We start from the raw sequence: 72,089 nt of genomic DNA on the forward strand, positions 1-72,089 counted from the left end.
TATGCTATCATGCTCGATCTTGTGAGCTGCCTATCATGATCAAGATCGTTTCTTTGTAATCCTACATGTTGTGTTTGTTGGGATCCGATGGATATTGAATACTATGTCAAGTTGATTATCAATCTATCATATATGTTGTTTATGTTCTTGCATGCTCTCCGTTGCTAGTAGAGGCTCTGGCCAAGTTGATACTTGTGACTCCAAGATGGAGTATTTATGCTCGATAGTGGGTTCATGCCTCTATTAAATCTGGGACAGTGACAGAAAGTTCTAAGGTTGTGGATGTGCTGTTGCCACTAGGGATAAAACATCGATACTTTGTCTAAGGATATTTGTGTTGATTACATTACACACCATACTTAATGCAATTGTCTGTTGCTTGCAACTTAATACCGGAAGGGGTTCGGATGATAACCTGAAAGTGGACGTTTTAGGCATAGATGCATGCTGGATGGCGGTCTATGTACTTTGTCGTAATGCCCTGATTAAATCTCATAGTACTCATCATGATATATGTATGTGCATTGTTATGCCTTCTTTATTTGTCAATTGCCCAACTATAATTTGTTCACCCAACATGCTATTTATCTTATGGGAGAGACACCGCTAGTGAACTGTGGACCCCGGTCTATTCTTTACATCTGAAATACAATCTATTGCAATACTTGTTCTTTACTGTTCTTCGCAAACAATCATCTTCCACACAATACGGTTAATCCTTTGTTCACAGCAAGCCGGTGAGATTGACAACCTCACTGTTACGTTGGGGCAAAGTAATTTGGTTGTGTTGTGCAGGTTCCACGTTGGCGCCGGAATCCCTGGTGTTGCGCCGCACTACACTTCGCCGCCATCAACCTTCAACGTGCTTCTTGGCTCCTCCTGGTTCGATAAACCTTGGTTTCTTTCTGAGGGAAAACTTGCTACTGTCTGCATCACACCTTCCTCTTGGGGTTCCCAATGGACGTGTGTTAATTGTACGCATCAAGCTCTTTTTCTGGCGCCGTTGCCGGGGAGATCAAGACACGCTGCAAGGGGAGTCTCCACTTCCAATCTCTTTACTTTGTTTTTGTCTTGCTTTATTTTATTTACTACTTTGTTTGCTGCACTTAAACAAAACACAAAAAAATTAGTTGCTAGTTTTACTTTATTTACTGTCTTGTTCTCCATATCAAAAACACACAAAAAAATTAGTTACTTGCATTTACTTTATCTAGTTTGCTTTATTTACTACTGCTAAAATGAATACTCCTGAAAACACTAAGTTGTGTGACTTCACAAACACTAATAATAATGATTTCCTATGCACACCTATTGCTCCACCTGCTACTACAGCAGAATTCTTTGAAATTAAACCTGCTTTACTGAATCTTGTTATGAGAGAGCAATTTTCCGGTGTTAGTTCTGATGATGCTGCTGCCCATCTTAATAATTTTGTTGAACTATGTGAAATGCAAAAGTATAAGGATGTAGATGGTGATATTATAAAATTAAAATTGTTTCCTTTCTCGTTAAGAGGAAGAGCTAAAGATTGGTTACTATCTTTGCCTAAGAATAGTATTGATTCATGGACTAAATGTAAAGATGCTTTTATTGGTAGATATTATCCTCCCGCTAAAATTATATCTTTGAGAAGTAGCATAATGAATTTCAAGCAATTAGATAATGAACATGTTGCTCAAGCATGGGAGAGAATGAAATCTTTGGTAAAGAATTGCCCAACCCATGGACTGACAACTTGGATGATCATCCAAACCTTTTATGCAGGACTGAATTTTTTTCGCGGAACCTATTGGATTCAGCTGCTGGAGGTACCTTTATGTCCATCACTTTGGGGGCGTCTACAAAGCTTCTTGATGATATGATGATAAATTACTCTGAATGGCACACGGAAAGAGCTCCACAAGGTAAGAAGGTAAATTCTGTCGAAGAAACCTCCTCCTTGAGTGATAAGATTGATGTGATTATATCTATGCTTGTGAATGGTAGATCTAATGTTGATCCTAATAATGTTCCTTTAGCTTCATTGGTTGCCCAAGAAGAACATGTTGATGTGAACTTCATTAAAAATAATAATTTCAACAACAATGCTTATAGGAATAATTCTGGTAACAATTATAGGCCATATCCTGCTGTTAATGGTAATAGTTATGGTAATTCTTATGGAAATTCTTACAACAATAATAGGAGTGTACCCCCTGGTCTTGAAGCCATGCTTAAAGAATTTATTAGTACACAAACTGCGTTTAACAAATCTGTTGAGGAAAAGCTTGATAAAATTGATATTCTTGCTTCTAAGGTTGATAGACTTGCCTCTGATGTTGATCTTTTAAAATTGAAAGTTATGCCTAATAAGGACATTGATAATAAGATTGTTACTACAGCAAATGCCATCCAAGTTAGAATTAATGAGAATATAAGATTAATGGCTGAATTGCGTGCTAGGTGGGATAGAGAAGAAAATGAAAAACTAGCTAAAGAGAATAATGTAGCTAAAGTTTGGACTATTACCACCACTAGTAATGATAATGATTCACATGTTGCTACACCTCTTACTATCAATGGTAAAATAATTGGTGTTAGCAATGTTTTTACTCCTAGTGCAAAGCGTGCAAAATTACCTGAAATTGCTAAAACTGCTGAAACTGCTTGTGATAAAACTGCTGAATTTTTTTCCAACATTGGGGACAATGATCCCATTGCTGTAGCTCATAATGGTTTAGATTTTGATGATTGTAACATCTCTGAAGTTATAAAGTTCTTACAAAAACTTGCTAGAAGTCCTAATGCTAGTGCTATAAATTTGGCCTTTACAAAACATATTACAAATGCTCTCATAAAAGCTAGAGAAGAGAAACTAAAACTTGAAACTTCTATTCCTAGGAAGTTAGAAGATGGTTGGGAGCCCATCATTAAGATGAGGGTCAATGATTTTGATTGTAATGTTTTATGTGATCTTGGTGCAAGTATTTCTGTTATGCCTAAGAAAATTTATGATATGCTTGACTTGCCACCATTGAAAAATTGTTATTTGGATGTTAATCTTGCTGATAATGCTATGAAGAAACCTTTGGGGAGAATTGATAATGTTCATATTATGGTTAACAATAACATTGTCCCCGTTGATTTTGTTGTCTTGGATATTGAATGCAATGCATCTTGTCCCATTATATTGGGAAGACCTTTTCTTCGAACTGTTGGTGCCACCATTGATATGAAGGAAGGTAATATTAAATATCAATTTCCTCTCAAGAAAGGTATGGAACACTTCCCTAGAAAGAGAATGAAGTTACCTTTTTTTTTTGCGAAACACAGTACAATCAAAGACGCTCATACATACGCGCACACACTCACCCCTATGAACGCATACACGCACACCCTACCCCTATGAGCACCTCCAAGAGACTGCGTTGAAGAACTGATCCGGCGGGTCTTGAGATTGATGAAGTCACCACAGGCGCCTCGCTGTCGACGGGAACGTCGCCTCCCACTGAAGAATATTCCGCCTTTATGAGACACCAAAGTGTCAAATCTGGGATTTGAACTCTGGTGGGCTGGGGGTGCCACTGCCCTCCTAACCATCCAACCACAGGTTGGTTCTCGAAGTTACCTTATGATTCTATTATTAGAACAAGTTATGCTGTTGATGCTTCGTCTCTTGATGTTACTTGATACACACTTTCTGCGCCTAGCTGAAAGGCGTTAAAGAAAAGCGCTTATGGGAGACAACCCATGTTTTTACTACAGTACCTTTGTTTTATATTTGAGTCTTGGAAGTTGTTTACTACTGTAGCAACCTCTCCTTATCTTTATTTTATTGCATTGTTGTGCCAAGTAAAGTCTTTGATAATAAAGTCAATACTAGATTTGGATGACTGCGCAGGAACAGATTTCTTGCTGTCACGAATCTGGGAAGAATTCTCTGTAGGTAACTCAAAAAAATCTGCCAATTTACGTGCGTGATCCTCAGATATGTACGCAACTTTCATTCAATTTGGGAATTTTCATCTGAGCAAGTCTGGTGCCATTTTAAAATTCGTCTTTACGGACTGTTTTGTTTTGACAGATTCTGCCTTTTATTTCGCATTGCCTGTTTTGCTATGTTTGATGGATTTCTTTGTTCCATTAACTTTCAGTAGCTTTGTGCAATGTCCAGAAGTATTAAGAATGATTATGTCACCTCTGAATATATGAATTATGCACTGACCCTCTAATGAGTTTGTTTCGAGTTTGGTGTGGAGGAAGTTTTCAAGGGTCAAGAGAGGAGGATGATACAATATGATCAAGAAGAGTGAAAAGTCAAAGCTTGGGGATGCCCCCGTGGTTCATCCCTGCATATTTTAAGAAGACCCAAGCGTCTAAGCTTGGGGATGCCCAAGACATCCCCTTCTTCATCGACAACTTATCAGGTTCCTCTAATGAAACTATATTTTTATTCCGTCACATCTTATGTGCTTTGCTTGGAGCGTCTGTTTGTTTTTATTTTTGTTTTGTTTGAATAAAGTCGGATCCCACAATCCTTTATATTGGAGATATTACGCTCCGCTGTTTCGTATGAACACATGTGTTCTTAGCTTTATCTTTAATGTTCATTGCGAAAGTTGAACTACCTCATTCATTGATATATGGTTGGAAACGGAAAATGCCGCATGTGGTAAATGGTATAATGTCTTGAATAATGTGATACTTGGCAATTGTTGTGCTCATATAGATCTTGTTTAAGCTCTTGCATCATGTACCTTGTACCCATTAATGAATAACTACATAGAGCATGTTAAAATTTGGTTTGCATGATTGTTCTCTCTAAGTCTAGATATTTTCTGGTTGAGGTGTTTGAACAACAAGGAGACAATGTAAAGTCTTATAATGCTTACAATATGTTTATATGTGAGTCTTGCTGCACCATTTCATACTTGAGTTTGCTTCAAACAACCTTGCTAGCCTAGCCTTGTATTGAGAGGGAATCTTCTCGTGCATCCAAATCCTTGAGCCAATAACCATGCCATTTGTGTCCACCATACCTACCTACCACATGGTATTTCTCCGCCATTCCAAAGTACATTACTTGAGTGCTACCTTTAAAATTTCTATTCTTTACCTTTACAATATATAGCTCATGGGACAAAATAGCTTAAAAACTATCGTGGTGAAGAATATGTACTTATGTGTCTTATTTCTTAATAAGTTGCTTGTTGTGCGGTAACCATGTTTCTGGGGACGCCATCAACTTTTTACCTTTGTTGAATATCATGTGAGTTGCTATGCATGTTCGTCTTGTCTGAAGTAAGGGCGGTTTTCACAATCAAATGGTTTGAGTATGCATATTGTTAGAGAAGAACATTGGGCCGCTAACTAAAGCCATGAATCATGGTGGAAGTTTCAGTTTGGACATAAAACCTCAATCTCTTATGAGAATATTAACTGTTTTTGAATGCTTAAGCATTAAAAGAGGAGTCCATTATCTGTTGTCTATGTTGTCCCGGTATGGATGTCTAAGTTGAGAATGATCAAAAGCGAGAAATCCAATGCGAACTTTCTCCTTAGACCCTTGTACAGGCGGCATAGAGGTACCCCTTTGTGACACTTGGTTGAAACATATGTCATGCAATGATAATCCGTGTTAATCCAAGCTAATTAGGACAAGGTGCGAGCACTATTAGTATACTATGCATGAGGCTTGCAACTTATAAGATGTCTTATACATAACTCATATGCTTTATTACTACCGTTGACAAAATTGTTTCTTGTTTTCAAAATGAAAAGCTCTAGCACAAAAATAGTAATCAATGCTTCCCTCTGCGAAGGGCCTTTCTTCTACTTTATTGTTGAGTCAGTTTACCTATTCTCTCTATCTTAGAAGCAAACACTTGTGTAAACTGTGTGCATTGATTCTTACATGTTTACCTATTGCACTTGTTATATTACTTTGTGTTGACAATTATCCATGAGATATACATGTTGAAGTTGAAAGCAACCGCTGAAACTTATATCTTCCTTTGTGTTGCTTCAAAGCTTTCTACTAAGAATTTATTGCTTATGAGTTAACTCTTATGCAAGACTTATTGATGCTTGTCTTGAAAGTATTATTCATGAAAAGTCTTTGTTATATGATTCATTTGTTTACTCATTATCTTCATCATTGCTTCGAATCGCTGCATTCATCTCATGTGCTTTACAATAGTATTGATCAAGATTATGATAGCATGTCACTTCAGAAATTATCTTTGTTATCGTTTACCTACTCGAGGGCGAGTAGGAACTAAGCTTGGGGATGCTTGATACGTCCCAAACGTATCTATAATTTCTTATGTTCCATGCTACTTTTATGATGATACTCACATGTTTTATACACATTATATGTCGTTATTATGCATTTTCCGGCACTAACCTATTGACGAGATGCCGAAGAGCCGATTCTGTCGTTTTCTGCTGTTTTTGGTTTCGAAATCCTAGTAAGGAAATATTCTCGGAATTGGACGAAATCAACGCCCAGGGTCCTATTTTTGCACGAAGCTTCTAGAAGACCGAAGAGGAAACGAAGTGGGGCCACGAGGCGACGACACGCTAGGGCGGCGCGGCCTGGCCCCTGGCCGCGCCGGCCTGTTGTGTGGGTCCCTCGTGACGCCCCCTGACCTGCCCTTCCGCCTACTTAAAGCCTCCGTCGCGAAACCCCCAGTACCGGGAGCCACGATACGGAAAACCTTACAGAGACGCCGCCGCCGCCAATCCCATCTCGGGGGATTCAGGAGATCGCCTCCGGCACCCTGCCGGAGAGGGGAATCATCTCCCGGAGGTCTCTTCATCGCCATGATCGCCTCCGGATTGATGTGTGAGTAGTTCACCCCTGGACCATGGGTCCATAGCAGTAGCTAGATGGTCGTCTTCTCCTAATTGTGCTATCATGCTCGATCTTGTGAGCTGCCTATCATGATCAAGACCGTTTCTTTGTAATCCTACATGTTGTGTTTGTTGGGATCCGATGGATATTGAATACTATGTCAAGTTGATTATCAATCTATCATATATGTTGTTTATGTTCTTGCATGCTCTCCGTTGCTAGTAGAGGCTCGGCCAAGTTGATACTTGTGACTCCAAGAGGGAGTATTTATGCTCGATAGTGGGTTCATGCCTCTATTAAATCCGGGACGATGTGACGAAAGTTCTAAGGTTGTGGATGTGATGTTGCCACTAGGGATAAAACATTGATGCTTTGTCTAAGGATATTTGTGTTGATTACATTACGCACCATACTTAATGCAATTGTCTGTTGCTTGCAACTTAATACCGAAAGGGGTTCGGATGATAACCTGAAAGTGAACTTTTTAGGCATAGATGCATGTTGGATGGCGGTCTATGTACTTTGTCGTAATGTCCCGATTAAATCTCATAGTACTCATCATGATATATGTATGTGCATTGTTATGCCTTCTTTATTTGTCAATTGCCCAACTGTAATTTGTTCACCCAACATGCTATTTATCTTATGGGAGAGACACCGCTAGTGAACTGTGGACCCCGGTCTATTCTTTACATCCGAAATACAATCTACTTGCAATACTTCTTCTTTCTTGTTCTTCGCAAACAATCATCTTCCACACAATACGGTTAATCCTTTGTTCACAGCAGGCCGGTGAGATTGACAACCTCACTCGTTACGTTGGGGCAAAGTACTTTGGTTGTGTTGTGCGGGTTCCACGTTGGCGCCGGAATCCCTGGTGTTGCGCCGCACTACACTTCGCCGCCATCAACCTTCAACGTGCTTCTTGGCTCCTCCTGGTTCGATAAACCTTGGTTTCTTTCTGAGGGAAAACTTGCTACTGTCTGCATCACACCTTCCTATTGGGGTTCCCAACGGACGTGTGTTAATTGCACGCATCAATGCCGGAGTAGGGAGAGGATGGAGGAGGGCGCATGGGCGGACTCAAGTGTAGCTGAGTGGGTGCATAGCCCCCCCCCCCCCCCTCCCCCCTCAAAATTTTGAATCCTTTTATTATTTGTTCATATTTGAAGGAAATATCTTCAGATTTTGCAAACTTTTACAAAGAGTGCCCCTACTCATATAATATTTTATGGGTCCGCCCCTGGGAAGGCGGAGGGTGGGAAAGACAAGGCGCGCCTCCGGCAACTTATTCGGGAGGTCGCTCGCCAGTTCTGATCATAGTCGTCTGCTCTTGCATTTCGGAAAGAAGAAGCTCACGTCGTACCGGTTTGGGTTTCTTCGGGACCCAAATTTCAGGCAAATAAGGAGCTTTCTCGCCCTCCGTATTGTGGATTGAAGAAAACGCATGTGGGCGGAGTTGAACTGGAATTGCCCCCGGTTTCTAGTCTTTAATTTCACGCGTAACCAAACGGTTGAATTAGAGGTGCAAATTTCAATTCATCAATTCAAGACCAAATTTTATGCATCCAAGCTAAGCATTTGAACCAGCTAATGTGGAATTCAGCGACGGTGGAAGATTTGGCTGCCGGCAACCGGCGGGCACCGGAAGACGGCGACGTGAACAATGCCGTAGGCGAGAGAAAGGAGCCAAATTTTACTGCACCGTGTATCTCGTCGATCGGCCTTCGTGTATAATATCCACACATGCTGCCACCAAAATCAATGATGATTACAATTTATGTGATACGATTGTACGGGCATATGGTCATTGGCCCCTCGAAAATTGTAGGGCCAACAAGAACTGGCAATCTAATCTAAAATATTATCTGAAAAGATTCCCTGTCCGGCACAAGGACGATGTCAGGATATGATATGGTTGATCTTGGATGATCCTCTCCAAATTCGAGAAACATGGTCGAAAGAGAGATGAAGGTACCTAGCACTCATGATGTGTATATAAAATTTGTGTGGAAAAAATAAACACTGATGTTTTTGAACCGTTACATAGCCCCGTTTTCAAATGTGGTCTTATATTAAGGGCCTTCCGAACAAAACAAACAAACCATGGATGCACATAAGAATGGTGCAAAATGATAACCCACGAAAATTCATCTAACTGTGAGAATATTAAAGTAATTAGATAAACTGGTTTATCTTTTGTTTTTTGCATGGACAGGTGATCATGTTAGTTGATGATACTTACACCTTTGTTTATCGATAATCCATTCCCCTTACACTTTACTTGTGTTATAACTTTTTTTAAGCCACATGATTAAGGCAAAAACACCCTCGAAATCTTAACTTGTTCATTTAGTCTGGTTTTTCACATCCAAAGGTTGAGAGAAATTGGGAAATAATGGCCAGCCTTTGGAATGCTATTGTTTAGGAACATATAAAAAAAACACCCAAGTATGAATTTGTTTTCCTTCTATTCAACAAAATAGCATATGAAATAATGAATTATTTATCCACTCTTGCACGTACACGGCATAAAGAACCGCAAAAAAATCGAGGGGTGTCATTCCTAGCATTTCTACAACTATGTTTTTTTTTCACATTGTCGACATACTTACACAGTTCCTATCAAGACTGGAGTTGTGGAGTTTCAACACTGCCGAAGTCAATGTCGACATCTCACTATCATCAATAACGTTCATTTACACATCAAGAATGATCTGCGCAAGTGAAATTATTAAGGCATCGAACCTAGGGTTTCATCCTCGGTGGGTTGTGGATATAGGCGGTGCAAATTTTCGACTCCTAGGGTACCCTCCGACCTTCTCTATTTCAATCTAATTTTTAGGAGGGATGCGTTTGTTGTTAATTTAGTTGATTTTGTTGAACAAAATAAGGTCAGAGAGTGCCCTAAGGTTCACCAATTGGCATCCTTAGTTGTGTACAAGATGACAACACTAACCGTAAAATTAAAATGATTGCTTATGAGGTTTAAATCGAACTTATTTTGTATAAAAAAGAAAATTTTCACTTGAGTAATTCAGCTTGCGAGAGGGGCCTATCTAAAAAATGCAAGGCCAGATCCCACTTTCTTTAATCGAGCGGGCAAGGGATCGCAAACATCTTTTCTTTTCAGAGAAAAGGTTTTCAAAAGATATCCCGAAGGGGTCTTAGGTAAGGTAAGGAGTGACATAAGGGTTATGAAAGCTTACTACTTCATCCACTTCGGCTTGAAAGGATTATGAAAGCTTGCAAGTAAGGGCTATGATTGCATATTATAATGAAGCAAACAAATCGTAGCAGTTATGTTTCGCCGGTGTGAATTTTGAGTATTTCAGCTTGCAAGTGAGGGTTGAAAAATCTTACTACTTCAGCCACTTTACGACATTTGAGTTATGTCCCGAGTTTACATGTCCTAAATATTATTTTATTTACGGACACACTTACAAGTTAATAATCAATATTGGAGTCGTGGAGTTTCAAGACTGCCGAAGTTAATGTACACATCTTACTATCAGCTATAACATTCCTTTACACATCAAGAATGATTTGCATAAGTGAGATTATTCAGGCATCGAACCTAGGGTTTCATCCTTGGTGGGTTGTGGATAGAGGTGAAAATTTCCGGCTCCTAGGGTACCCTTCGACCCTCTACTTCAATCTAATTTTTAGGAGGGATGTATTTGTTGTAAATTTAGTTCATTTGATCGAGCTAAATAGGGCTAGAGAACACCCTAAGGGTGGTCAATTGGCATCCTTAGTTGAGAAGACCACCACACTAACCATAAAATTAATGGTTGCTCACGAGGTATAAAACAAACTTATTCTATATAAAAATAGAAAGGATATTTGAGTATTTCAGGTTGCGAGTAATGTTTATGAAAGCTTACTACTTCATCCACTGCATGTTGCGAGTAAGGTTTATGAAAGCTTGAAGCAAGAAAATTCTAGCGTTTCCTTTTTACCGGTGTGAATTTTAGGTATTCCAGCTTGCAAGTGAGGGCTATGGAAGCTTACTATTTCATCCACTTCAGGACATTTGAGTTATGACCGGGGTTTACATATCCTAAGTGTTATCTTATTTACGGTGCCCAATGTACGTCATCATCATATCTTCTGCATAATGCATAATGAGTCAGTATGATCGATGTATGTACTATGAGGTTTTGTGATGTCACCAAGCATAAAATCTATTTTAATTTTTTCTCTTAATCCATAAAAAAAATTAACAAGTGTTCAGAAAGAAAGGTAGAGTAATAGGACCCCAAAAAATCGCCGGTGAACTCTCAAGTCAATGTTAGCTAGTTAGGAACAACAACATCTTGAATTTTCAATCTACGGGATGGTAATCTTCACAATCCAAAATACTTCTAGACCTGAATAATTATCCATTGTCCACACGATGTTGATCGCTGAAGACAAAACCTACATCTCCAAAGACGCAACCCTGTTTGCACATAGCCATTCATCCCTTCATGACGTGCCCACCAATCCATTCGGCCTTGTCCTTGACGACAGCGATACTATTGAATTATCGGTCTAGGCTCCTAAAAAATTCTCAAGTGTATATATTTTTTGAACCAAGAACAAAATTCATCATCTTCGCAAGATGTCAATTGTAAAACATGATATAATTCATTTTTATTATACCCATCTTTCCCCCTCGCTCACACTCAACCGTGTTTGGACGCTGGCCCGACGAACGCCGTCCAGATTCAACGAACGCCGTTCCCCGCCGTGCCGTGCCAACGCCCGGTCCACGTGCACCAGCGAGCAGCCTCAAGGCTTCGAGCGCACCTCGGCCCGGACCCACCCGCAGCGTCACGGCTCACGGTAGACCCGGCGTTCGGACCCAGGCCTGTCCCATTCTCCCCTTCTCCGCCACCACCACCAACCTCAGCCTGTATAAAATCTCGCCGCCTCCGCCCAGTTCTTGTTCCAGCTCCTGCTCCACTTCCAGCAGCCGCCGCTTCCAGGAGAATCACTTCCCTGCCAGAGTTCCAGATCGGTAACTATGACTGACAGGATCCCTTTCCTCTTGCAGTTACTGACAGAATTTCTTTCTTTCTTTCTTTGTTTCTTGATTGATTGATTTCTATTTTTCTTTCTGCGAAGCTTGTTGACGGCCGGATGGGGGAGGCGTCATCACCGGCGATCGCCAACGACGTCACCGAGGTGAGCGCCCGCGTCCTCTACCGATTCTCGCCGCGCTGGATTGGAAGGCAGGTGGTTGATTCTTGCGTACTCTGTTTTCCGATGTGTAGCTGATCGGGAACACGCCGCTGGTGTACCTCAACACGGTCACCCATGGATGCGTGGCGCGCGTCGCCGCCAAGCTCGAGTCCATGGAGCCCTGCTCCAGCGTCAAGGACAGGTGGGTGTCGCCGCCGCTATGCTAATTAATAGACCCCTCCCTCCCTCCCTCCCTTGTTTTAGAATCTCTTTGGCTTGGGCTATGTGTGACAGTCAGTATAGTTGCTCCTGCTAGCTCTGGTTGAAAGGTGATGTGGCTGTTAGTTTCGATCCGTGTTTTGTTAGTCCAGAGTTTTGGTTAGGCTTCCTATTTCAGTGTGTTCGCTGTGGTAAGATAGGTGATTTTGGTTCATCATTCTGTAATTTGTTTTGTTAAGAAGATTGGAGCTCAAGATTTCTTCTGTATGCTGATGTGTTTGTGCTTGTACAGGATTGGATACAGCATGATCACTGATGCAGAGGAGAAGGGGTTCATAACCCCAGGCACGGTGAGTAAAATCAAATCGGCACTCAGCCCCCCCTTTTGACTGTTGTTCTTCCCTGTTTTATAGTTTATACCATTTGGGAGTGGTTTGGTGTTACAAACAATTATTTCCTCTTCCTGGAATACAATTATCACTTGTGATTTTGGTTTGAATTACCTGTAACTTGATTGGCTTCAGTTCAGTAGAGAACACAAAAGGTATTCGGGCGGTCGGAAACATGCGTAGGCTGCATTACTGTGCATGGCCATGAGCCCGGTTTGCTGAAGAATGTGATTTATATTGTAGATTTAGTGTGGTGGTAGAAAATCACAAGTCACAAACACTGGTTTATTAAAAGAACTAAATGTATTCTCAGAAAGGAAGGAGGCTGAGGGTGAGACGTACAACAAGTCAATGGAATTTAGTCTCTTCCAGTTGAATTCAGTAGTTAATTACGGCATGACTCACTTGGCATGACCAATTTGTGTTCCTTCACGTATGCTGTTTGACCATTTATATCTGAGTAATCTATCTGGCAGTGTCTAGAGTCTAATGTTCATGTATCTGGCTCTGATTGCCGGTATTATTCATTTTCTCCTACTCCTAATTGTTTGACTTGTGAAGATGCTTGGCCTAAGTATTTTATGTCCACTATCCATGAGCTCATTGGTTCAGCTTAGCTTTCCAACTAGGTTTCGTAGAACCTATCTATTTAATATTTCAGAATGTTTTTGATGAATGATGGTATGTTGCCCCTTATTACCAAGCTTGACATTATAACTGTGAATCTAGCCATTTGATTCAGTCTAATAAGTATTAATCTTTTATTTGGTAGCGAGCTTTTTCTACAAGCTGCTAGCAGAACTACATTTATACTAAAAAAATATCAGAATGCTAGGACCTGGTTTTGCTGATCTTGTGCTTTCCACATGAATGCCAGAGTGTGCTGATTGAACCAACCAGTGGAAACACAGGCATTGGACTGGCCTTCATGGCTGCTGCAAAGGGTTACAAACTTGTACTTACGATGCCTGCCTCCATGAGTATGGAGAGGAGAATCATATTGAAGGCTTTTGGTGCTGAACTGATCCTTACTGACCCACTCTTGGGAATGAAAGGAGCTGTCAAAAAGGCTGAAGAGCTGGCAGCAAAGACACCCAACTCGTACATCCTTCAGCAATTCGAGAATGCTGCTAACCCAAAGGTGCAGCACAATTTATCATTTATGTTTGAAGACCATCTTTATACTCGAGTTGCCACTTCTCAGATTTGAATATCTCGTGCAGATTCACTACGAGACAACTGGGCCTGAAATCTGGAAAGGCACAGGAGGGAAAATTGATGGCCTTATATCTGGCATTGGGACAGGTGGTACCATTACTGGATCCGGACGATACCTCAAAGAGCAAAATCCTAATATTAAAGTAAGCACTACCAATTATGCTACAACGGTAGCAGGCAACTTTGACTAACCAACATTTCATCATTCTTCATGTACGAGAAGTAGTTTCTGATTTGATTGTGTTTCCTTATGTTAGTTATATGGTGTGGAGCCGACAGAGAGTGCTGTCTTAAATGGTGGAAAGCCTGGTAATCTTTTGCTTCTCTACTATACTCTATTTCTTCAAATAATTCATCTCATTCTCTTGTGCTTGTTTTCGGAGTAATCGCACTAATTTTTTCCCCCACGTTTACTAGAAGTTAAGAAAAAACTCATTAGGAGTTTCCCTTTTGTGTTGCCTTATATCTTGTCAATATGTTTGAAATATAAGTAATAATTATCAGATGCTTAACCATTATAAATGCGACCTCATGATAAAAAGCAAGATATCCCAGTTAGGAAGAGGAACCTTCAGGACCAGTTTGCACCAAAAATACTCTGCTTTGTTTCTTGACACTGCCTGTTCTGGACTCATGAGACCCAAATTCTTGTAAGCAGGGCCACACAAGATCCAGGGAATTGGAGCTGGTTTTATCCCTGGTGTCTTGGACGTTGACATCATTGATGAAACCATACAAGTGAGTTTCATCTTTTATTAAGTTGTATTGTAGAGAAGGCATTATATGAGCAATTTTGTGCCACGTTCTGTTATGCTTAGTTGCTACTTTTACCTTTCTCTTGTGAGACTAGAAGTTTGTCTAATAGTACTCTGGAAAAGATACTAGAAGTTTGATGGATATTTCTTGTTTGTCTTTACATACTGCTCTGCTTCTTTTACCTTGTGTAACCTTTTGGTCATTCAAATTGTTTGGCAGGTTTCAAGTGATGAATCTATTGAGATGGCCAAGTCCCTTGCTCTGAAAGAAGGATTGCTGGTGGGATTTCTGTCCGACATTTATCGTCCGTATGGATCATGCAGAATCATATATTTGCCTCAGCCATTGACAATCTAAATGTGTGTAGGTTGGAATATCTTCTGGCGCTGCTGCGGCTGCAGCAATCAAGGTTGCTCAGAGGCCTGAGAATGCAGGAAAACTTTTTGTCGTAAGTGACACATTTCCTCCTGGGAGTTTCTAGCATATGCTGCCATAATCTTTTAAGCACTAAAAAAATCGATATAATGTAGTACAACAGATTTACGTTTGCATGCCCTATAGGGAAACATCTGTATTTTTCAGCTGTTATACTGCAAACTAACATACTCCACCATGTGAAGAGAGACTTTTAGCAACGATTTACACATTGTTTCAGTCATTTCATTTTCACTATTCCAAGGTTGACATTTTACACTATATGTAGGTTGTATTCCCGAGCTTCGGAGAACGCTACCTCTCGTCGGTGCTCTTCCATTCCATCAAGAAGGAGGCTGAGAGCATGGTGGTCGAGTGACCATCGAGTCCTAAACCGCGAAACTGCTAGAACTATTTTCGGATGACGATCTCTCTGTCCCTAGGAGTCAGGCAGAAATAAAGCTTTGGTGTCTCTGCTTGTGTTGGTCCGACATACAAGTCCTATCAAGCTTTGGTGTCAAGTTTAATTCCACTTTGTGTAGCAAGCATTGGATAATACTTTCATACTTTGTGTCGACCTTCTGCTGTTTTCCAATTTGCATTCTCTCTCTCCCCTGTACATTGAACTCCTCAGTGGTCAAGCCGGTGTGAAAATAAAGTATCATGGTGCCCTACATGTCAGAATGTTCATTTTTGTAGGAAAAAATAGTTCACATAGAATGTCAAACAGTAGTGCTGAATTATTGGTGTTCCTAGTCCTTGCTTGCGGCTAGCTGCTAGGGCTTGACAGGACAAAAAGGTGTGATGCAGAGGCTATGTTCATGCTCCGGTGACTGTACTGGGAAGTGCTGTTTCCATGCCACAATGGGGTACACATCATGCATTGCATTGATTCTAGGAACCAAGTACTACTGTTGGCCTTCCATGTGCAACTAGATAATGTTTATGTCATCTGGGCATATAAATATCTGATATTGGCATGGCTGACAACTTGGCATGTTGAGGGAGTTTGTGCACGTGGCTGCTCATGTAGATACTTGAACTTTATTTCTACCAGCTCTAGTACTTTATTTCATACAAGTAGAACTTCCCTAGCTTCAACACAGTGACAAGGCTGGCTCAGCACAAATATCGGGTGCTTTGAGAGCATCTCCAGTGCTTTGAAAGAGCATCTCCAGAAGCGTCCCCGGCACCGGATCGACCATTTGGGGAACGTGTTTTGTTCATGCCGCATTTGTGGGACGTCGCTCCCGAGCCACGTCCTACAAACGCTGCCCCCAAACTTATTTTATAGGGTTTTCGAAAACACAATCATTTATTAAATATATCATACAAATAAATATATTTGTCAAAATTGTTTTCAAATTAAAATACAACAAATAATAAAACAGCTAAACAAATGTAATAAATGGGATTAGACCAAGGCGTCGCGGCATTTGCTGATAATCCTTTGATCCTCCGCATATGTTCAACGAGATCATTTTAAAGTTGCTTGTGAATATTGATATCACGGATCTCTGCGTGCATTGCGAGGAAATCAGCAAAATCTACAGACAACTCATAATCAACCTCCGTAAGAGGGCCCTGACACTCATAGGGACCAACATGTCTCCTAACATGATTCTTGCGGTCATCCTCGATGATCATGTTGTGCATGATCGTACAAGGCTGCATCACCTCCCACATTTGGTCATGAGACCAGCTTAGAACAGGGTACCGGACAATTGCAAATTGAGTTTGAAGCACACTAAATACCCGCTCGACATCCTTCCTGCAAACCTCCTGTCGCGAAGCAAAGTGTCAATTCTTCTGACCCGATGAAGCCGGGATTGTTTTGACAAAAGTAGCCCATTTTGGATATATACCATCGGCTAGATAATATCCTTTGGTATATTCGTGGCCATTGATCTCATAGTTGCATGGTGGAGCATGACCTTCCACTAGTTTGCTGAACACCGAATACTGCTGCAACACCTTGATGTCATTGTGTGATCCCGCCATGACAAAGAAAGAATGCCAAATCCACATGTCATAATCTGCCACAGCTTCAAGCACCACACTGCAATATCCCCTGCGCCCTTTGTATATAGCTTGCCAAGCAAACGGGCAGTTCTTCCATGACCAGTGCATGCAATCGATGCTTCCAAACATCCTAGGGAATCCTCTCGCAACATTTTGTGTCATGATCCTTACAGTCTCTTCTTCAGTTGGCCCTCTCAAGTAGTATTTGACAAACTTTCCCCCCACAACTCGGCAAAATTTGTACATGCACTCAATGGCAGTAGACTCACTCATGCGAAGGTAGTCGTCCTGTGTATCGGCTCAGAAGAGATCTGCCGTCGAAACGGTCTGCAAATCAAGCGGCGGCGGAGGAGTGGGAGGCGCGGGAGGGAAGACGCGATGAGAAATAAAAGGCGCAAACCAACGGTTATGGAAGTGGTCGCCGACAGGTGGGAGCCCGCCACGCTTTTCGTTGTGTTCGGCATGCACGGAGCGGCCCTGTGTAGCAGGGACGGGCTCGGGTCGCCGGACACCATATTGGGCCGCGTCGGACTGGGAACGAAATTTTGTCGGGCGCGCCCCAAATCTCATTAGGGACCGCTTTGGGGGACGAGGCTAGAGATGCTCTTACTACTTATTATTACTACACTAAGTAAGGTCAAAAAGAAGAAGAAAAAAAATATGTGCATTAGAAAGGGCTGAACTTGTAGGCGATTTACACAAAAATAACTCTTTTCTGAAACTATAGCACATACTGACCTCTCGGGCAAACTATTTCACCCATCTAACCCTTTTGTGTGGCGCTCCTCCCATGGGCGCCACACCTGACCGAGTGGCGCCCGTGTGGCCGGCGCCACACTCCCATCCGACGTGGCGCCCTGGACGTTGAGGTATGCTCGAATTCGACGTGGTAGGATGTGTGGCGCCGCCCACATCGGCCACACTTTGAAAGTGTGGCGCCCATGGCAGGGGCGCCACACATCCTGTTATGTTTGCACAAAACATACTGTAAGACATTTGTCTAGGGACTTAGCCGTTTTGGCGACCCTGTTTGTGTGGCGCCGACGCCATGGGCGCCACACTTCACCATGTGGCGCCGACACCACGGGCGCCACACAAAGGGGCTCGCCAAAACGGCTAAGGACTCAGCGTCCGGAGCCCCTGGATGTTTTCGACGTAAAAGTTGATATAAGTTGACATGTGTGGCGCCGACGCCATGGACGCCACACTTCAGCATGTGGCGCCGGCGGCACGGGCGCCACACAAAGAGACTCGCCAAAACGGCTAAGGACTAATCGTCCGGAGCCCCTGGATGTTTTCGACGTGTAAGGTGATATAAGTTGACATGTGTGGCACCGACGCCATGGGCGCCACACTGTGCAATGTGGCGCCTATGCCATGGGCGCCACACATTGACTTGTGCTAAACCATGTTATATTCTACCATATTCCAATAGTTTTGAATACAACATTGACTTGCACAGAATATGTACGACACAACATAATGGTTCAAATAACAAATAAGGTTCGACGACATCAAGGTTCCAATTACAATAAGGTTCAGCGACATGAAGGTTCGAGAAGATCAAGTTTCACACAACATCATGGTTCGACAACATAAAGGTTTGACAACAAGAACATAGCCAAAGGGACATCACTGCGTGGCAAAGGCTCCCTTCCCCCTCGCCTTCTTCTTTTTAGATTCTTCCGCCAGTTCTTCCTTCTCCCTTATGTCCCGAGCCAACTGAACCACGGAGTCGAAGAAATGGTGGCGCTCCTCCATCCTTGAAGCTTCCGCTTGAGCTCTTTCCTCCTTTATGCGGTCTGCCTCCTTAGCAGTTCCTCTGAATTTTTTCCCTCCATAGACGGTCCCGTTCGGCCTGAAGCTTCTCATTGTTCTCAATGTCTACAAATGCAAAAGCCAGTGGTAGTAAATGGTTGCTCGCATCATTTGCTATTGCCACCAATAGTGTGCCCTTGTATTGCCCGGTCAAGAAGGTACCATCCACGGCTATGACCGGCCTACAATGTTCGAATGCCCTCGTGCATTGCTGGAATAACCAAAATGCACGGTGAAATACCCTCACTCTTTTACCTTCATGCAATGTCATTTTGGTTGCGGAAGGCTCCACCACATGCACCATGCCCGGGTTAGTTGCGGCCATCGCTAACAACAACCTAGGGACTCGGTTGTATGCTTCCTCCCAATCACCATACAACATCTTGAATGCGGCTTGTTTGGCCTTCCATGCCTTCCCATACTTGACATCGTAGTCAAAGCGGGATTTCACCGTATCTTGCACGGACCTAATGCTCATGGTAGGAAGTGATGATATCTCCGCCGAGAGCTTGTATGCAATGAACTCGGATGTGAGTTAACGGTGGTCCGGCTGCGCATCCTTGCCATCAAGCTTCGGCCCCCGGCACATGTGAGTGGCTACACAACTTGTGATGTGCCAAGAGGGCCCTTTTTTGAAAGGTCTTGCATGGACAACCCATGGGCACCTTTTATCCACACATTTTAGCGTGTACTGCTTCTTCAAGTCCGAGTGCACAACGATGTAAGGGCGATGATGCTTAATCGAGAACTCCTTCAACCATATCTTCAATTCCAAGAAGGTATCAAACGTGAGCCCTTTAGAGATCATAGCCGTCCTACCATCCGCATCTCTTTTGGAAATTGTCCTAGCTCTAAGAAGTAAACTTTTGCCACCATCAACCACGGCTCCATCCGCAAGACTAACATCACGGAACAATGGTATCCGAATATCACGTCCGGTTACCTTCTTGAAGATCTCGGCTCTTTCGGCTTCCTTAGCCGTCAAGCCATCCACATCAAGTTCCTCTTCGGGTCCATCAACATCCGAGTCCGACGCATAGCATCGGGAATAAGGAATGGAGTGGTCCATCTCCTCTTGCGTCAAATATTTATCCAAATCACCGACATTGTTGTCATTCATCTCGATACCATCATCACCATCGTCATGCTCGTCATACTCCTTGTCCAACGGAGGTTGTTGGGCAATGGGAGATTGGACAATGGGAGATTGGGTGGCTTCTTCTTGGCTCATGGGTGATGAACTCCTCTCTTGAACGGGGGAGGAGTGTCGGTTAAGGTCAAGCTCGATACGAGCATCAACCGTCTTGGTTGCAAACAACTCCAAAGCCTTGTCTTGTGACTCGGCCACCGTCTCCTTGTAAACGGACCAACGTTGCTCGGAGTTGATACGCATTGTCTTCCAACGGGTGTGCATTCCAAACCCCACATTATGTCTTCCCTCTAGCTCAACACCATCATTTGGCTCATTCCAATTCAACTCAACCCTCACTTGTGCTACCACCTCCGCAAAGCTAGGGATAAGGTCAAACACCAAGTCAACCTCTTCCGGGTCCGGCTCTATATTTCCCTTCAAGAAAGCATCTTTGTCCACATGATGAATATGAACAATTCTTTCCATCCCCAAGCATTATGGGAACAACACATACACACATGTGTTCATTAGTTACCATAATCATCATAATCTACCCATACAAACTAGCACACTACCATTTCTCCTACTTCAACAACCCTAACATCCAACCAAATCCACATCCATCCTCAAATCAACCAAATCCACATCTAGGGTTTCACATGTAGATTCAACCAAATACACAAAATCAATGGATGAAAAGAAGGGGAACGGAGGAGATTACATCAAGGAACGGGTTGGGAACGATCTCCACGGACAGATCTGACGAAATTCAACGGATTTGAGTAGGGATTTGAGGGGGGAGAGAGAGAGCCGGCCGCCTTTCTTGAGGGAAGAAGAACAGAGAGGGGAGAATGGCTGGGTCGGGCTGGGGCAGGCTCGCGCGGCCACACATAACAGGATGTGTGGCGCCCCTGCCACGGGCGGCGGCGCCACACATCCTGCCACGTCGGATTCGAGCACACCTCAGCGTCCAGGGTGCCACGTTGAATGGGAGTGTGGCGCCGGCCACACGGGCGCCACTCGGTCAGGAGGGGCGCCACACAAAAGGGTTAGATGGGTGAAATAGTTTGCCCGAGAGGTCAGTCTGTGCTATAGTTTCAGAAAAGGGTTATTTTTGTGTAAATCGCCGAACTTGTACTGCTCCAAATATACATGGAGAGAGAAAATTTTGACATAAACAGCAAAAGATCCCTGATGGTGTAAGTGGAACAGCAGAAAGGCAGGCAAGACCTTTCCTTTCCTTTCACATGAAGAAGAAAGGAAAGAACGGACCTGCTTGCCCAACTGCATCATGGTCAATCATCACCACTGACTGAGCCATACAAAGTTGTCTCTGAATTATGACGAGAGAGCTTTGCTGCCTCAGACTTGGAGCAGGTTTGTTTCACGAATCCAGCCAGTACATTCTGATCTGGAGTACTATTTGACTCCCAGAAAGTAATGTTCTGTCATGGCAATGTTGCAGACTAACAATTTTGAAACAAGAAATTCAGATCCTGCATGGTCCAAACCTATCTGGTACTCAGGTTTACAAAAAGAAAAGAAATATATCTCTCATTACAAAAGCACACAGAGATTTCCACTTCTGGAAAGGAACAATGTAAAAAAGAACTGTGACCATGAACAACATACACAACACATTGCACCAGATATTACTTATCCAACATTTTATCTGCATTGACAATTGGCTTGTCTGATCATGCTGGGTACTTCTCTTGCAAAATTTTGTAACTAAAGAATTTCTGTTTCAGCCTAGAAAACAGTCAATGACAAACATATATGGTGGATGAACCACTTCTTTCACTAGTGCCAAGATCACATCATGCACAAGCACAACAGCAATTCAACTCTGAGGGAGGTGATCGCATAACGTTGCAATATAATGGCAGCATTAATAATATTGTAGCAACCAACCATCCGTAACAACGAATCCAAGACTAGAGAAATGTTCTCTGAAGCGAAAGAACTGCTAGAGCTAGAGCTAACAAAGAGTCTGAACTGAAGACCTAACTGGATTTTCGCATCCGCTTCTCTCATCATCTACACGACTACCAGCCAAATAGCTTCTAAAGCCCGACAGGTTCAGCAGAATATTCCTGATCACCAGCAGATCACATATCATCAACGGTCTTCCTCATCTGCATCACCTTCTTGTGAGAATTGGAGTGCATGAAGCTCACGAAGGTCGGGCTGTTGGCGGGCCTGTACTCTGGCAGCAGCCTGCCAGACTTGTACCTCACGCCACACGCATTGCATAGGCTCTTAGGCCCCAAGGGGCCGGTCCTCCACTGCGGGGTCTTGTAGGACATGCAGTGGGTGCACCTCTTCACTGGCTCCTCCGGTGGGAGCTCCTCGTTCACATATGTGGCCTTCTTGAACTTCCTCTTCGCCTGCTGAAACTCCTCATCCACAGGTGCAGCAGTCTTCTTGATCTTCCTCTTCTCCTGTGGAGGCTCATCATCATCTCCAAAATGTGTGGTCTTCTTGATCCTCCTCTTATCCTGGCCCCTTCCTTGATCTTGTTCCTCATAGATTTCTTAGCCGCAGCGCTCCATGGAAATGAACCCGTTCCCTGCCTTGAGCCTCAGGCTGCATGCGCTACACAATGGCATTGAACCCTGCCACTGTGGTGCTAGGTTGGACAAACAAATGCTACACCTCCTCACCACCTGTTCTTGTTGGAACTGCATTGGTGCAGTCATATTGAGCTTATATTCTTCCTCATGTTCCTGTTGTTGGACAAGTTCTTGGTCTTTCTCTTTCTTGGGGAGGATGAGCTCACTCTCTGCTAGCCAATCCTTCTGATCAAGTAGTAGTGGTGGCTCAACAAACACCGTGACATAGTGTTCTTCATCGCTCTCTCTTATAACAGAGGCCAGGCTTCTTTTCTTTCTTCTGGGATTGGAAGATGAAGGATGTGGTAATCCCGGTTTTCCAGCTGCTTGTTCTGGGGAGACAGGGTAGGATGCAGGTCTAGACAAACAGTCCTCTAAATAGCCGGAGAGCCACACTGTGTTGCTATCCTCGTTTTCCTGCAAATCAAAGAGTAGCACGTGGCATGTTAGATAAAATTGCAAAAGTGATTGTTTCTGAATCTATTTCTAGAAGGAATTACACAACTGTGAGGAAATATCCTTTTTCATAAAGGTTCTTTTCTACAATTTCTGCAACAAACAAGCATGTGAGGATAAAACAAACGGATGGAACTACAGGCAAGCCTTACTCGGTTAGGATTGCCCTTAGCAATATGGGCACACAAATAAAGTGAAGCAGAAGCATGGAGCAATCAATTTGGCCAATAGATTTCTGAAGAAAAACTATCAAAGAACAAACTCCTATAGATAGTCAACGTGTATTTTCTTTTGAACTACTGTATTTCCTAAGAACAAACCATCAAAGAACAAACATTATCCATGCGGAACTGCTTGGGGGAATTGCAAGTTATGAACCTAGGACTTCATGAAGAAAATGTAGGTTTCAATACCAATTTAATTTTCTGGAACATACTTTTGAACATAATGACAGGTCAAGCATTTACAATGCAATTAAGCACCACGGAACAGAAACCACCACAGTGGGCAGTTTCTCTCATCAGGATGCAATTGAACAGTTGAGTGGCAAAGGCTATGGCAAACTTTCAGTCACCCTGAATACGAGGAACTGAACTGATTCATGGAAAGATATCTCCTTAAATTCTTCAAGTGGGTTGTCAATGTTTCCAGTCCTAGAGTTTCAACTCGAATTGACACACAAAGCTACAATAACGAGGTGCTGGGTGCATTGCCAATGTTTCCAATCCTTGAGTTTCCACAGAAATTGACACAAAGCAAAAACTGAAGTGTCCCTTATTACACAAAGTTAAGATTGCTGAGTGCCATTGCCCTAAAGTTTCCACGCAAATTGATACAAAACTAGAATATCTCTGTCACAATCTGTATCAACAGTGAGTGCACTTGTGCAATGACAATGACAGGACGCCAGGAACATATGCAAATCGACATTGAAGGTCATCAGGACGCGCATTGTTTTTCCTCCAGGTGATGTCACAAGAAAGGAAACACCCGTATGCTACTTTTCCCAATGGGTAGATTGCAAGAATCCGGCATAAACCCTAGGGCGAGAAAAGAAAGGCACAACTGCTGCAGGGGAAAAATATCCCCTCGGCAGCCGACAGTTACCGTTGAATTTCTTCAACAAATTGCAAAATTATTCCCTCCAACCAATTTAATCTCCCAATAGATGGACGGACACAAACCTAAACAGACGGGTTAGAAAATTCCTCTGCCACGGAAGAACAGAGCAGTAAAAAAGCAAAACAGGAACAAAATCAGCATTTCTTTAATGTTGCAGTAATAGTTCATCCCGAAGTGGGGGAAGAACACAGATAAGGAACCAACAAAACCTAGGGCTCAAGCAGAAAACTGCACCTAAACCCCGTAATTCTTGGACTGGCGGCGCCTAAACCCCCAATAGTCCGAACCCCCAAAAAAGCATTGAAAAACCAAGAAGAGAACCCATCTTTCTTGCCACCGAAGCAAGCAACCGCAGCCCAAAGCCCTATTTCTGGGCAAGCAATACATAGAAGAATCCTAGGGGAACAAGAAAGCGGGAGGGGGGAGGGGGGAAAGAAACTGACCATGGCGGGCTCGTGGGGGAACAAGTCGCCCAGGCCGGCGGCGGCGGCCGCCGCCGCATTCGGTAGTCGGTGCACGTCCATGCTGCCCCAGGCAGCCGCCTCCAAGACGGCTGAAGCACGCAGGGAGGAGAGAGGGGGAGGGAGGGTAGAGAGAGAAAGAAGAGATAGAGAGAGGGTAGGGATTCCGCGAGCTTTTTGGCCCCGAGCGGAGGTTTTTATGGGGAAGAAGAGAGAACAGCTGTGGGGAGAGCGCGTTGGGGTTACGATTGTGTGCGCCGAAAAAGGCCGGATTTTTACCCCATTGGGAGAAAAAAGGCCCAAGACATGTCTCTCTTTTGCTTAGTCATGAGGTTTAGGGTTTGGGTGATTATAATTTGGGCGGTTGCACGGTTCAAAAAAAAATCATGGGGGGGTTTTAGGGTTTACCAATTGTTAGTTTGACATGCCAATTGTGTTTTGGTTGCTGGAGGGGTTTTTCTCGTTTGAGAAGATAATGATATTGTGAGGTTTATCTTGGGGTCAAAAAATCCATGACATGTGTTAAGCAAGAGAATTTTCTTAGTATGGTAATAAATATCCAAAACAGAATTGGCAACGATAATTTTTTTTTCATTAGTACCATACATGGCTCATGCCAGAAGGCTTCCCCGTCCTCTAGAAAACCCTAGCTGACATCTGACTATACCACGAGATTGTCGATTCCCCTCCACTCGGATTGCTACTCTAGCAGCGAGAGGCACCGGGGGCACTTGTTGTGGATGTTAGACATGGATTCAAGAATATAGTTTTAGGATTTTGTGGTGGCACCGTCTTGATCGGGTGGTTGTGCGTCAAATAAGGTCTCTCTAGCCGATCTCCTTCTCGATGACATGTTTGGCGGCATTGAGTAGCCAAAAGGAGCTGTTTAGTGTAGGGCGGTGCTTCGGCGTGGTTGTTCTTCATCGGCGGGTGATAGCAACAAAACTACGCGTATTTACCAACTTGTTGGGACGACAAGGGTCAAGTGATTAAACAAGCGTAATTTAACCCACATGAGTGACTCAAGAGTTTATATCAAACTCTCGGAGAAAATGGTTATATCCTTAATCCTCTTCAGTCAACCTAAAAATGCAAAAGAAATGGTTTTATGTCCCAACTCCACCGAGGTGTTTTGTCAAGCACAACTATTTATAAGCAATTTTTTAAATAAAGTCAAAAAAGTAAGTTGCCGAAATATATAGGGTTGTTGTGAGATAAGTGGCACAACACTCGCAAGAACTTCTCATCACATAAATAAAGTAAAGCTAGATATTTTGGATTGTCATGTTTAATTAAGGCTAGAACAAAAAAAATACAAAATAAAGTAAATGGTGTTTCTTATGGATTAAAATGGTATGGGATTCATGGTTTCACTTGACCTCTCTCATAAACATGGTTGCACACGAATATAGCAATAAATAACAAATTAAGAGTGACATCAAATTAACATGAAGTGATTGGTACACATTCATATGGGTATCACATCCTAGCATAGAGATGATGCAACACATCTCACTAATACTCCCTTGGAAGGGAAAACTCCTTCAACTAAGTTTAAGGTAAACAGAGTAGGGGCAAACAAGATCATGTAGACAATTACTATATGGGCAATAAGATATAAGAAATTATTTATCCCTAGTGAGGTGCCCAATGGAATTATGGAATGGTAAAAACCCCGTTTTTGGATGAGATAGAAACCTTCTTCCCTAGTATCAAAATTGTTTTAATTAGAGTTTTTAATACCATCATCGGAAAGACCTCTACATAAGCCCATACTTTCGCTTTTGGGAGCAAGGCCATAAAAAGCCACTTCAGCAGGTCCCTGCGTCAAGAGCTAGACAAGCCCCTAGACCCACGACCTTATATACAGAGGCCCCCATCGCCACCATTACATGTGTCCCATATACCAATTAGTCACATTTGCGATTGAGTACACACGCAGTTAGTGGATATTGTTGAAATTTGTGTATTGTTTTGGGGCTGGAAAAGTGGGCCCAACCCCTCTTTGAGGTCTAAGGGGCCAATAGTAGGGGCTATCGCCGGAGATGCTCTAAGCATCATCTTGCCTATTTTCACTTCAATATAGTCGTATATTTCTCTTTCTGTACCATATGAAATTAATAGGGATAGCATAGATGAAAAGGCGAACAATGTCAAATTGAATTGAAAGTCAGCTGCAAATTAGCAAAACTTCAAAATATACTTGGTATTAGCAAAACATCAAAATATACTTGGTTTAAGATATTTTTGATGTTATCGTTCAAGAAATAATTCTTCTTACTAGAGAAGTTTCTTGTAAAGCTAGTACGATAGTTGTTTCTAGTGTACTGACAGCGACTATCAATTTGATATTAAAACGTGCAGAGGATATATCCTCTTATGAATTTGCAAATAATGAGAGAAATCTGCAGCATATCTTATTCCTTGTCCAGTCTGCATTTCATTTATTTTCCAGTCAGTAGTACAAGAATCCTTTCAATGTTTTCGTGCTCGTTTCCCTCCCTTTTATGACACGCAAGAAAGGCTAGTAGGCACTAGGCAGAGAGGCCAAACTCATGTGAACCACCCTCCCTTTTCCCCAAAGTACAATACAACAACTCGAAAAAAAAGTGAAGCTGATGCTGTAAAACTTTTTATCGTGCGTGAAGCAACAGATGTGTAAATTGCATATGCAATCTTTTTTTTTTGTCATATGTGGAGAAAAAGAAAGCTTTTGCCATAGATGGAAAATAAAAGTGAAGCTGGTGGTGCTGTTCATGCTGTCATGCATTTTTGTGAGCATGTGGAACTTTTCTTGCTTTTAGGCACGCCTTGTTTTATAACTTTACCATTGTTTTCACGGTTGAGTTATCGTTGAAAATGAAATGAAACATACCAAAAAAAAATCAGCAGGCGTTAAATGCCCAATTTTTTAAGTGCCTTCTTTTGAAAGCTATGAGTGAGAAGCCAACAAAGGTAGAAATGGTTTGAGCGATCAAATGGCTAAAAAGGTAGATACAAGTTCCTTTTCCTATTTGACCCATAAGTTTGCCCAACATTGCCAGAAGTCCTTTTAACATGTCAAGAAACAAAAACACACTTGGTTGCCTCTTCATCATCAGAACCATTCAGAAAAGACACTAGAATCCAGGAGCAAAATCTGTTTGGTCTCATTAGCCTTCCACAGATCAATTCAGGTGATAACAACTGTCCCTGAAAGATATCATCTTCAGTCATGATCCATCACAAAACAAGACTCAAGTCGATTGCGACTACAGGTACTCCAAAATCCAAATCTGATGGACAGCATATGCTCCACTGGAAACCAGGCTATATGTACACTTGGAAGTTGGAGCGGGACGCAAGCAACAATATCTCCAATTCTGCTTCCTTCCAAAGTCCTCTGCACAGACGAAAATCTGTACTATTAATTTCTGAAAACAACCACTCATCGCAGTCCAAAAAACACCGCAAACAAAAATATAAGAAGCACCACATGCACTTGAGCAGCAAAAAGGACAAATCCAGCTTTAATGATCCAACTTGTCAATGGAAAAATATATTTCATATTCTATTCCCAACTTATAGACAATTGTAGGAATCATACCATCATTGCTGAACTTTTCTGAACTCTGTGAGGACAGGATATATGTTCTCAAAGGCTGTATACGTCTGTTCTCTCACCTACAAATGGAACAGCTCAGATAGAGCGCGATTATGATTGAGTAATAGAGAAACCCACAGGAAATGACTACAAACCTTTGCTCCAGTCAGAACAATCTTGCCTGAAACAAAAATTAGTAGGACAATCTTAGGCTGCCTCATCCGATAAATCAGGCCAGGAAATAGCTCTGGCTCATACTGTGGAGCAAAACCGTATCAAATATCAGTACAGAAACAAGACAAAAAGAAAAGTTCCAAGAAAGGAAAATACAATGCCTGGTAAACTAGTGCTAACAGGAATCATAGTCTTCAACTTAGTAACTTACACTTGAGAAAGCGCCATGAGAATATGCGAGGCCCTCAAGCCTTATAGGGAATTTGACATCACAAGATGCAACAATATTCTGGATCTTGAAGTCCTGATGTTACAGAATTAACAAACATTCAGCAAACTAATTTTTATTAAGGTACAAACATGCACAATTTATACAAGTATTGGATAGGTACCTTGAATTTTGCAGGAAAGCTAAGCTTCTGGATTATACGAGCATACTGAAAACAGAAAAACATTTAAAATTTCAGAAATCTCTAAGCAAATACATTTGATATGTATGAGAGAGAAAGAAAGGCAGGTAATACCTTTCTAGCAGCAAGTTTCGATTGCTGTTCACTCTTTGCTCCAGTGCAGACCTGATAATGCAGCAATGGGAATACTTTGCATCAGTGTGTAATGGTGAGGATGGCCACTAAGATAGTAACTCTCTGATATAACTATCAGCCTACTTTTACCCAAGTGTTAACAAAGACCACTGCAACAACAACATCAAAGCCTTTTTCCAAGCAAGTTGGGGTAGGCTAGATATGAAACCCAACAAAAATGAAAGGAAGCTACTTTTTTTTTGGTCTCGATCAAAGCGAATGAGAGACACAGATACCCCAAGAACTTTTTTTAATCGAATTCAAGTACCAAACCAATACCAAACATTCTCAACAAAACTTTATTTCCGATGGCTGCTGATATTTAGAGGGTCTTTACAGATTAATACATATAATTCTGATAAATGACTGCTGACAAGATGTCGCACAAAAGAAACAGTCAGTGTTTATGGGGAATTGGCGTTAATTTTCAATTGTGCAACAGTACCAGCTCCAAAGACATTTAGTAATCAGACTACAAAAGAACATATACTGCATCTGATATACAGAAACTTAACCTTACCATTTTTCCAGATGCGAATATCAGTGCAGTAGTTTTTGGTTCTCTTATCCGCATGATAACTGCAGCAAAACGCTGTTTAAAAACAGACAGTTAGCAATACATAAACTATATGCTGCTTGAACAGGGTTGCATACATCAGAACAGCAAGAGAGGGTCAGTCGATGGCAGCTATTTGACACAATAAAACAGATCATATTAACCTGCTAAGAGTACAAATTAGCTACATATGAGTGCAAGTTCTAAACAGCCTTAGCTTTATTTAGTAAAATGCAGAGTACAACAGAGGAACCATGTATCATCAACTCCTCATTTTCCTCTTAAATAAAAGGTAGTCAGGTAGACTCGACGCTCTCTTGGCAAACCCTTGAAGCAACTTACTACTGAACAAAAAACTAAGCTATTGATATATCTGACAATTACTCTGCACGTTCACAGTGTATAAACACGAATTCGGAAGGGTCTTTAGGTTGGGGTTCCAGAAAAGAACACATGTACAGCATCACTAACTCTTAAACCAGGTTATTCACCATCCCCAAAGCAGGAGACACAAAGACATGCAATTGCAGTAGACTTGTCAGTGATAGCAAAGTGACAGCACTTGGATGTTTTTGAAATATAGCACCAGACCACTTTCAATATTCATGAAACTTTTAAATACAGTATGAATAGCCCAATAGGAGAAAAATAAATGTCATGTAACAATGTATACAGATAATGATTTCACCTTGGGGTTATATTCTGCATTGCGTGCCTGAAGAGCTATTGCTTTCAGGTCCAATTTACAGTCTAAGTTGACCGTTGACACTATATTCCTGTCATAAGACCAGAATACACCGAGAACATCAGTACTAAAATAAACACATCACAGAACACTATTTCCTCTGAAAGCCAAATATGACAGCAAAATAAATGTCTAGTGAATTCAAACACTGTGCACTGAACAAGTTCTACCTGATAATTTAGCATGCAAGCCTGAATGCAGAGGAAGTGATGTTTAAAATTCAACTATTTGTATCTAGCACTGCTTCTTTCTCCCAAACTGGTAGTACTCTAGTAAATCTCACTCAACATTTGACCACATTCACTCAACCCTCTAGTCTACCATTCTAAGTTACATACATTCCAGAGCATTTAAGCCAAGGTGTGGCACGAATTGCAAACCCGGCGACCCAACACAAAATATGACCTCAACATTATTTTTTTCTCTGATTGGGGTCTCGATATTAGTTAGTTATTAATCTACTTTTAACCAGCAAAATTAATCGAAGCACCATAAACCACAACTGCATGATTTTATTTGGTCCATGACCAACAAATCTTGTAATGTGTGTCCCAATCCATCGCCAGTACAATCCAACCAGAAAACCAAATCCACCGAGATTTTCTTTGATTGCTGTTATAGGAAGTGAGCAAGCAAGCTAGACACGAAAACTCAGGATAGACGAGCTGCTCTTCTAGCTTTGGTTGGAAATAGAAAAGCAAGTTATAGGGCCCATGCTGCATTCCCTCAAATAGCTGTCTTTTTTTCAGCTCATGAACTGGGAAGATCGATCCTAACTCAGCAACAAATCAATAATTATTTTAAATTAACGTATATTAGTTTAAATGTACTTTCCATCTGTGTATCTTGATTAATTATATGACTATATAGGGTCGATCTGTAAAACTCCTACAGCACACGTCCTCCTTCCTCGCTAGTGTAATCCAACCGAATTAATACCAAGTTCCATGCATTCCAGAGCATTCAAGCCAAGGTGTGGCACGAATTGCGAACCCGGTGATCCAACACAAAATATGATCTCGACATTAAATTTTTCTCTGAACAGGACCTCAATATTAGTTAGTTATTAATCTACTTTTAGTCAGCACCAAGCATGATGAACCACAACTGTATGATTTTATTTGGTCTATGACCAAGAAATCTTCCAATGTGTGTCCCAATCCATCGCCAGTACAATCCAACCACAAAACCAAATCCTTCAACTCATGCACTGGGAAGATTGATCCTAACTAAGCAGCAACTCAAGAATTATTTTCGTGTTTTTTTTTAAATGTACTTTCCATCTGTGTATCTTGATTAATTATACTATGACTATATCGTGTCGATCTGTAAAACTCCTACAGCGCACGTCCTCCTTCCTCGCCAGCGGAATCCAACCAAATTGATAACATTCTAAGTTCCATGTATTCCGGAGCATTTAATAAGCCAAGGTGGAGCACGAATTGCAAACCCGGAGATCCAACACAAAATATGACCTCAACATTAATTTTTCTCCGAACAGGGCCTCAATATTAGTTATTATAATCTACAATTAGTCAGCACTAAGCATCATGGACCAAGAAATCTTCAAATGTGCAGCCCAATCCAACCACAAAACCAAATCGATTTCAGCTCATGCATTCCAAACGATCGATCCTAACTCAGCAACAACTCAAGAATTATCTTTAATTGACATATTTTAGTTTAAATGTACTTTCCATCTGTGTATCTTGATTAATTACATGACTATATCGGGTCGATCTGTAAAACTCCTACAGGGCGTGCCCTCCTTCCTCACTAGTGGAATCCAACCATTCCATGCATTAGAGCATTTAAGCCAAGGTGTGGTACGAATTGTAAACCCGGTGATCCACCACAAAATATGACCTCGACATTAAAATTTTCTCTGAATGGGACCTCGATATTAGTTAGTTATTAATCTACTTTTAGTCAGCACCAAGCATCATGACCCACAACTGTATGATTTTATTTGGTCTATGACCAAGAAATCTTCCAATGTGTGTCCCAATCCATCGCCAGTACAATCCAACCAGAAAACCAAATCCAATTCAGCTCATGCACTGGGAAGATCGATCCTAACTAAGCAGCAACTCGAGAATTATTTTCATGTTTTTTTAAATGTACTTTCCATCTGTGTATCTTGATTAATTATATGAGTATATCGGGTCAATCTGTAAAACTGCTACAGCGCGCGCCCTCCTTCCTCGCTAGCAGAATCCAACCAAATTGATAACATTCTATCTAAGTTCCATGCATTCCGGAGCATTTAAGCCAGGGTGTAGCGTAAATTGCAAACCCAGAGATCCAACACAAAATATGACCTCAACATTAAATTTTCTCCGAACAGGACCTCAATATTAGTTAGTTACTATAATCTACTATTAGTCAGCAGTAAGCATCATGGACCAAAGAAATCTTCCAATGTGTGCCCAATCCATCGCCAGTACAATCCAACCACAAAAGCAAATCATTTCAGGTCATGCACTCCAAAAGAATCGATCCTAACTCAGCAACAACTCAAGAGTTATTTCCAATTAAGGTACGTGTTTTAATTTAAATGTACTAATTTTTTATGAGCCTGTCTCGATTAATTAGTATATGACTATATCTGGGTCGATCTGTAAAACTCCCTTCTTCCTCGCAAGCGGAATGAATCCAACCAAATCGAGTTCATCCGCGCATTATTTCGCAGCAAAGCAGTCAACGAGCGCCCATCTAGAAGCGGCGCCAAGAAAATCCCCCCGGCAAGAGGATCTTTGAGGGATGGGAGGGGGGCTTACTGGAGCGTGGGGACGATGCCGGAGGGGTGCAGGGAGAGATCGACCGGCTCGCTCCCCTCCAGCGCCGCCTCCGCCGCCGCCATCCACCCCCAAATTAAAGCACCTCAGATCCCGACCCCGACAGCGCGGGGGGCTCCGATTCGGAGGAGCTGCGGAGGAATCCGGGGGAAGAATTCAAAATCGGTGGTCTTTTATATAGATCGGGGAGAGGTGGATCGGAGGGAGCGGGCGTGCGTAGGGTTTGGTCGGCAGGGAGGCAGGGTTGGCTGGTTTGTGTTGTGTTGTGTAGGTAGGGGAACGGGAAACAGTCGGTGATTACGGGGAGATGGGTATTTATAGCCGGAGGGAGGCCACCGTCTGCAGCCGGTCGGGTGCTCGAGTTGTATCCAAGGTCCATTCTCTAACCCGTTTCTTGACGAGGTCACACACCTGATTAGAACATATGTAGACAAATATGGTGGCCATGTGAAAGAGCAAAGTCTAAACTCCATGTTTTGTGTGTTTGATGACAACACTTGAGTTATCTCACCGTGTGTCTTGAGTATTATTACTAGATTTGCAAGTGCACGGTAACCTCGCTGGACACGTCAAGATCGGAGGACTGAAGCGTAGTTATAGGTTTTCTGGTTTTGTGTGTGTATCGCGAGGTGACATGGCTAAAGATCAAAAGGGGAGAAAACCAGTTTTAGCCAGGCCGGTACTACCGGTACCGCTACCCCTATAAGTACCGCCCCACGGTACCGCTCTGAGTTCTGCGCTGGAATTGTCCCACAGTACGAGTTGCGGTACCTCTGTGGTACCTGGAGCGGTAGTACCGCCCACGGTACCGCCCAGGTACCGTAACTAGTTACAGCAGTACCGCTCTTGTACCGCTCCGGTACCGCTTTGGATCCAGTAAGGTTTGGACCCCATTGCGGTACCTCGAGCGGTACCTCTAGCGGTAGTACCAACGTTAATAGCATTCCGCGAGAAAAGTCACGCTCTGCGTCCACGTGGACCAGATCTGGGGAATTCGAACTCAGAGCGGTAGTACCGCTTCCCAAAAGCGGTAGTACCGCTTAGGCGAAAACTGGACATAACGGTTGGATTTGGAGGAGCCTATATAAGGGCCTCTTCTTCCCCAACTTGTTTTTATCTCTTCTCTCTCTTTCTCCTCCATTGTTGCTGAGCTTAATCCTTGAGGATCTCTCCAACCATCCAACCAATCTTGCTCAAATTTTGAGGAGTGGTGAAGGAGACCCCGATCTATATTTCTACCAAGAGAGATTTCACCAATACTTGCTATTCCTTAGTGGATCTTGGTGTTAGGGTTCCTGATGTCTATGGGTGCTTCTATTCTTGTAGACAGTGTTGGGCCTCCAAGAGCAGAGGTTTGTAGAACAGCAGCAAGTTTCCCTTAAGTGGATCACCCAAGGTTTATCGAACTCAGGGAGGAAGAGGTCAAAGATATCCCTCTCATGCAACCCTGCAACCAGAAAGCAAGAAGTCTCTTGTGTCCCCAACACACCTAATAGGTGCACTAGTTCGGCGAAGAGATAGTGAAATACAAGTGGTATGAATGAATATGAGCAGTAGTAACGGCGCCTGGAAAAGTGCTTGCTGGCGTGCGGTTGATGGTAGTAATATTGCGAAGCGATATAAATGCGGTAAAACGAGTAAACAAGCGACGATAGCGATATTTAGGAACAAGGCCTAGGGATCATACTTTCACTAGTGGACACTCTCAACATTGTAATCATAAAGGGATATAAATAAGCACTTCACTATGCTACTCGAATTACTCTCCGGCAAGATAACGAACACTAATTCATCATGTAGGCAAACCTTAAAGATGCATTCCCAAGTACTAATGAACACCCCACGCTGTCACTTTGAGCATTCACAGGAGGTACTAACACACCACAATTTCATAGAGACATCCAACTCAAATCATAACTCGGTGAATAAGTATTCACGTGAAATATAGCCTAAGAGACCCACACGGTGCACACATCGTCACCTTTACACACGTGGGACAAGGAGTCTCCGGAGATCACATAAGTAAAATCCACTTGACTAGCATAATGACATCTATATTACAAGCATCATCATATGAATCTCAATCATGTAAGGCAGCTCATGAGATTATTGTATTGAAGTACATAGGAGAGAGATGAACCACATAGCTACCGGTACGGCCCCGAGCCTCGATGGAGAACTACTCCCTCCTCATGGGAGACAGCAGCGTTGATGAAGATGGCGGTGGTGTTGATGGAGAAGCCTTCAGGGGCACTTCCCCGTCCCGGCGGCGTGCCGGGAACGGAGACTCCTGTCCCCCGGATCTTGGCTTCGCGATGGCGGCGGTTACGGAAGGTTTTCTCTCGGTTTCGTCGAACGTGGTAGGGTTTTCGCGATGGAGGCTTTAAGTAGGCGGAAGGGCAAGGTCGGTGGAGTCACGAGGGACCCACACAACGGGCGGCGCGGGCCCTAGCCCGGCCGCGCCGCCTTAGTGTGGCGCCACCTCGTGGCCCCACTTCGTATCTCCTTCGGTCTTCCGGAAGCTTCGTGTGAAAATAGGACCCAGGCGTTGATTTCGTCCAATTCCGAGAATATTTCCTTACTAGGATTTCTGAAACCAAAAACAGCGGAAAACGAGAGCGGCACTTCGGCATCTCGTCAATAGGTTAGTTCAGAAAAACGCATAAATATGACATAAAGTATGCATAAAACATGTAGATATCATCAATAATGTGGCATGGAACATAAGAAATTATCGATACGTCGGAGACGTATCAGTTCCTATTGTGGGACATTGGAGGAAGTGCATCCATGGAGGCTAGCTTGGTGTTGTACTAGCTCCATGGATTGTTGGGAGCCTCCTTGTGGTGTGGAGCTCGCCCCAACCTTGTGAAGGAATCACCGCCTCGACCGGTGCCTTAGTGGAGAAGGGGGAGCACCTTCGTGTAGCTCTCTCGAGGAAGAAGGTGAGGCCTTCCTTCGTGGTGTGGCCGTCTAGCCTCTTGTGTGAGGCTAGCACCTCCTCAACGCAGACGTACTCCCTTTTGTGGGAGAAACTGCGGGAAACAAACCTCGCCTCGTCTCCGCGTCCTCCGGTTGTCCCGCTCCTTACTCTTACTATCTTGTGTTGTTCCTTTGCTTGTTGCACTTGTTCTAGGATCATTGTAGGATCACCAACACCACTAAAGCAATCACCTTTACCTTCTGTTGCACTAAAATTGAAAAAGCTTAAAACTTGACGTAGCAACCATTCACCCCCCCCCCTCTTGTTCGCTACGATCCATTCACCATGTCATGATGTTCTTCTTCGCCAATGGGTAGCACTTGTCAGGCATCGGCCTATAACAGAGTGGCTCCGCCGCCTCCGCCTGCATCATGTAGTTTGCAGACAGATTTGGCAAGTTTTCCTTGTCCTACAACATAAATGAAAGTACTGGAGCACAAATTAACAAGCTCTCAGAATATAGCATGCATCAAACACCCAACATGCAAGCATATTTACGAGTTGTTAGAATATAGTATGCATCAATCGCCGACATGAAAGCATATTAACAAGGTCTTACAATATAGCACGCATCAAACACCTTGCGGACAAGAACAATAACAAGCACTTACAATCTTGTTTTCTGTTGGCATGTGGTGACCCACAAGTATAGGCGGTGTATCGTAGTACTTTCGATAAATAAGAGTGTCGAACCCAACGAGGAGCAGAAGGTGTTGACAAGCAGTTTCGATGAAGGATTCACTGTAAATGCTCACAGACAAGTGTTCAGGGGGTTTTGATATAGCAGATGAATAAAGTACAAGTAAGTAAAATGCGAGAGTAATAATTGCAGCGAGTGCTTGATGTCTACGTGTGCTTCTATTCTTGTAGACAGTGTTGGGCCTCCAAGAGCAGAGGTTTGTAGAACAGCAGCAAGTTTCCCTTAAGTGGATCACCCAAGGTTTATCGAACTCAGGGAGGAAGAGGTCAAAGATATCCCTCTCAAGCAACCCCGCAATCACGATACAAGAAGTCTCTTGTGTCCCCAACACACCTAATACACTTGTCAGATGTATATGTGCACTAGTTCGGCGAAGAGATAGTGAAATACAAGTAGTATGGATGTGTATGAGTGGTAATAGCTATCTGAATAAAATATGGCAGCGAGTAAACATGCAACAGAATAGTAAGTAAACGGAGTTTCAGTGCTTGGAAACAAGGCCTAGGGATCATACTTTCACTAGTGGACACTCTCAACATTGCAATCATAATGGGATATAAATAAGCACTTCACTATGCTATTCCGAATTACTCTACGGCAAGATAACGAACTCTAATTCATCATGTAGGCAAACCTTAAAGATGTATTCCCAAGTACTAATGAACACCCCACGCTGTCACTTTGAGCATTCATAGGAGGTACTAACACACCACAATTTCATAGAGACATCCAACTCAAATCATAACTCGGTGAACAAGTATTCTAGTGAAATATAGCCTAAGAGACCCACACGGTGCACACACTTGTCACCTTTACACACGTGGGACAAGGAGTCTCCGGAGATCACATAAGTAAAATCCACTTGAATAGCATAACGACATCTAGATTACAAAGCTCATCATATGGATCTCAATCATGTAAGGCAGCTCATGAGATCATTGTATTGAAGTACATGGGAGAGAGATTAACCACATAGCTACCGGTACAGCCCTTAGCCTCGATGGAGAACTACTCCCTCCTCACGGGAGATAGCAGCGGTGATGAAGATGGCGGTGGTGTCGATGGAGAAGCCTTCGGGGGCACTTCCCGTCCGGCGGCGTGCCGGAACGAGACTCATATCCCCCGGATCTTGGCTTCGCGATGGCGGCGGCTCGCGGAAGGTTTCTCGTACCGTGGCTTTTTCGTATCGAAGATTTAGGTCAGGGAGCTTTAAATAGGCGAAGAGGCGGAGTTGGAAGGGTTACGGAGGCGCCACACAATAGGGGGGCGCCCCCCCTTGGGTCGTGCCGCCCTGGCGTGTGGGCCCCCCAGGTCTCCCCTCTGGTGCCTCTCCGGTGTTTTGGCAGCTTCGTGCAATTATAAGATGTTGGGCGTTAATTTCGTCCAATTCCGAGAATATTTCCTTACTAGGATTTCTGAAACCAAAAACAGCAGAAAACGAGAGCGGCACTTCGACATCTCGTTAATAGGTTAGTTCCGGAAAACGCATCAAAACGATCTAAAGTGTGAACAAAACATGTAGGTATTGTCATAAAACTAGCATGGAACATAAGAAATTATAGATACGTTTGAGACGTATCAAGCATCCCCAAGCTTAGTTCCTACTCGCCCTCGAGTAGGTAAACGATAACAATGATAATTTATGTAGTGACATGCTACTAACATAATCTTGATCAACATTATTGTAAAGCATATGAGATGAATGCAGCGATTCGAAGCAATAGATAAAGACAATGAGTAAACAAGCTGAACCATATAGCAAAGACTTTTCATGAATAGTACTTTCAAGACAAGCATCAATAAGTCTTGCATAAGAGTTAACTCATAAAGCAATAGATTCAAAGTAGAAGGCATTGAAGCAACACAAAGGATGATTAAGTTTCAGCAATTGCTTTCAACTTGTAACATGTATATCTCATGGATAGTTGTCAACATAAAGCAATATAACAAGTGCAATAGGTAAACATGTAAGAATCAATGCACACGATTGACACAAGTGTTTGCTTCTAAGATAGAAAGAAGTAGGCAAACTGACTCAACATAAAGTAAAAGAAAGGCCCTTCGCAGAGGGAAGCATGGATTAAATCATGTGCTAGAGCTTTTTATGTTTTGAAATCATATAGAGAGCATAAAAGTAAAGTTTTGAGAGGTGTTTGTTGTTGTCAACGAATGGTAGCGGGCACTCTAACTACCTCATCAACCAGACTTTCAAGAGCGGCTCCCATGAAGGACGTTATCTCTACCAGCAAGGTAGATCATCCCTCTTCTCTTTTGTTTACACATGTATTTTAGTTTAGTTTTTATTTTTATTTTTGGGTGACACTCCTTCCAACCTTTGCTTTCTCAAGCCATGGCTAACCGAATCCTCGGGTGCCTTCCAACAATCACATACCATGAAGGAGTGTGTATTTGCAAAATTAAGTTGCTTACTGATGAATCTGGGCAAAGCATGTGAAGAGAATTATTAATGAAGGTTAATTAATTGGGGCTGGGAACCCCATTGCCAGCTCTTTTTGCAAAATTATTGGATAAGCGGATATGCCACTAGTCCATTGGTGAAAGTCTGTCCGAAGTAAATGACAAGATCGAAAGATAAAACACCACATACTTCATCATGAGCTATAAAACATTGACACAAATAAGAGATAATAGCTTTTGAATTGTTTAAAGGTAGCACATGAAGTATTGCTTGGAATGGCAGAAAATACCACATAGTAGGTAGATATGGTGGACACACATGGCATAGGTTTTGGCTCAAGGTTTTGGACGCACGAGAAGCATTTCCTCTCAGTACAAGGCTTTGGCTAGAAAGGTTGTTTGAAGCAAACACAAGTATGAACCGGTACAGCAAAACTTACATAAGAACATATTGCAAGCATTATAAGACTCTACACTGTCTTCCTTGTTGCTCAAACACCTTAACCAGAAAATATCTAGACTTAGAGAGACCAATCATGCAAACCAAATTTTAACAAGCTCTATGTAGTTCTTCATTAATAGGTGCAAAGTACATGATGCAAGAGCTTAAACATGATCTATATGAGCACAACAATTGCCAAGTATCAACTTATTCAAGACATTATACCAATTACCACATGCAGCATTTTCTGTTTCCAACCATATAACCATGAACGAAGCAGTTTCAACCTTCGCCATGAACATTAAGAGTAAAGCTAAGAACACATGTGTTCATACGCAACAGCGGAGCGTGTCTCTCTCCCACACAAGCATGAATTTATTCAAACATAAACAAAAATAAAAACAAACAAACGCTCCAAGTAAAGCACATAAGATGTGACCGAGTAAAAATATAGTTTCAAGAGAAGAAACTTGATAAATTGTTGATGAAGAAGGGGATGCCTTGGGCATCCCCAAGCTTAGATGCTTGAGTCTTCTTGAAATATGCAGGGATGAACCACAGGGGCATCCCCAAGCTTAGACTCTTCACTCTTCTTGATCATAGTATATCATCCTCCTCTCTTGACCATTGAAAACTTCCTCCACACCAAACTCGAAACAAACTCATTAGAGGGTTAGTGCATTGATACGTCTCCGACGTATCAATAATTTCTTATGTTCCATGCCACATTATTGATGATATCTACATGTTTTATGCATACTTTATGTCATTATTATGCGTTTTCCGGAACTAACCTATTAACGAGATGCCGAAGGGCCAGTTGATGTTTTCTGCTGTTTTTGGTTTCAGAAATCCTAGTAAGGAAATATTCTCGGAATTGGACGAAATCAACGCCCAGCATCTTAGAATCCCCGGGAGCTTCCGGAACACCCGAGAGCCCCAGAGAGGGGCCACAGGGGGCCCACACATGGTGGCGGCGCGGCCCAGGAGGGGGGCGCGCCGCCCTAGTGTCTGGTGGCCCCAGACCCCTTCTGACGCTGCCCTTCCGCCTACTTAAGGTCTCCGTCGCGAAAACCCTATTACGTTCGACGAAACCAGAGAAAACCTTCCAGAGCCGCCGCCATCGTCAACGCCCAGCATCTTAGAATTCCACGAAGCTTCCAGAACACCTGAGAGGGACCAGAGGAGAGCCACAGGGGGGCCACACATGGGGCTGCGTGGCCCAGGGGGGGCGCGCCCCCCTATTGTGTGGCGGCTCCGTAACCCCTCCGACTCCGCCTCTTCGCCTATTTAAAGGTCCCTGACCTAAATCTTCGAGACGAAAAAAGCCACGGTACGAGAAACCTTCCAGAGCCGCCGCCATCGCGAAGCCAAGATCTGGGGGACAGGAGTCTCTGTTCCGGCACGCCGCCGGGACGGGGAAGTGCCCCGGAAGGCATCTCCATCGACACCACCGCCATCTTCATCAACGCTCGCTGTCTCCCATGAGGAGGGAGTAGTTCTCCATCGAGGCTAAGGGCTGTACCGGTAGCTATGTGGTTAATCTCTCTCTCTATGTACTTCAATACAATGATCTCATGAGCTGCCTTACATGATTGAGATCCATATGATGAGCTTTGTAATCTAGATGTCGTTATTCTATTCAAGTGGATTTTACTTATGTGATCTCCGGAGACTCCTTGTCCCACGTGTGTAAAGGTGACAGTGTGTGCACCGTGTGGGTCTCTTAGGCTAGATTTCACAGAATACTTATTCACTGAGTTATGATTTGAGTTGGATGTCTCTATGAAATTGTGGTGTGTTAGTACCTCCTATGAATGCTCAAAGTGACAAGCGTGGGGTGTTCATTAGTACTTGGGAATACATCTTTAAGGTTTGCCTACATGATGAATTAGTGTTCGTTATCTTGCCAGAGAGTAATTCAGAATAGCATAGTGAAGTGCTTATATTTATATTCCTTTATGATTGCAATGTTGAGAGTGTCCACTAGTGAAAGTATGATCCCTAGGCCTTGTTTCCAAACACTTGAAACTCCGTTTATTTATCTGTTACATTGCATGTTTACTCGCTGCCATATTTTATTCAGATTGCTATTACCACTCATATACATCCATACCACTTGTATTTCACTATCTCTTCGCCGAACTAGTGCACCTATACATCTAGCAAGTGTATTAGGTGTGTTGGGGACACAAGAGACTTCTTGTATCGTGATTGCAGGGTTGCTTGAGAGGGATATCTTTGACCTCTACCTCCCTGAGTTCGATAAACCTTGGGTGATCCACTTAAGGGAAACTTGCTTGCTGTTCTACAAACCTCTGCTCTTGGAGGCCCAACACTGTCTACAAGAATAGAAGCACCCGTAGACATCAAGCACTTTTCACGGCGCCGTTGCCGGGGAGGAAAGGTAAAAGGCACTCATACTCCGGTCCCAGGTAACTAAGTACTTTTCTGTTGCCGTTGTGTGAGTGTTCGAAGCTATTTCCTTTAGATCCTGCAATTGCATCTTTTTGTTTCTTGTTAAACACTAGTAAGACATAATGGAAAACATCTGTGAGCTTTTTATACTATTTCCTGAGTCAAGACATGAATGGTTTAATGCGAAAATTAAAAAACCTATGGAACCTTATTTGCATGCTAGTAGCAATGATATTAGTATGAACGCTTTGAACACCATTGTTGCTAATGATATGGAAAATTCTAAGCTTGGGGAAGCTGGTTTTGATGAGCATGACATTTTTAGTCCCCCAAGTTTTGAGGAGAAAATTTTCTTTGATGATACTTTGCCTCCCATTTATGATGATTATAATGATAGTGGTCTTTTGGTGCCGCCTACTATGGAGGATAAATTTAATTATGATTACAATATGCCTCCTATATTTGATGATGAGAATAATAATGATAGCTACTTTGTTGAATTTGCTCCCACTACAATTAATAAGAATGACTATGATTATGTTGGGAGTAGTAATTATTTTATGCATGAGACTCATGATAAGAATGTTTCATTTGATAGTTATATTGTTGAGTTTGTTCATGATGCTACTGAAAGTTATTATGAGAGAGGAAAATATGGTTGTAGAAGTTTTCATGTTACTAAAACACCTCTCTATATGCTGAAAATCTTGAAGTTGCGCTTGTCTAGTTTTCCTATGCTTGTTGCATTATGCTTCATGAATTTGTTTATTTACAAGATCCCTTTTCATAGGAAGTGGGTTAGACTTAAATGCGTTTTGAATTAGCTTCTTGATGCTCTCTTTTGCTTCAACTCTTATTTCTTGCGAGTGCATCATTAAAATTGCTGAGCCCATCTTAATGGCTATAAAGAAAGCACTTCTTGGAAGATAACCCATGTCTTTATTTTACTTCTGCACTTTTGTTTTATATTTGAGTCTTGGAAGTTGTTACTACTGTAGAAACCTATCCTTATCTTTATTTTATTGCATTGTTGTGCCAAGTAAAGTCTTTGATAGTAAAGTCAATACTAGATTTGGATTACTGCACAGAAACAGATTCTTGCTGTCACGAATTTGGGCAGGGTTCTCTGTATGTAACTCAGAAAAATCTTCCAATTTACGTGAGTGATCCTAAGATATGTACGCAACTTTCATTCAATTTGAGCTTTTTCATCTGAGCAAGTCTGGTGCCTCTAAAAAATTCGTCTTTACGGACTGTTCTGTTTTGACAGATTCTGCCTTTTATTTCGCATTGCCTCTTTTGTTGTGTTGGATGGATTTCTTTGTTCCATTAACTTCCAGTAGCTTTGTGCAATGTCCATAAGTGTTAAAAATGATTGTGTCACCTCTGAACATGTGAATTTTTGATTATGCACTAACCCTCTAATGAGTTTGTTTTAAGTTTGGTGTGGAGGAAGTTTTCAAGGGTCAAGAGAGGAGGATGATATACTATGATCAAGAAGAGTGAAAAGTCTAAGCTTGGGGATGCCCCCGTGGTTCATCCCTGCATATTTCAAGAAGACTCAAGCATCTAAGTTTGGGGATGCCCAAGGCATCCCCTTCTTCATCGAACAACTTATCAGGTCACCTCTAGTGAAACTATATTTTTATTCCGTCACATCTTATGTACTTTACTTGGAGCGTCTGTGTGCTTTTATTTTCGTTTTGTTATTTTCATTCTATGAATAAATACATGCTTGTGTGGGAGAGAGACACGCTCCGCTGTTGAATATGAACACATGTGTTCTTAGCTTTATCTTAATGTTCATGGCAAAGGTTGAAACTGCTTCGTTCATTGCTATATGGTTGGAAACAGAAAATGCTGCATGTGGTAATTGGTATAATGTCTTGAATAATTTGATACTTGGAAATTGTTGTGCTCATATAGATCATGTTTAAGCTCTTGCATCATGTACTTTGCACCTATTAATGAAGAACTACATAGAGCTTGTTAAAATTTGGTTTGCATGATTGGTTTCTCTAGAGTTTAGATATTTTCTGGTTAAGGTGTTTGAACAACAAGGAGACGATGTAAAGTCTTATAATACTTACAATATGTTCATATGTGAGCTTTGCTGCACCGTTTTATACTTGAGTTTGCTTCAAACAACCTTGCTAGCCTAGCCTTGTATTGAGAGGAATTCTTCTCGTGCATCCAAATCCTTGAGCCAAAAACCATGCCATTTGTGTCCACCATACCTACCTACTACATGGTATTTCTCTGCCATTCCAAAGTACATTACTTGAGTGCTACCTTTAAAATTCTATTCTTTGTCTTTGCAATATATAGCTCATGGGAAAATAGCTTTAAAAACTATTGTGGTATTTAATATGTAGCTATGTATCTTATTTCTTATAAGTTGCTTGTTGAGCGGTAACCATGCTTCTGGGGACGCCATCAACTTTTACACCTTTGTTGAATACCATGTGAGTTGCTATGAATGTTCGTCTTGTCTGAAATAAGGGCGATTATCATGATCAAATGGTTTGAGTATGCATATTGTTAGAGAAGAACATTGGGCCGCTAACTAAAGCCATGATCCATGGTGGAAGTTTCAGTTTGGACAACAATCCTCCATCTCTTATGAGAATATTATCTGTTGTTGAATGCTTATGCATTAAAGAGGAGTCCATTATCTGTTGTCTATGTTGTCCCGGTATGGATTTCTAAGTTGAGAATAATCAAAAGCGATAAATCCAATGCGAGCTTTCTCCTTAGACATTTGTACAGGCGGCATAGAGGTACCCCTATGTGACACTTGGTTGAAACATATGCTATGCAATGATAATCCATGTTAATCCAAGCTAATTAGGACAAGGTGCGAGCACTATTGGTAATCTATGCATGAGGCTTGCAACTTATAAGATGTATTATGCATAACACATATGATTTATTACTACCGTTGACAAAATTGTTTCTATGTTTTCAAAATGAAAAGCTCTAGCACAAAAATAGTAATCCATGCTTCCCTCTGCGAAGGGCCATTCTTCTACTTTATTGTTGAGTCAGTTTACCTATTCTTTCTATCCCAGAAGCAAACACTTGTATAAACTGTGTGCATTGATTCTTACATGTTTACCTATTGCACTTGTTATATTACTTTGTGTTGACAATTATCCATGAGATATATATGTTGAAGTTGAAAGCAACCGCTGAAACTTATATCTTCCTTTGTGTTGTTTCAAAGCTTTCTACTAAGAATTTATTACTTTATGAATAACTCTTATGCAAGTCTTATTGATGCTTGTCTTGAAAGTATTATTCATGAAAAGTCTTTGCTAAATGATTCATTTGTTTACTCATTATCTTCACCACTGCTTCGAATCGCTGCATTCATCTCATATGCTTACAATAGTATGATCAAGATTATGATAGCATGTCACTTCAGAAATTATCTTTGTTATCGTTTACCTACTCGAGGGCGAGTAGGAACTAAGCTTGGGGATGCTTGATACGTCTCAAACGTATCTATAATTTCTTATGTTCCATGCTTGTTTTATGACAATACATACATGTTTTGTTCACACTTTATATCGTTTTGATGCGTTTTCCGGAACTAACCTATTGACGAGATGCCGAAGTGCCAGTTCCTGTTTTCTGCTGTTTTTGGTTTCAGAAATCCTAGTAAGGAAATATTCTCGGAATTTGACGAAATCAACGCCCAGCATCTTAGAATTCCACGAAGCTTCCAGAACACCTGAGAGGGACCAGAGGAGAGCCACAGGGGGCCCACACATGGGGCTGGTGCGGCCCAGGGGGGCGCCCCCCTATTGTGTGGCGGCTCTGTAACCCCTCTGACTCCGCCTCTTCGCCTATTTAAAGGTCCCTGACCTAAATCTTTGAGACGAAAAAAGCCACGCTACGAGAAACCTTCCAGAGCCGCCGCCATCGCGAAGCCAAGATCTGGGGGACAGGAGTCTCTGTTCCGGCACGCCGCCGGGACGGGGAAGTGCCCCCGGAAGGCATCTCCATCGACACCACCGCCATCTTCATCAACGCTGATGTCTCCCATGAGGAGGGAGTAGTTCTCCATCGAGGCTAAGGGCTGTACCGGTAGCTATGTGGTTAATCTCTCTCTCTATGTACTTCAATACAATGATCTCATGAGCTGCCTTACATGATTGAGATCCATATGATGAGCTTTGTAATCTAGTTGTCGTTATGCTATTCAAGTGGATTTTACTTATGTGATCTCCGGAGACTCCTTGTCCCACGTGTGTAAAGGTGACGGTGTGTGCACCGTGTGGGTCTCTTAGGCTATATTTCACGGAATACTTATTCACCGAGTTATGATTTGAGTTGGATGTCTCTATGAAATTGTGGTGTGTTAGTACCTCCTATGAATGCTCAAAGTGACAGCGTGGGGTGTTCATTAGTACTTGGGAATACATCTTTAAGGTTTGCCTACATGATGAATTAGTGTTCGTTATCTTGCCAGAGAGTAATTCAGAATAGCATAGTGAAGTGCTTATATTTATATTCCTTTATGATTGCAATGTTGAGAGTGTCCACTAATGAAAGTATGATCCCTAGGACTTGTTTCCAAACATTGAAACTCCGTTTATTTACTGTTCTGTTGTATGTTTACTCGCTGTCATATTTTATTCAGATTGCTATTACCACTCATATACATCCATACCACTTGTATTTCACTATCTCTTCGCCGAACTAGTGCACCTATACATCTGACAAGTGTATTAGGTGTGTTGGGGACACAAGAGACTTCTTGTATCGTGATTGCAGGGTTGCTTGAGAGGGATATCTTTGACCTCTACCTCCCTGAGTTCGATAAACCTTGGGTGATCCACTTAAGGGAAACTTGCTGCTGTTCTACAAACCTCTGCTCTTGGAGGCCCAACACTGTCTACAAGAATAGAAGCACCCGTAGACATCACAGGCTGACACGAGACATCGGATACTAAACAGACAGGGAGAGAGATTTACCCAGGTTCGGGGCCCTCGATGAGGTAAAACCCTTACTTCCTCCTTGTCTGATCTTGATTATCGAATATATTGGGTTACAATGAGGTAGGCTATGGTTGTGATCTCGTCGAGAGGCTAAGGTTCTAAGGTCCTAGCTCTAGACTTGCGGTGAATCTATCTATTGTAGTTGTGTCCTTCGGCAAACCCTCTCCTGGACCTTATATTGCAGGCTAGGTCCCGAGAGTTCTGTACGGATTCGGCTAGGTTACAAAGAGATCTACTCTAGTCTTTCCTTGTTTAACGTCTTCTTGCCTTGTTCGTCAAGAATCCTTCTTCAGGTGAGTCTCCTTTTCTGGAACCGATGTATTGGCCCACCTTGGTTGTTGGGCAATCTCATGGGCCCCTGGTTGGGCCGTAGGATCGGAGGTAGCATAATGTTGGTTACCCAAAGGGTAATGCCCACATCAGCACTCGACCATCATCGTTACCGAAGCTCCGTTGAAGGACATGCTACAGGTCGAGTATCTTAGTGGGCCATCGAGTTGGCGCCACACGATATTTCCTACATCGATCGAACAGCCATCAAATCTCAGGTCCTCCCAGACTTCTTTGTCGACTGGATCCAGTCGCAAACGCCGGCTACTTCAGATACATCGGGCTCCTAGACCATGTACTTCGACGGTTCGAAGCGAAACATGGGTGTTGGCACTGGCGTCGTACTCATATCACCTCAAGGCGACAAGATGAAGTATGTACTAAAGATGAATTTCCCGCTACCAACAAACAACGAAGCAGAATACGAAGCATTGTTGCACGGCATGCGCATGACGAAAGCATGTGGCACCACACGCCTGGAGATATACGGGGATTCAAACCTCATCGTACATCAGTCGATGAATCTGTGCGACACGGTCAACGACAATATGATTGCTTACCGTGAGATGTACCGCTTGATGGAAGGTAAATTCGAAGGCTGCGAGCTGAAACACATCGGCAGAGCCAGCAACGAAGAAGATGATACTTTGGCAAACATCGGCTCCACATGCTCCAGAATTCCGGACCGAGTTTTCTACGAAGTAATCAATCAACGTTCCATTAAATTCAAAATTCCTGCATCCCCCAAACAGTCAGCTACCGACTCGGGGGCTGCGCCTGAAGCAGCTGACAATAACGTCGTCATTGGCCCAAGCTAGCAAGTTCTGCTCCTCGAGCCAGTTTGGACTCAGCCTTTTCTTGCGTATTTACTTTGGCAGGAACTACCTGACGACACAGCAGAAGCACGACGTATTGTACACCGATCTAGGGCATACATGGTGGTAGCAGGCGAACTCTACAAATGAAGTATATCGGGCATATTCCACCAATGCATGACACTCGAAGATGGAAAAGCTTTGTTACGGGAGATACATGAGGGCACGTGCGGCCACCACGCGAGCAGCCGAGCACTTGTCGCCAAAGCCTTCAGATGGTTTCTACTGGCCAACAACATCCAGAGAAGCTAGGGACCTAGCTAGTCATGAAGTGTGATCCCTGTCAATGCTTTGCACCAAAACCGCACGCTCCAGCCACTGACCTGATGACAATACCTCTCGCGTGGCCTTTCGTGCAGTGGGAACTCGATCAAGTCGGGCCAATTCAAAAATCTTTGCCAGGAGGGAATACTTATATATTGGTCGTGGTCGACAAATTTACCAAGTGTATAGAAGCTATACCAGTCACCAATCAAACAACTGCAAGAGATGTTAAATTCTTCAACGACATCACTTGCCGCTTCGGTGTACCACACAACATCATCACGGACAATGGAAGCAACTTCGCCTCTGATGAGTTCCACAAATTCTGTGAAAAGCTCAGCATCAAGCTCAACTTCGCTTCGGTCTCACAACCTCAAACCAACAGGCAGGTGGAGAAGATTAACGGTTTAATATGCGACGGAATGAAGAAATGTCTCACAAAGGCAGCCGGTGCGTGGATCAAAGAGCCGCCATCAGTACTTTGGAGCCTACGTACCACGTCAAACAGATCAACACAATATACACCCTTTTTCCTGGTGCATGAAGCCGAAGTTGTTCTGCCTGCCGATGTCCAATTTGAAGCACATCGGGTCGTTGCATACAGCGAGAGCACATCTTTTCAAGCACTCCAAGATGTCGTGGATCTAGTGGACGAAACGTAACTATCACAGCCGAAGGGTACGCACCCGAAGCTTCAACGTAGGTGACCTAGTGTTACGACTGAAACAAAAAGGACATCTAAAGCTAGAATCTCCCTGGGAAGGACCTTACATCATCACCGAAGTCATCCCAGGAGGTGCCTACCGCATCAAGAATACTACAACTGGAATGATGGAGGGCAACCCATAGAACCTTGCGCAGTTGCGATGATTCTATGTTTATGATTTTTACCTTCCTTTATTTTCGTTTAATAAGGCTTCTTGGCCACATCAAAGACAATGTGTACATCAGTTAGAGATTATCCCATGGAAGTCACCAGCATTCAGGTCACTAAGATGCAGGTTTCCCTACTATGAATTTTCTCAATCTCTGCATCTGATTCCTACCCACGACCACCACGTCCTCGCCTAGCACGAACGCAGCAACGAGCCCGACCTCTAGGATCTCTCCGCGTCATACTATACAGCACAATATCAATGATTACAAAAAAAAAATTCACATCAAATATATGCATCCTCACTCGGAAGGATAAGACCACATCAGATGACAAAATTAAATCAGCAGGAACAAAAAATGAGATGCACGTTCCATTGACCTGATCCTATTGTGCAAGTGTGTCAAATTTTGAACTATTAACTTAATCAAATTTTAATTATTTAAGCAACATAGAGAAATTTCAAAGTTTGTTTTTTTATTGACTACTCCAGAGATCTAAAGCCTAGGCTCTGGTACCAACTGTAACACCCTAGGTTTATGTGTGTTGTTGCTTCTTAAGCAGGTTATTTTGTTGAAACTAGGGATCCTTTGAAACTTTGTGTCGACTATTGTAAGTATCCTATGTTATGAACCTTTATCGTTGATGTATATATATGATGTGTCCTTATATCTATATTTATTTCTAGATGTTTGCTACCAAATTGGGTATAGATAAGCAAGAGCGAAAGAGAAGCTGCTCTAGATTTGCTACCAAATTGGGTAAAAAAATAATGAATGATGTAAGAGAGAGAGTCAGAAAATGCTTTAATTTGTTTCCATAAAGAGAGAGAGAGAGACGAGGTTAGTGAGACCGGGAGAGAGAGAGAGAGAGAGAGAGAGAGAGAGAGAGAGAGAGAGAGAGAGAAGGTGCTCTGATTTATTTCCCACATTGTCTAGGGTAGAGCATATCTAGTGATCCCACATTCTATATGATACCAAGATATGAGTCATCAAAGTTCAAATTTTCAAATATCAAAAAAAAAATCCGAAATAAATTCTTGAATGTTCATGGGATATGTATTTATCATCCTTAGAATTTGAAGAACAAAATTGAAAATACACACAGAGATATAAAAAGACAAATCCAACATGAATAGTTTCACAAAAAGACGAAAACATAAAATGGCATTGTTTACATAGAAATTTGTCATTTTTGTTTATGTTTGTGTATTTCATATGTGACTTTAAAACTTTTAGGGAATGTAAACACACAGCTTATGAACATCCAGAATTTTTGTATCATTTTTGGATGTATATAAATTTGAATTGTCTAGATTGGCATCATGGTATCACGAAAGTGTCGGATCACTAGATATTTTCCCTAGGGCAAGTGAGTCAGACATGGTCCTACGCGGACCCACACGTTGCACCCCCACACGTTAGAACAACGGTTAATGTTGTTGACTCGGCGGCAACATACATTAGACCTTATTGTGAGAGTATGAGACAAGAGCTTGGGCAAAAGTGATGAAATTTTAAGAGGTTAGAGAAAACTGAGTAAAACTAATGAAGGAATCATCAACTTTGTGATGCCACTTAAAAAATTCTTATCACTCTAACAACTATTCTACACATGCATTGCTTATTTTAGACACGGTCACACTAACCATGATCCTGTAGGTGCATTTAGCCATCACTAGAGAGTTTGCCATTGGAGACAACACATCATACCCTTCAAATCCACAAAAAGTTTCAATCATCTGAACCCAAATGCAAATGACTAAGCCATAGCAAAACTAGTCAAATGGTTGCTCGATCAGTCGATTTTTTGGTTGCTAGTACACAACTCCGGTCACACCTTAGCATGTTTCTCATTGCCGACCATGCCACGGTACGAAAACAGCACATGTACATCAAACCAGTCAACGACGCTGCCGAGTAGACCCCATGCCACCACTTTTCGTCACCCTCGCCGCTCGCCAGATGTCTTCATGGTCCGGCCGCTCCTCGGGAATGGAGGATTTGGGCACTAGGGTTATGGATTTGGGGAAAGAGGAATTGTGGGAGTGAGTTATTGCACTACTGAGGACCTATCCTGCAAATTCCATTGAGGGCAGGGGTTTTTTGTATGGACAGCATGGCAGCCTATTATGACACGTGGCGGGACCTTTCTGTACCTATACCAATTGCGTATGCTCATTGTAATTACCATTTCTTGTAAATGGATGATGATGTGCGGCTTTGCCCTTCTTACATATCCAATTATTATTTTAATTCATTTCTAGCTGTTAGGAACTTGGCTTTTCTTAGAGCTATAGATATCTCGAAAAAGACGCTTAGATCTTTAGATCTTTAGGCATTGTTTGGTATTAGAGTTTTGTGGGTATTAGCATGGATAAAACTCTAGAGTATTGGCTGAAACCGCTGCCATTATCCAATCCCCACAAAACTCCATCCCTAATGCACTAGGTAGGGGTAGAGTATTGGGATTGCGAAAAATACACTAAAATTTGGGGGCAAATAAGAATAAACGGGGATTAAACTCGTTATACCAAACATGCTTTTTAGAATTCGGTGAGGATTTAGAGTTTGATGGGGATATCCCCACTAATTCTCATAAAAACTCGAAGCAGATTTGGTGCACGTGAGCACCAGTGCTCCTACTTTTTAAAATATTTAAAAATTGTATATCCGTGTTTCAAAAAAATCGTCACATTTATTTCATGAATACATACACATGTCGTGAATACTCATGCGAAGTTTGGTAGAAATTACACTGTATTTTGAACTACAGGAAAAAAAACAAATTTGTGGCTACGAATAGGGGCATACTACTATATTTATCAGAAATTTGTCTTTTTTTGTATAGCTCAAAATACAACATATTTTCTCCAAAATTCCTACTGTACTTTCGAAATGTTTATGTGTATGTGATTATTTAATTTCATTTTTTTTAAAATACAAAAAATATGATTTTAAAAATCAGGAGCACTAGCTAGTACTCATGTGCCAAATGCACTTTTCGATAAAAACTGTAGTACCAAACAAAACCTTACTAGTATCAAATTTAGGTTTTACCTCATAACTTGTTATATGGTCGAAGCAATGTGTTTACTTACGGCTTGTTCGATTGTATTTTAATTTTAAATACAATGAGCTTTATAGCATCTCATGTTGGCTATACAACGAATGGAGTGACACAAATTAGCTTCGTGCTGGTGCTGATACCATAACTTGACTCGGTTACACCAGCTTCAACTGTCCAATACTACAGATCTTTTCTCGAGAAAAAGCACCCACACAGAGGTGTAAATTGCAACTTTTGAGCTATTCCAACGTAGCTGCCCACAGATTAGAACTACATTATCACTGTCACACCGCACGCCGGCACCAATATCCTGATCCGCCAAAAGCACAAAGTGAAGAGCAGTGAGTCACGTCAGGATCCGGCAATTCGCGGCATTCGTCCCTTTGTCGGTGGGGTTGACATGGAATCCGGGAGCAGGAAGAAGATGTGTGACGGTGTCTGCACAGTACAAAAGTAGCTCAACTTTGCGGCGATCCAATTGGCCATCGTCATGACAGTGGTGAAATCGTTTGTCACGGTCATGCCTCTTTGGGGAAAAAAGGAAGAAGAAATCGTCATCGTTGATCACAGGCGAGCAATCACCGGCCGGCCCAACAAGCACGGCCGCGGAGAGTGCCCTCCCCTGCCTTCCTGCCTTTCGGCCCGCTTTTGTTTTTCCCGAGTTTCATCGAATCAGAGACGGGAACTGAAGGGGGCGTCGCTCTCAGCTCGAGCATGAGCTTGCAGCAGTAACTCCATGTTCGGTTTGGCTTCTAGCTTTGCCGCCTTGATTCGTTTCCCCTTGACATGAGATGTGTGTCTCTTTGTTCCCTTGTTCCTTGGAATCGAAGTGCCCTAGCTCGGCGGGCATAAACATTAGAGAGAGTGTGTACTGAAACATCAACTGTTCTAAACTAGTGATTACTCAGGATATTAGAAGCTAATGTCGCCTAGAGAGGCCAAACCTAGTCGATTTTTGAGCATTATCATATGCAAGCCATTGTTTCTTATCACCGGTATATATCACATCAGGCATGTTTGTTCAGATCGAGATGGAGGGGGGCGGGTGGCCGTCCATATTTATCCTCACACTAGTTAAGTCCCAGCGCCGTGCCACGTGCTCATGGATCTGGACTTTGTATCACCGATCGTCCTCACAAATCTTATTAGAGCAAGTACAATAGAGTCCAGTCAGCTGACTATAAGACATTAAATAATATATTTTAGATGAGTTGGAGGAGAGAGAAGAGGAGAGAGAAGGGAGGTGAGACTACTTATCGCGATAGCAATACTTCTAGACGTCTTCCTGAGCACGCTTGTGAGAGTGAAAGGTGGGCCATATATTAATAAAGTACTACATTCTTATAACCAACTATTGTACATGTTAGCTATATGATGACTACAAATGATATAACATCTTGTTATAGCCAACAGTTGGCTTTACTATTGGAATTGCTCTTAGCTTGATTGTCACCAGCCATTAGTAATCACAGACAGGTGTCTATTTCAGATCATTTGTGGCTCTGGAACTTCTTCCACACTGTACTGCTAGCTCCTTTGAGTTGATGCAAATTAACAACCAGAACGCGCCGCGCCATGTATTTTGTTTCCTTGAATGTACCGATGAATTCCGCTCAAAATGATTACAGACGATGACACAAGTGGTGGTTCCCATGGGATTTTTGTGACTACTTGAAATGATTTGAAAATTGGATGATTCCAAGACAGAGACTTATAGTGCTAGAAGGTTTGCAACTAGGAGACAACTGAAGCGACTGAGCTTCTCAAGAAACCATTGGTTGAACAATCCATCAAGCTATCTAATAAGCTATTGGAGACACATAAGAACAAATCCACCTCAGCACTTATCCCCCGGGAACTGCAACACCGGTGGCGTGCGTTTACTCTGTAATGCAATCGCCACTATTTACTAGAGGAATTCATCAGGTATTAATTCTGATGGAGACAAGAGAGCTGCAGTGCACTCGGTACGTGTGCAGGTGATGGTGAGCTAGTGTGTGGCCATCCGCCCATCCTGATGTCCATGGGAGCAAGGCAAGGGGGGCTTTCGCTGGTCCACCAGCGATCTAGTCCTTGCATAATTTCTGGCGTCTAGTCGAGAGGGGTTCATACAATTTGTGATTGGTTTTCTCTCCGTCTTGTCCATGTAATCATCACCGCCCTCAATGATCTTCGTGGTTGGATTTGGATATGCTTCTGTAATCGTGTTGAAAAGCTCAATTTTCCAAATGTCATCTTTTTTTGGGTTGACTACGCAATTCATGTAGTTGCTGGAACGAGTCTTAGCCAATTGTTCTTTATCTTGTATGCTTGCGCTGCTAAGAATAATTGCAAGGAATCTTCCCTTCGAGTTGTAGATGGGAGAAAGCGGCTAGTTAAGTTGTAGATGGTAGTATTATATGGCTTTCTATTCCCCATTAGGCATTTCCACTACCAGGGATTCATCACAATGGACCATGAGTGGACCTGTGTGAAACAGTGAGACTGTATGAGTAGCGTGGCAGGGAGGTATTGCTATTGCTCTATTAGATGTTCTGGATAATTAACTGTCGGATGCAGTTCGTTCAGGAAGCATCTCGACATGGTAACCTGTACTTGACAATGATGGCACGATGCTCTGTTTTATTCCAGGAGCACCTGCCATGTTATTTTGCTCCAAATAATTAGGAGTGATTTTCTGCCTTTTCATTCTCTTTGCCAAAAAGAAAAATTCCAGCTCTAGCTGAAAATGTGAAGAGTTCTAGCGATCATCAATTCAGCGGGCTCAAATGGGAATTTTTTTTGAGGGAAAGCCAACACGGCCTGCTTTATTATTTTGGCATAACTGATACATCATCTGAATTAATAAAATCAGGAGGGTTTTTTTTAATTCACAGGGAGACACCCTCCCCGGTTCTATTTCACATAGGAGTAGATGAAACCCAGTGTTCGAACAACAGGTCCCAAAACGAAGTCTAAGAACGAGAAACTAAGCAGGGCTTACAACCAACATTCTTAGCAGCAACTGCAAACAACTTTCCACCTCAACAGCTTCAAAAGCCAGCCAACCTAAAACAAAGATCTACACTAGACACTACTGCTACTTCAGACGCTGCTTTTTCCAAGAATGGAAGAACCAGTAGCTATTCTGAAACCATATGGATCACAGCATCTTTCTCTAGGTGATCCTTCAGATAAGCCAGCGAAGCTCTCCTCCTATGCGCCAGTTTTGCAGCATGTGCCCAAGAAGAAAACCATCCGCAGCTGATACACCTTAGCTCGACGGCAGTCCCATGTTTTTTTTTTTTTTTTTTTAGGAGTGTCAGTATCAAGTCTGAAAAATGATCCACCCAGGAGGGTCCTTTGATCCATACAATCGATTGAGTACCCTCAGATCGACTAGCTAAAACATGTGGGTAATGGTAAAAAAAACTTTAAATGAACTTCAACACCCTTTGGTCCAATAATAAGCACCTAACTAAGATGCCAGCCATTGGCAGCTCCCTTATGCCACAACCAAAAAAAACTTGTAAGTAACAAGAAACGCCAAAATTGTCTAGGAAGGATTAATTTCAAGAAGAAAAAAAAAAAGAATCATTCAAGTTAAGCTCCCATCGGCACCCGTGCATCCACCAGAGCGGGCTAGGCGCATGGCTTTGGGTACTGATGGCCTGTGTACTTGGCCTTGGCGTTCTCGCACTTTGAGGTGTCGCCCTGTCCCTTGTACTTCAGGTCGATGTCCTGCAGCACCACGTCTGGCACGGAACGCCGCATCGGAGTAGCACGGTCACCGGCAGGGACGACGTGCCCTTGATGTTCTTGAATGAAATGTCCTTGATGGTCTCCCCTGAGACGTACTTGTGCTCGCAGTTGTAGTAAGGGCAGTACTTCTGGTCGATGATGATGGGGTTCTGCACGTCCTTCATCACCATGTTGTCAAACAGCATGTGCACAGCGAGGCTCTTGGTGTTGGTTTTTTTTTTAAACATAAGGCCAAAGGCCCAGCTTTAAATTAATAAAGCCAAAACGGCAGATACAGAGTGCAACAAGGCATACACAGCTTACAAACCAAAGAGAAAAAGCACAAATGCTATGATCACTAAGGCCATCGTCTACCCGAGCAGCCACCAGAGGAAGAAACATAGCTAGAAGGGAGCACCATCAGCGGAAGGAACGAGCACGCCAGCTTCCAGAAGAGTGATTAGTGTCCAACTCATGGCCTCTGACTCCGAAGAGGGACCCTTCCCTCTCGCCCCGGTCCGAAGAGCGCCGCCGTCGGCAGACAGAGAAGCTCTCCCAAGAGCAAACCAGAGTAAGAACACCCAAAGAGCATGGAAGTGGGCAAGTCGGCTACCGCAACAGAGAGCTCCCGTCGAGCGCCATCAGCCGCCTCGGCACCACCATGAGGAGGACGCAAGCTGCCGGGCGCCGGCGCGCCACGAAGACCGGCAAACAAGAGCATCAACCTGGCCAAGCACGGGGTTGACAAAGGAGAGAACGCATCGCCAAGCACCACCACGACCAACCGGAACCCGCCAACCACCCTCGCAATCCTCGGACGAAGCCTCGGGAAGGGAACGCCATCGCAATGCCGCCAACGCCCACACGAGGAAAAAGGGTTTTCACCCGGGCGGGGGTGAGGGTGGGGAAGAAACAAGGGATCTCAACGCTGCCTCCAAGGAGGGACACGGCGCCGGGAGCGTCGCCGGCGTCGTGGCCACCGCCGGCCACGGGTTTCCCCGGTCCCGAGCCTCCCGCCACCATCCGGCAAACCGGAGCAAGCGGATGCGGCCAAGGGATGCGGGTTTCACCGGCCGGAAAAGGGGGGATCTTCGGGGACGAGGCACACGGGCGGCGGCAGCTCCCGGCCACACCGGACGCCCGCCACCCTCCGCCGTCCGCACGACCGGAGAGGAGGGCAAGCACTCACGGCCACCGCTCGCCGCGAGCCGGCGCCGTCCACCGGATCGGGGCCGCCGCCCGAGGTCCGAGCCCCCTCCGAGGACGCCGCCGGCGGCACCCTCCCTTACCTCCGGCTAGGCCCGAGGCCGGCCAACGGCGACGGAAGAGCCACCGAGCAGCCCCGCCGGCCACGGCGAACCCGGCGCGGAGTTCCTCCACCGATCTTCCGCGCGGGGCGAGGGCCCAGATCCCCGCCGCCCCTTCACCGGCGTCGCGGGCTTAGCCCGGCGGCGCCTCTAGGGGCGACGAGGAGGAAGAGGACGGCTGGGGGAGGCGGCGGCGGCGCGACTAGGGTTTCGCCTCCCTGGTCGCCTGGAGGGGGCGACCCGAGAGGCGTTTTTGGCAGAGATCTCCGCTCTTGGTGTTGGTGGGTGAGTTCTCCCATGTCTTGATCCGGACACCGTTCATTGTGCCTCGAAGGTCATATCCTTGACGTGGATGTGAGTGACGTCCCCCTCGTCGACGTAGCGTCCAAGGCTGCGGACACTCATGCCATTGCCCGGGCCGCAGTGGACGCGTGCGATGTCGATGTTGTCGTTCCCCTAGCCGATGGAGATGCAGTCGTCGCAGGTGCTGATGTGGGTGTCAGCGATGATCACACCGGTGCTAAGGATGTGGGTGCCATCCGTGTTTGGGCTGTTTTCTGGCGCGCTGATCCAGAGGTAGATCATCTTCGTGTTGTTGTTCTGCAGCAGCACGATGTGGAAGAACTTGCTGTTCACAGATATGATGTTGCGCACCACCGTGTTCTGATTGTTCATGAACAGAACGCTCTGCATCCCATTTCGATCGGTGCTTTTTTAGGGTTAGTGCACACGAGATCGAATTTGATATATGCGAGTGTACGTGTAATGAAATTGGACTCACGGTGGGGAGGACTTTGCAGTCCTTTCGGATGGGGCACTTGTTGAAGGGCAGGGAGGCAACGCCCTGGCCGCCGATGATGCCACTCTAGCCAGCGACAGTGAGGTCTTTCACCCAGCCGAACTCGATCCAGTCATTGCCGAAACGCTTCAGTTCCGTCGCCGCCTTGAGCGTTCCCTGGGCAAGCATATAATCCACCAAGTAAAGTGAGTCGATCTCCCTGGAATACTCCAGACTGCTAAGATACTAACTCAGATTCTAGCACTCCAATAAAAAAACATTACTTAGAATACTCTAGATTCTACCAGAGTACTACTACTACACCAACTCAACACTCCAACACTCCCCCTCAAGATGGGCATGGGTCAAACATCATGGCCATCTTGCTACAATTACAATGCATCTATATTTCAAGCACACAACGATGCCTGTGAGCATTTTACTATAGCTCTTCCTTCCTTGGTCGTTAAGCGCCCATTCAACTCCGACCATCCAAGCTCTGCTTCATGCAATCCATAACCATCACTGTGCATCAAGCTAGCCAGCTCCAACCCCACTTGTGTTTGGCCACCATTGCCTCTCCAACCATGCACCTTCTCACACTTGTGCCTACAACGTAGGTGCCACACGCCATCCATCATCGGCTTGTGCATCATTCAAATCTGGTTCCCACAGAATCAGGGCTGCCTCACCTCAACAACAGCCCCTGTAGAGCCACAGCTGCCTCACTTCACCGGTCACATGTTTTCCACCTCTCCAACACAACGGCTCTTACAGCCACAGTCACCTCACCTCACCGGCCAGTTATCCACGCTCTACTAACCTTCACATGTCTTTCGCCTCTCCGACGCGGCTGCCTCAGCAACTCCTACAGAGCCACAGCCGCCTCACCTCACCGGTCAGCTATTCCCACTCCCACTCTCCTGACCTCACATGTCTTCCACCTCTTCAACACAGCAGCTGCCTCACCTCAACAAAAGCTCTTACAGAGTCACAACCGTCTCACCTCACCGGTCAGCTATCCACACTCTCCTAACCTTCACATGGCTTCCACCTCTCCGACTCGGCTGCCTCACCACAAAAACAGCTCCACCGCGTGCCTCTAATATCTCCCCCTCTCACAGATCCAACTCTCTCTACCACGGATCTGCCTCCTCTTCTCTTCCTTCTAACCAAATTGACCTCCATGCTCTTCTTTCTTCCTGCGTGAGCAACCGCTGATCTCACACAACTCACATCGCTGTGCGAGATGGCCGCAGCCCACGCAGAGCACCTGATGCGGCCTCCCGCTGTCTGGGTGTCTACAACTCGATGGTGTTTTTATTTATCGAACGAAGAACTTGTTCGCTCGGTAGTGGTTAGACAATGGCACTGTTTGTGGCGGCTAGCAGGAACGAAACCGAGTAGTCCCTTGGGCCTCCACACCCTCTTATATATAGCTCAACTTACGCTTACATCTTCACTCGTACACTAGTATAATCTAGACACTACTACTATACCAACACTCCCTGGAATACTCCACACTTTGCTAAGATACTAACTCAGATTCCAACACTCCAATAAAATGTTCTGGACTCACTTAGGACACTACTATTATAATAAGACTCCAAGTCTCCAACATTACTTAGAATACTCTAGATTCTACCAAAGTACTACTGCTACACTAACTCAACACTCCAACAAATTAGAATCAAGAAAGCGGACGACTTACAAAGTTGCAAAGAGAAGAACTATCAGGGGATGATATGAAGTGAGTCGACTGAATCTTTTGCTCCTTCTTCCAACAAAGTCAATTACTCCGTAGAACAGATTTGTATGCAGTACACTCTAGCGTATCCAAAGTTTTGTTTCGCACCAAGGAAACTTAGCTTTTCCAATGGAGACGCACACTGTAGTAAAAGAAATTGAAAGAAGTATAAACACCATTAGTCCATAATTTTTTACTGTCGAATACCGGTAAGGCAGCAACAGTGGTACAGTACAAGAAAACAGAACTACAGTATCCTGATTCAGAAATTATTTAGTTGATATGCTGTTCACCTTGTACCAGTGCTTCTGATTTGTAAACCTGTTCTGTTAATGTAAAAAAAGGCGCTATTCAGACTTTTCTTACAAAAAGGGAGGAAAAATTGGAACCATGCCACTATAAAATTTGCAACTTCGAAAAATACTACTGACTGTGAGTAGGACATGTTGTCGGGGTTGAATGTTCACATGTCACTGGCACATGCAATGGAATACTTCATAGGTACACCTTTGCGGTGGCATGGTTCAAAATTTCCCCTTAAGAAAACATCATCAGAGTCCAGGACATAGATAATTAACGAGACTATGACAGTAGAAACATTATCAGAAGTTGATTCATTCTAAAATAAAAGAGATTTACTGAAAACATTATCAGAGTCCAGATGATTAATTAGTAACAAGAAATGACTGATTAAACAGAGACGGACCACCGCATTTTACTGAGCAGAAGCTGATCTTGGAAATTCTAGATGTTTTATTTATGCTTTACAACATAACAAAAGTTAATAATTCAGAAATCATGAAGATAGTTTCTTAACAGTAATCACTGGATAATTAATATTCTTATTAATATACAGGGGCATCATTAGGGCAACAGCCTACTGATCTGCTTCACTAGACCATGTTTTCATTCATCATAGCTTGAGGTTCCTGGATGGTAAGGTAAATGCGGCACATGTAGTACTCCTTGCGGTCTAAAATACTTGTCGCAGGTTCAATGAACCTAGACACATTTTAGCCTATATTTTTCCTAAACATACGACGAGTATTTAGGGTCAGAGGGAGTAGTAGACGTTGAGCGGCGAAAAGTTTTCAGAGAATGACTGGTCCAAGCAAAAAAAAAATTGAAACGGAGGCAAAAGCTTTGCCTCATTCTATTAACTAAGAAGAAGTTTTACAATTTTGCATGAGTTGCAAAAATTGCAAGAAATAATTACAAGCCGCATTACTATCCCGGAATCAAAACAATCACACGTTTGGCGCCTGCGGCCACCCATAATTTTAACTCCCTCTTGATATTTGCTAGAACTACCGTTGGCGGCATATGTTTGTTTCGAAACAATCTAGCATTTCTCTCATTCCATACTTCCCAACATGCGAGGAGGACAAGGGATGCGATGGCTTTACGGTTTGGGGAGGAGGAGCCGGTCATGGTTAGCCACCACTCGTCAAGCGTCATTGTAGGCCATTGTTGAAGATCAATGAAGTAGAGGCCGAGCCAATCCTTGAGGAGACCCAAAGCCTATGGGTGTACCGGCAATGGACAAGGAGGTGAACAATAGGTCCCTCGGTTCTTTTGCAAAGAGGAAAAAGGCCACAATTAGGCAACCCTCTCTTTTGCAACCGGTCTGCCGTCCAAAGTCTATCTTGAAGTGCAAGCCATGCAAAGAACTGACAACGTTCTGCACGTTTTGCACACGGGGCAACGTTCAAACTGACAAATGTGAATCTCAGTACCCAATGGTAGCTGGAATTTAGCAAGATGTTCCTCTTTTATAGCCTTGGCATGGATGGATGCTTGTACTCATCTCAGATTTCTTTTTTCGTCTTAGTATTTCAAAAATTATCATTAATATCTAATGATTGCCATGAGAAAAGTAACACTTGTATTTTTCTGTTTCCAAATAGCTTCACTGGCAACAGAGCAGAGACACATCTTTCTGAATTTTTCCGAGCAGAGAAATGCTCATGCTGTATAGCCTCACAGGATTCTGCTACTGAAGTACTGATCTTAGAAATGTATTTAGCGTATGCAGAAACAGTTGGATGGCATAATAGCTCAAGCTTGAGAATGGTGACTGTCACCTGCTCTGCTGTCAACGACTACACCCTACACTCAATACATCTCTCATTGGGGACCTGGCATGTTAGAGCATCTCCGTCGCCCAAAGTGTTCTCCAAACGGCGCCAGATCGAGCGTTTGGGGAACGCTTTTTCTTCGTGCCGCGTTTGGGGACGTTGCTGCCCCCAAACTTGTTTTTACATTAAAATACTCTTTTCCCCAAACTTGTTTTTACATTAAAATACTCTTTTTTTTTGCATTTTCATTTCAGTAGAGAGGAGGAACATTACACAAACTAATACATAATTGGAAACATGGTTTTACACAAACTAATACATAATTTGGAACATGGTTTACACAAACTAATACATAGTTAAAACATTGCAAAATGTGGAAACCTAACTAGTGTTGGCCTCACAGATTTCGTATGTTCGCTGCCAAGAAAGAACACTCTCAGGTCCTATGCAGGGAGAACATATAGAAACCTCCGTGGCCATTTTCGCTGTGAAGAAAGAACACTCGGCGTGTTCAATCGTCGTCCTCTTCGTCGTCGCCGTGGTAGTGCCGGCGGCAGGACGTGTCGTCGAACACCTTCACCTCATCTCCTCGCCGCCTTGGTAGCAGAAGTTGAGCACGCAGCCGGCTTGGAGGTCGTGGAAGCGTGCGAACTTCTCCCAGCCGGTGTGGAGGTACATCTTGCCGCGCCAGTCGAAGAGCACGTCCGCCGGCCACCGGCAGAAGCCGCAGCCAGCCTCCCGTAGCTGCAGCGCGGCCAGCTCGTTGCCGGCGACGAACTCGGCGAACTTGTCCGGCAGCCTCTAGATGCCGAGTGGGTCGCCATTGAGGAAGAAGATGAACTCGAACTCCCACTCCCCCTCGGAAGATGACGACGGCGCAGGCGACGGCGACCGTGCAGGCCTTGCTGCTCCAGCACAGCCGCGGCCACGGCCGCGACCTCGGACTCTACCTGCCATGGAATGGCCCTCGACTCTGGAGATGGTGGCGGCTAGGGTTGGGGAGAGAGGTGCTAGGGTTTGTGTGTGAGGGACGATGCGAGAGCGCCCCTCTTTATAGGCCGGAGGGAGGCGAGGGAGCAGTGGCACTAAGCAACGAGACGTGTCGTTGCGCCTCTGTGGAAACTGCACCGTCGCTGCGGTTGGGCGCCGTTCGTGTGTCAATGACGCGTCGGGCCCGCCACTCTCCGCCTCGCTTCTCGCTGTGTCCGGCGTGCCCGGAGCGTCCCCTGTGGAGCGGGGATGGGCTTGGGACGCCGGACACCGTATTGGGCGCACGACTGGGGACGAAAATACGTCCGGCGCGCCCCAAAAACCTTTGGGGGACGCGAGAGATGCTCTTAGGCTTTGTGCCCTTCCATTGGCGTCAAGATGACAGCAATGGCCAAGTAGAACAAGTATGACATGTACATCATTCGTGATGTACTTTTCCAGTTTCTGAAAATTTTCAGCAAAACAGAGCATTCTGTCTGAAAAGGCTGCCGAGCTTCTGTTTAGTATGAACAACATATAGAAGCAGGCTTGGCTGGGTTGGAAACTATTGTTTGTACAAATTCAGTTCACAAGAATGGCTTTCTAAGATTTCCGTATTGAATTTGAACATTGGACTTCTACAAATTAAAGGGTATATAAATATGTAATGATATTCACTGATGGCTTCAAATACGTAAATCAAGCTGTGAAACCTATTTAACGATTGGATGTTGAAACAAACAAGGACTTACTAATTCGAATGTCGATACTTCCTGAACCAGCCAAGGTAGCGGATCCGAGCACCAGATTCCGGACGTCGGACTCTGTGCTGTCCTGTATTACACCAGCGCCACCTACGCTGCCCCGCTTCAGAACCACCGTCTCCACGATCGGCAGTTGCCGTGCACGGAGCTGACCGGCGGTTGCCATGGATTGACACGCACGGGGCTGACCGTGGGTTACTAAGCAAGCTGAAGCGGCACCGGGGGATTGGGTCGGAGGCACAGTGGGGAATCGGGAGGCAGCGCCGGGCACCGGGGAGGCGACCCGGCGGGCGATGGGGGAAGAACTGGTGGCGGGCTGGCGGCGGTGCGGGGTGTCAATGGGAAAAAAGGTGCCTTTTTTTTTAATAAAAGGCCCACAGAGCCCGACTTTCTATACCTAATAATAAAGGAGTAAGGTTTCTGCCAAAAAGTTTCGTCAACGCTTTTTTCTAGACCGTTTTGCCCTCCCACCAAATCGCATAATACATACATAAGTTGCCACCGTACCGGTTCGTTTTAGTTTTTCAGAACTGCTCTGCCGCGCGTGATTCGTTCCTTCTTTTTCTCTCCGGCAGACTCCACCCGCCGTGCACGCACCACGCTCGCCCGGCCGCTATGGGTCGAGATCTCAAACAAGACCATGGGCTTTTTTTTGGGTCAAAATATCACAGCGCTGGCTCACGAACGGATATTTGGTGTCAATAGTCCCACATCGCTCGCCTATAACGGGTTCCACCGGTTTATATGCCTAAATTTTCTGGATTATAACAAGCTGATTTGGAAAAAGTGTCAGCAAAGATGGAACGCAGGAATTGAACGCTGCTGGGGGACCCGATTAAATGAGGGAATTAAACGAAGGAAAAGGATCCCGGCCGGAGAAAGTGGGGAATTAAAGGAGGAAAATTAAAGAAACGCGCACCAAGAACAACGAGAAAGGAATTAGATGGGAAGTAAACAACGAAGAAGAAGGCAAAATTCGCCATTGATCGTGCGGCGGGAGGGGACACGGAGCGCGGTTCCGCGGCCTGCCCCTGCAAGGGGGCGCTCGGCCCCTGCCGCACCGGGTCCGACGCGGACCAGCGGGGGGAGCTGGCTGCTGCTCCTCGTCACACGCGGGCGAGAGCTCCCGCGTCCGCACCCTGGCCGCGCTCTTCTTTGGAGAAGAAGATAACCTTATCCGGTTACCACTTGAGGAGGCAATTTGTGTATTCATCGCCACTTCCTCTTATTCAGAGGAGGCTGCTTACTTACCTTTGTTTTATGCATGTGAGTCCTCTGATTTTAATAATCTCATCACCTAGCTAAAGGATGCTAGCTAATAGTAGTATACCAAACACCCTACATCAATTGATTTTTCAGAAAAAGGATAAATGATTAAACTTATACATTATGTTATGCATGTATTATTAGTCTAAATCTTTTATGCAATTTCAGCCATTTTTCATGTTTTATGTAACTTAGTTTTATACAATTTTTGTGTCTACGTCAGGTGTAACTCCATTTTGCACTTCCTCTGTTCTACAAAACTTGTCTTAACAATTTTATTACTAAACTTGTCTTAACAATTTTATTACTCACTCTGCCACCGCAAGTTAAAAAACGGTTCAAATAGAAACGCCCATCGAGTATCTGGTTCCCCGTCATTTCCGTCGTGTTGACTCAATGCATCGATGGGCCGCAAGCTTCTCCTGAATTGTGTCCCGTCCAAAAGCTGTGATACCTATTGATTATCTATGCTTGATAGTCCTACCTCGCTACATTACAAGGAGTTCAGCCGGTTTAAATACATCAAGCATCATGTAATCAACAAGCCACCAGATCTAATTACAAAGGAAATTAACTTCCCCATAAGCCATTGGGAGAGAAGTTGCTGAGGGTGGCGGCGCGACGCCCGATCAAGAGCGAAGGAGGAAGGCAAGAGATGGGAAGAAAACTGAAGTCAGAGGAGAGCACGAGCTTTGCCTGAGAGATGGAAAGAAAAACAAAAGTCGAACAAACAGAGGAGCCTCGGGCGTCGTGGCGAGCGCTGGCCGAAGCAGGACGTCGATGACGGGCGGCACGTGGCTAGGGAAGCTGCGCAAGAGGCCGAGCATCAGAGGCGGAGGCGGAGCCTTCGGGCATAGGGCGGCGACTGGAGCCTGATGAGGGCGAGGGCCGCGCAGGACGGTGGAGGCGCGCGACGTCGGGCCGAAGAGGAGGGGAGACGAGGCGCGACAAGGTTGTGTGCGGATCGAAGGAGGCCGCGGTGGCGGTCTCCGTGCAGGAGCGAGGCACAGAGGACGGGGCTCGGGGCTAGAGAATGAAGGGAGAGAGATGAGAGGTGGGAGGACCGAGCGGCGAAAACAAAAGGGAAGGGGGTTTTCTGCAAAGAAACCGGCGACGGGGTGTGGATTTGGGCGGAAAAAGGGTGGCAGGGTTTTTTTTGCTGGGGTGGAAAAGGTGGCCTACGGCTGGGCAAGGCTTGGCCTGGTCGGTTGGTTGCCTCTTTTTTTTTATTAAAAGAGTTTCTTTTATTATTTTTTTGTTTGTTTTCTTGGGCTAGCTCGTTTTTCCGTTAACAAAACCTGATACAGTTGATTTTAGTCCCGCATGCTCCCTGAAGTCCATCTCCACCGATTAATATACATGATTTACTTTGAAAATACTATGGTTTGTCTAATTGACACATGCGCCGTGAGCTAAATATATCTGGGATGAATTTTATTGTCTATCTCAAAGCTATTAATATTAACATTTCTGCATTGTTAGTTTCTTTTGAATTGTAAATTGGACTCGCCTTCGAGAATATTAACATGTGAGCCGTAGCAACGCACGGGTTTTGTCCTAGTAAATTAATAAAGTCCTCAACCGGCTAGGATACAACGGTGTTGCTTACACGCACTTGAACAAGATTAAAAGAAAAGCAAAGCCCTATAGGAACTAAAAGCACCGGGCGCCGCAAGCAGGGCCGAAGCAACAGCAGCAAGGCCTAGAGCGCCCCTGCGCATCCAGTGCAGATTTGGACATTGGCAGGAATTAACCTGCGTCCCTAGACTGCCCAACCTCTGCTGAGGAGGAGACTGCACATTGGCACTCGGAACCGAATTCCATGAAGCCGCTCCATCAAAACACCACCTTGCACAAGCGACAAAGAACTGCCACGGACGGGAGGGACATGGGCCAAGCGAAGAGGAGAAGCACCAGCGCCAAAAGGATGAAGAACCGGCTCAAAGACCACCTCGCCGTGCTGCTGCCGGAGGAGGGACCCTTCCTCCTCACCCAGGCTCGAGGGTGTCGACCCACCAGCAATCACAGGACAGAGAGGTGGTTTAGCACCCCAAAAAGCTTTGAACTTGCTGGGAAGCGCCTCCGACCTTGCCAACACCATGCCCACACCGCACCATCGTCAAACACTCCATACTGTCGACCCCTCCGTCCCCCCATCCAAAAGCGGCGCCTCCAAGGAGGAGAACGACGCGGAGCGCCGTCGTTGCTTGGCCAAAGCCTAGGTTTTCACCCGGGGTGGAGGGGAAGGGAGAGGTAAGGTAACCTCATCCGCCCTTCAAGAAGGAGAACGGCAACCGGAATCGTCGTCGCGGATGTGGCTGACAAAGCCAGCCAAGGGTTTCCCCCGGAAAACCACCTGCACGCCTCGCACGGATGCGGATCAGACCGTCCGAGGACCATCTGAGCTGGATCTGGCGCGGAGAAGAAGAGCCATGGAGACATCAACAAACAGACATAGAGAGCGCCAGGGCACCGCTACGCCGCGACAAGACTTCCGCCGGCTCCTCGCCGTCCACACGACCGAGAAGACCAGCCAACACCAGCGAGCGCCACCCGCCTACCGGTCGACGCCGCCACCCACCGTCCAGAGCCGCCGCCCTGGGAACCACGCAAGGCAGCCCTACGAACTGAAAAGCCCCGGTCTTCACCGCCGTGAGGTCTCCGGAGACCGGAGATGCCGGCGAGGGGATCCCCTTCCAGATCGATGAAAAACAGCCCCCTTGGCTGCCAGCGTCATGGATCTGGGACGGAGGCAGGCAAGCACAAGGGCCCGGGGCCCCTGCCCGGCCCTGCACACGGCAGCCAGAAGACCACCTTGCTGGCCTCGTCAGAATCGCCGCCCGGAGCAGCCGCGCCGCCAAGGCCGCGCACGCCCCCGCGTCGGGTCGGAGACGGGCCCCCGCAGATCGATCTGGACCCTGCGCGCGTCGCCCGCCGTCGACCACACCGGAGCGCCGCCGCCGTCACGAGCACGCCCAGCACCTGGGGCCTCCACACCGCGGACGAGCCGCCGCACCACCGCGCCCCCCGACTAGCACGGCGCCCCCGGCGATAGCCTCGGCCCGCGCCGCCACGCGAGGGGGAAGGAGAGGCCTCGCCGCCGCCGGCGCCCCGGGGCTTTGCCCGGCGACGCCTGGCGCGGCGGCGAGGGAGGGAGGAGGAGGCGGAGGGTGGGAGGAGGAGGCGGCGCTAGGGTTTCGCCCTGCCGCTCGCGGGAGCGGGCAGGACGAAAACGGTCTTCTCTTTGAAGCAGTCAGTGAAACATCCAAAAAAAAGGTGCCTTTCAAACCGCAGACCCCGAACCGATCCAAAATTCGCTTAAAATTTTATATACGAAATTAATGATTTACGACTGACGAAAATTCAAAATCGATTGTGCAAATTGATTCATATCATCGCCATGCAATTTTTTTGTGTACATCTTATTTTAATTTAAAATATATTTGTATTGATTTGAAGAGAGGGTATGTGAAGTAGTTAAGGGAGAGTGAGCATAAGCAAAAGCACATGCACCGCTGCATCATAACTACTATATTAAACCTTAACAACTTCGTTTTTTCTCAGATTTTTGATTTTTTTTCTTTTGGGATTAACACCCAGCTGATACGTGTGTGTTTTCTGGTTAGATTGATCTTCATTGATTCTTTCCTGGTACAGTTCGGTGCTATGTAGCATTATTGTTGTTGACTTCAATTTTTTTTCCTACACACTTTCTTCATTTTCCTTTGCTGGTGGAGCTGCGTTGGTGTCCATAGCCATGATGCTGCTGGGATAGTGGCGGGCCCTTGTGGGGATTCTAAACAAAGCGGTGCTAGATCTAGAAAAATCGGTAGCTCTACATTGATTGGTGTCACGATGCATGTATCCTCCCTCGACACGTACCACTCGCCTCTATCCAACATCTTTTCCGGTCCTGGTTTATTTTCCTGGCCCCACCTATTCTCTCATCTCTGATCTACTCCTGTGGAGCCGCAGTCGCCGCCAACGTTGTCTCCGCCTAGCTGCCGCCCTCTTCCAGCCATCAGCGCGGCACACGCCCCTCTCCCTACCAAGGTCGTCGGCAACGCGGAGAAGAAGCTCCTCTCCTTTCTAAGCCGGTTGGAATAGCGGAGGAGGAGCTGGACGCGGCCCTCTGCCTCACGAGTCGGATGGCGGCGTGGAGGAGCTGGACGTCCTCCTCTCTTGGATGGCGGCGCGGAAAGGAGCCTCCTCTCCCTCGATCTGCACCTCCGCCGGTCTCCCATGGGAGCTTCTCTCCCTGGCCAAGGTCTTCCTCCATGAGAGAGCCGCCGGAGGAGGCCAAGATGCCGCCGGGCCTGCCCCTCCGCTCCTTCCTCCCCTCTCCTCGCCATACTTATTTGCGCCGATGGGCGTAGACCGGTCAGCGACGGCGCCCCCTTCTCTCTCCCCTGCTTGGTGGTGGACGGCAGCGGCGCGGTCGTGGGAGCTGGCCGTCGACAGGGAAGGCTTCGTGGAGGTGGCACCTCCTCTACTGTCTATGTACCGAACCTATATCCAATATGATGCGCCTCTTTTGCAAATTTTAATTGTCGTATCTCAAATTATAGGGGAGAGGAGGAACAAGGCCAGGATATGGAGGCGGCGATTGAGCACTCAGGCACCATCCTTGGGCTCGGTATAGACTTCGCTCGGCCGCTACGAAGTCGCAGTCGCAGCCAATGCCGCCGGGCTCTCCTCCGCGCGCGGAGCGTGTTCCAAAACCTGAAGATCGGAGCACCCGAGCGGCACTTGCGGCAGGCCCGGTGTTGCCCGTTTGCAGCTGCTTACCATAGCTACACAGCCTGTGCCTACTTACTCCATACGCGGGGCGCACGCATCGGCAGTTGGGGTATCTTTCATGGTGAGTTTTCTGATTTTGCTGCTGACGGGCGACTCCCTGATCCGCTTATGTATTCCAGCCATTGACAACCTTTTCAATATGTGTGATGGTTTCTTGGATAGCTCCACATCAGTTAATATTTCTCCCATGATTTTTGCAAATTTGTTCTGCAGTGGCGTTCTCCCAAGCACCAGGAGGCCATTGGGCGGCGCAACTGTTGCGGTCGGCACCGAATTGTTTGCGCACTCGGCCTCCTACTGGCATCAAGCGCACCAGGATTTAAATTTTAACTCCGTCTCGACAGGTGACCTGTTGGATATGACAATGGTGCATGTGTTCCTTTGCTTTTCGTCTCTATTTTTTTTTTTGGGCTTCCAATTAATTTAAGTGGGTTGTCTTTGTTGTTCTGTCTAGGTGATCCCGGTGCTACTAATTCCACTGATCCCTCTTTGACTATATCCATTGGCTCTGTTTATCCTCCATTTTTAGGGTGTTCTTTTTCAGATGATGGCAGGTACCTTCTCTTCCATGTCCTTTCGATTGTCATTTTGGTTGTGCCTAAATAAAGACTTGTTCAATAGTGAGTGGGGGTTTCCATTTTATGTTCACTTCTCTTTCATTGGTTTTTATCTTACAAATGGGGCTATTAATCCTAGGTGAGCACATACACCATATATTGTTGTTGTGTACTATGTCATAGTGTAATAACATTTGATTACCATGTATGGGCAGACATGTTTATTCAGCAAGATAAATGAGGTGACATACAAGAAATTGGATTTGATAGAATAACAAAGAGCAAACTCAATTGTTTCTCCCCACACTTATTGAGAAATATTGTTACCAGGTTCCAAAACAGTTGGTAGTAGAATGGTAGGCCATTGAGGCTGTGAAGTTGTGAAAGCACTTAAAGTTGAATGTAGGAGGATCGATTCGGCACACCAACGGAGAATAAAACTAAGTAATTTCTCCGAGCATGTAATATTGAGTTATAAAATTAAAAACATGGTTATGCCTCAGCTCTTTCTTTAATTAGATTATAGTCATGGCCCTACTAATTCTCGCCATCTTCAAGTGTAAATGCGTCATATCAAAAAGTTCAATTTTCAATGGGCGCTCTTAGTTTTCCATACATTGTCAAAAACGGAGATAAAGTATCATAGTTCCTTATACAATGCAGCCAGGTGATTTGCTCTGTCAGGTTCCTCCATGGCCAGTCAACAGCGAGGAGGGGACCACCCAGGCTTCGTGTTCCCCCTTCAGCTATTTGCGTTAAACGGTCTCCTCTTTTTTAGGGTACCTGTACTGCCCCCCTCTTCTGATTTGCCTTCCTAGGTATTTACTCTCTGTGTCATCCTCAGCTGCCAATCTTGCAAGGTGTTATTGTATGCCAATAGGAACCCCTTCTAGAGGATGAGGTAGATCCTCCATCGTGCGCGACTTATTTCCTTTCTTCTTACTGAATCCCTATTTTTTCGATCTAATCATCAGCCTAGGTCACTATTCCATTTCTTCTTAATGGTTCCCTTATTATTTGGGTCTATGCCTTGGCCTAGGTTGCTCCTTTCCCCAACATCTATTTTAATTGACCAATTTATATTTGATTTTTCCATTATTGGAGCTGCATTTGGTAACCATTGTTCCTGTCCACCATTCGTGAACATATTTTCTTGCAGGTGCAATAGAAGAGCAGCCATGCAGACATCTTTGGCGAAGGATCTGTTACCTCAAGGATTTCAATGGAAGATCACTTTGCATGCCATCTCAAATCTGGGAACATAAGGGTTGGCCAAAATTTGTTTGAGCTGGACTTCATTTTGGTTGACCAAGAGGTACCTTCTAAATATTCAGGTACTTTATATTCATTTATTATCACCCATAAACACAATACATGCAATTAATTTGAGTTATTTAACCCCTTATCTGTCACTATCACTATATTATGAAAAACAGTCTGTGGACACTTTTTTTTTACATCAAGCATGCATGTACATAATACTAATGTATGCTGCCAATCTACTTAAGTGGAGTAACTTTTCGACTTCTACTTATCTGCTTTGCTTATGAACTGAACTTGCCTACTTCACAAGCAAGTCAACCAAGGGAGGATGAGTTATTTAACCCCTTATCTGTCAGTACCACTATATTATGAAAAACAGTCGGTGGACACTTAT

The 72,089-nt window shown here is 44.3% G+C and overlaps 2 protein-coding genes, 1 long non-coding RNA gene and 2 pseudogenes across 3 annotated transcripts in view; 2 read left to right on the top strand and 3 right to left on the bottom strand.

Annotated features, from left to right (window-relative positions):
* The first annotated feature begins 11,748 nt into the window (after window positions 1-11,748).
* LOC124658246 (cysteine synthase) lies at window positions 11,749-15,676 on the top strand. Its single transcript, XM_047196633.1, has 11 exons — window positions 11,749-11,840; window positions 11,948-12,007; window positions 12,097-12,206; window positions 12,516-12,573; window positions 13,490-13,753; window positions 13,836-13,973; window positions 14,088-14,139; window positions 14,489-14,568; window positions 14,806-14,865; window positions 14,954-15,034; window positions 15,290-15,676. Exons 2-11 carry the CDS (start codon window positions 11,963-11,965, stop codon window positions 15,377-15,379), a joined length of 978 nt encoding a protein of 325 aa, XP_047052589.1. The 5' UTR covers window positions 11,749-11,840; window positions 11,948-11,962; the 3' UTR covers window positions 15,380-15,676.
* Window positions 15,677-21,831: 6,155 nt separating this feature from the next.
* LOC124653249 lies at window positions 21,832-24,819 on the bottom strand (annotated as a pseudogene).
* A 2,800-nt stretch (window positions 24,820-27,619) lies between these two features.
* LOC124652779 (TATA-box-binding protein 2) lies at window positions 27,620-33,269 on the bottom strand. Its single transcript, XM_047191821.1, has 9 exons — window positions 33,049-33,269; window positions 30,212-30,299; window positions 29,488-29,559; window positions 28,908-28,958; window positions 28,776-28,820; window positions 28,595-28,687; window positions 28,365-28,466; window positions 28,213-28,289; window positions 27,620-28,008 (listed from the first exon to the last, which is right to left on the bottom strand). The coding sequence occupies exons 1-8, from the start codon at window positions 33,129-33,131 to the stop codon at window positions 28,215-28,217; spliced, it is 609 nt and encodes a 202-aa protein (XP_047047777.1). The 5' UTR covers window positions 33,132-33,269; the 3' UTR covers window positions 27,620-28,008; window positions 28,213-28,214.
* A 24,522-nt stretch (window positions 33,270-57,791) lies between these two features.
* On the bottom strand, window positions 57,792-67,176 carry LOC124655922 (annotated as a pseudogene).
* A 2,917-nt stretch (window positions 67,177-70,093) lies between these two features.
* The window catches only part of LOC124653868, a 2,565-nt gene continuing 569 nt past the window's right edge, over window positions 70,094-72,089 (top strand). The window contains exons 1-2 of the long non-coding RNA XR_006988076.1: window positions 70,094-70,219; window positions 70,330-72,089. The exon at window positions 70,330-72,089 is cut by the window's right edge and continues 569 nt beyond it. This is a non-coding gene — a long non-coding RNA (uncharacterized LOC124653868). The remainder of the gene's footprint in view (window positions 70,220-70,329) is intronic.

Source organism: Lolium rigidum, chromosome 5 (genome assembly GCF_022539505.1).
Source record: "Lolium rigidum isolate FL_2022 chromosome 5, APGP_CSIRO_Lrig_0.1, whole genome shotgun sequence".
Taxonomy (NCBI): Eukaryota; Viridiplantae; Streptophyta; class Magnoliopsida; order Poales; family Poaceae; genus Lolium; species Lolium rigidum.

Coding starts and splice junctions, on each gene's coding strand:
- LOC124658246 (XM_047196633.1), top strand. CDS start 11,963: ATGGGGGAGGCGTCATCACCGGCGATCGCCAACGACGTCACCGAG. Junction 12,008..12,096: donor TCGCCAACGACGTCACCGAG/GTGAGCGCCCGC, acceptor TCCGATGTGTAG/CTGATCGGGAACACGCCGCT. Junction 14,140..14,488: donor CTTAAATGGTGGAAAGCCTG/GTAATCTTTTGC, acceptor TCTTGTAAGCAG/GGCCACACAAGATCCAGGGA.
- LOC124652779 (XM_047191821.1), bottom strand. CDS start 33,131: ATGGCGGCGGCGGAGGCGGCGCTGGAGGGGAGCGAGCCGGTCGATCTC. Junction 28,821..28,907: donor CGAAACTTGCTGCTAGAAAG/GTATTACCTGCC, acceptor TTCTGTTTTCAG/TATGCTCGTATAATCCAGAA. Junction 28,467..28,594: donor CTCATGGCGCTTTCTCAAGT/GTAAGTTACTAA, acceptor TTTGCTCCACAG/TATGAGCCAGAGCTATTTCC.